Below are 72089 nucleotides of genomic sequence, written 5' to 3' on the forward strand. Positions count from 1 at the left end.
TATTTACCTTTCACATTAAATATACTGCTTACAAACAAAATAGAAAACTAATTTTCGTGCAGTTATTAAAGAAGCCAGTGCAAAAAATTGCGTAATTTCGAAAACAATGCATTAAATAATTTTAATATTGAAATAGGAAATGTAATTTATAAGCTGCCTCAACAATTCTGAATTTATTATTTCATCCCCTTACAAACAATTCAATTAAAGGCTTAATTCTCTTTGGTTAAATCATATCGATCCATATATTTGCATTGCTGATTTATTAACATCAAAATCCAAACAGCATTCATAAGATGACAGAAATGAATCCAAAAAAAAAATTGCTTACGATCTCAACATTCCTGTTTGCACATGATCCAGGTGGAAACAATGTGACACAGGGGGTCCTGTTGAGACTTTCTGTATACCAGTGTCTGTATACAATTTGCTATTTACATAAAATTTCTAACCATTAAAAACATGGTCCTCCACACCAGGTTGTCAATTGGAATTTACTCAACTATCCAGAATATTGTTTATTTAACTATTTGAAGTGCAGCATTTTCAGCTCAGGAGGAACAAAACAAAAAAGAAAATAAAGACTTGCATTTATACAGCACCTTTCACAACCTCAGGGTATCCCAAAGGATTTTAATGGTTTCTAGCCAAGGATCCACTCTGCTGAGTCAAAGTACATTTTTCCATCATTGCTGGATCTTGAGGTACATAACATCCAGGTCCTCTGCCACTAAAAAATATGTTTTTATCTGTTTGGTGGCAATCGTATTGAAACTTGGAAATCCAGTGACTGCTCTTCTAAGGGTAGCCTATTGCCCAGAGAAACATAAAACAAGTGATATACTCCTTATCAGCATGTGCAAGAGACACACACCTGTTTCAGGCAGCCACCCCAGATGCCTCAAAAATGGTCCTTTAGGCACCCACAAGGGACAGGATATTAGTCTCTGAAATTAGCCCTCATTACACCAGTTCTATGCCAGCATAATGGGCACAACAAGATCCATTTGCACCCACAAGCTTCAGTCCAATAGAATGTATCAAACTACAGAATCTAAGACTTACTGATGCAGCTCATTGTTGTAAGGTGTTAATTAGATTTCTGTAGGTTTGAAGAAGTCTTCATAGTCATATACTGGTTAACTTTTATTGACTCTTATAACAATTTACAGTTATACAGTAAAGAGTACAAGCCATTAGCTGTCTCCATTCTTGCTGGTACACACAGCTCTGTTCAACACTCAACTGACTCTAGGTCTGGGTCATGTGCTTTCTTACATCACTGTGTGGGTGATACTGTACTCAGTCCCACATTAGCCCTTTATGTGCTAGACCCTTAGACACAATTATGCACCCCCGAGTCATTATCCAATGTATCTTAAATGATTATAGTTTACCCTAAGCCTTGTATTATTATGGCACATTATCACCACCCCACCTCCCCCTTCAAGTCCTTGAATTCAAAGGTTCAGGCGAACTGGAGGCCTTATAACTCTTCAATACCTCATTCGCACTACCGTTGGGGGAGTGGTAGGCTTTGTCACTGCTGTTTTTTTCTGTAGGTTTGGAAGATGTTCAGGCACCTGGGTATATTTTCATCCTTTTCTTCCATTTCTTCATGTTGAACTGCATTTGGTCGTTCCGGCTGTTGCATTGGTCAGTAGTTGCCACCCTAACTTGTTTCTTGTAGGGTGGATGAACGTTGTATTCACCTCCTTGTCCTTTGCTTTTTCCAACATCATGTGGTTTGTCACAACGTATGTGGAAGTTACATTTCAAAAATGGAACCCTCGCTCCCATATGTTTCACAATTTTATCCACATCTTTGAGTATTTCTTTTCCAGCTGCTTTTCGAGCTTATGGGCAGAATCTTCGGCTTGGCAAATGGTGGCGGGCCCCGCTCACCAATGCGTAAAATGATGCGCGGTGATGTCGGGTGTGCGACCCAATCTCACTGTGCGTCATTCAGATTTTTTAATTCAGCAAGCGCGCAGTGGAGTCGGCTGTGCACCCACTGAACTGTCAAAGGCCTATCAAGGCCATTTTAAAACTAACTAAATTAATTAACTGAGCTACCCATCCAACTTTAAGGTTGACGGGCAGGCGAAGAGCCCAGGCGGCCTTTGCAATTATCATGAAACCTTATCCACGGGTGGAATGAGGCTCATGAAAGTTGTTAAAGTCTTGTAAAAATTTTTAATAAAATTAATAGACATGTCCCAGCTCACGTGACAGTTTCACATGAGGGAACATATCTTAGAAACTTTTTTTTCCCTTTATTAAATTTTTTTGAACTTAAACTAATCTCCCTAAGGCAACTCTGTGCCTCAGGGAGATTTCTGTGCTCTTTCGCGCACATGTGTGAAAGAGCGCAGGCCCTGACTCAGGGAATCCCACCCCCTCCACCCGCACAGGAAATGCTCAGCACTTCTGGGCACGCATCATGCTGGGCAGGCCTTAATTGGCCCACCCATATAAAATGGCAGTGCCCAGCCGATCGCGGGCGGCGATCAGCTGTGCACACACCCGCTCCCGCTCAACGCCCCTGACAGGGAGAAAATTCTCCCCTTTGAATCTTTTAATTCAGCTCAGGATCTACTCTGGTAAGTTGAGTTGTCTTTGTTTCAGAGTTTTCTGCAGAGCTCTTTTTAAAGTTTGACAACTTTGCCTGGGCATTCAGTTCTGTTGGGAATCTTTCTTCCATGGTGACTGACTGCACCTTGTACTCTTTCAATTCACTTGTTTGATTGTCAAACTGTTTCACAGGGTAGAATATTCCGCTCATCAGGCGGGTGCGCGCCTGACCCGAACGAGCATAAAGTGATGCACAATGCGTTGGGCGATTGTCCCAAAGTTATGGTGTGATATTTCGGTTGGCGGTTGAATGTGGGAGTTGGCAGAGCGCCCGCTGGCAATTAAGCAGCCTATTAAGGCCCTTAATGAACTAATTGAGTGAAATTTTGCATTGCCTGTTCAGCCAAAGGCCTTTGCATTTTTGATGAAACCTTATCCACGGGTGGGATGAGGTTTCAGCCAGTGATTAAAAAGAAATTTTAAACTTTTTAAACTCACCACTAAAATGTCCTTGCTCATGTGAGGACGTTTTTAATATTTCTAATTTCTTTATTTATAATTTTTAAAATCTTCAGCTCCCTGAGGCAGCTCTGTGCCTCAGGGAGCTTTTGCTGTGCACACCCACACGCATGTGCAAACCTCCGCGCTTGCCCTCCTTCCGCCTCCACCCCAGCAATGCTGAGCTCTGCAGCGCACGTTTCATGCTGCCAGCCAGTGTAAGATAGCGGTCAGGCCCTGGTTGCGGGCAGTGGTCCGTTTTGCGGCCCCTCCCGCTCCCTCCCACTGAGCTCACCCGACAACCAGAAAACCCTGGCCAGAGAATTTCTCTTATATGCTTTCAAAGTCTGGATTTGTTCTTCCATATTGCGTAACTCAACCTTCATGTTGTTCAGATTGGACTGAAGTTCAAGGAGCTAATCAATTTTGGTTGGTGCTGCTTTTGAGCAGCTGTTTTCATGCTTCAGCAATTCTTCCTCCTGTTCCAGGCATTTCGCACAATGTTTCCTAGAGACTTCTGATGCTGAAATATGTCAAGTTTTAATCGAAGATCTATGTTTGTTGAATTTGCTTCTACAAGTTCATTATTTAAACATTTCAAGCGCTCTTTCCAGTGTCTACTTCCTGTGAGTGACATTCCAGTGCTCTCATTATTTCACATTTTTCCTTTGTAAACTCATCTTCCATACGTGAAAGTTGGTTCGCCATGCTGATCAGTTTTTTTTTAGCAGAACATGATTCCTCTGCGCTATTCTTCAAGCTCACATTATGTAATAGCACTTCTGCCAATTGTTATTGAGACTCTTCACTCTTTTGTGAGAAATTCTACTTGCTCTTGCCATTCTAAGTAATTAATTTTCATCTCTTCCTATATCTTTGGAAATATAATGTTTTCCCAAGTTTTCTTCCACATGTCCAACCATTTACTTCACCTCTGTAGTCTCTTTCTTGAACCTCTTGTCTTCCAGCTGGAATATAGAACATTCCCGAGTCTTCTCTGCCAATTGGTCCTTCAGTTCATTCAAGGCTGCAACCTCTTTGAGTACATTTTCTACCTGCTGTTGTGCCTGGCTGTTTTCCTGGTTGAATTTTCCCAACTCCCGCTTCAATTTGCCAACAATGGAATTCAGAGCTGTTATTTTCTCCTGGTACCTTTCTCACTCCTAAGAAATTTGTTTGTTCAGATTGTGAAAATTTGGTTAATTGAAGACTTTAGTTTGTCGTGCATTTTCAAAGGCATATACTCAGCTTGAATTTTGTGTTTCAAATCTTCCAATTCAACTTTGCCGAGAACATTTTCCAAACTCATTTTGTTGGCCAGAATTTTAAGTTCGATGGTTGGGCAGGCCTGACCGACTCAGTGGCAAGTGGGCGGCCGATTGCCACTGGTGAAACGGACCACGCCGCCATTTTCCGTGGACGGGCCAATTAAGGCCCGCACCATGGCATTGCGACTCCCGTGGAGAACAAGAAAATAGTCATGGGGGTGAGCGGCTTCAGACTGCTGGTTCCAATGGGGAGCCGGCAGCCTGTTTAAAGAGCGGCCAGGCAGCCTGCTTGAAGCAGTGCACCATGGCCACTCAGATCAAGAAGTGTTGCATGGAGGGCAGAGGAGGAGGTGGAGGAGGAGGGGGGCAGGCTACAGGAGAGGCCACAGTGCCCCCAGATTTTTGGATGCATGGCTTGCTGTCCTCCTGGAAGAGGTGGAAAACTGGCATCAGATTCTGTATCCTGAGGATGGGAGGAGGAGGGGCCCCCCATGTCACCAGCTAGGCGTGGGAGGAGGTGGATGAGGCTGTAAGTGCCCATGATGATGTCAGACGCATTGATACACAGTGCCGAAAATTATTCAATGATTTGCTGCGCTCTGGATGGCTGAATACCACGTCTGTCTTGACCATTTGACCCAGAAGGCAGCCTTAGCCTTTGACCCCACCCCCACCATGTATTGCTGTCGTTACTGCATAGGGCATCTGTCGCACATTGGGTGGACAAATGGGTACTGACAATGCTTACATCAGCCTTAGTGGCTGAGGAGAAGAAGGGCTTTCCCCCCAGCATATGTTGGTTTCTGTGACATTTGAGTAGTTTGGGGGCAAGCTGCAGGGGAGGCCGGTAGACACATACTCAGAACTCCAACACATGTCATATTGATAGTAATGGGATGCTCCAAGGGGTGCCTCAAGGTCTTTTGGGCAAGTCCCATCTGCTGGCATCGGCGCCGCATCTATTTGCTCTTCCTTTCCATGGGTGCTAGGACCCGTGTGCTATCCAAAGTGATGGACGTAGAATGTGTCCAAGGGGACCATTGGGGGAGGGGGTTGGGACCAGCTGTACTATCTTCTGGGGACTCATCACTAGTAGTGTGGACAGGAGCAGCTGGAGACCTCAGATGGGCCACTGTGGTTGGGGTGTGGCCTGCGCGTGCAGAGTACCTGAGTGATCAGTCCCAATAAATCCTCTTCTCTGTTTTGCAGGGAAAAAGTAACCACAATGCCCGGGAGCACTTGAGGACTGGAGGTGGGCGCGCCCTCCTCCAGCGCCTCACATCCTTCGAGGAGCAGGCCATCGAGCCGAGCAACAGGCAGGAGGCCAGGGCAGCCGGGGGTGGTGAGGCTGGGGTCCAGCGACAAGGTATTTGAGGTCCACAGTCCCATCCACTCTGTTTGCCCACAATCCAAACCACTGATGGTTGCTGCAATCGTTAATGCTGAAACAATGCTCATTCACAGACTGACGCATTCTGATATTTGGGTCATACAGGAGGTGAGGAATAGCGTCTCCACCACCTTCCAAAGTCACCTTATCCCATTTATGACCACTATCACCATGGTCTAACATGCCATTGGATCACTGCTGCACAGCCAAAGATTTATTCCATTTTCGGGGGTTTGGGACCTCCTGCACCCTTTCAGCCCGTGCGCCCCACATTACTCTGTCCAGAAGGTCCTCAGCACCTCAGCTGTGAACCTCATGGCGCTCAACTTAGATGAATGTCACCACGTTACTCATTCCTGTGCCCAGGGGAAATGTTGCCTTCTGCCCACCCGGTCTATGCCCTTCCTTACGGAATGAAGGGCAATAATATGACCTCTCAATCTCCTGTGTTCAGTGGAAATTGTCACAACTGTTTGCGATGTTTCCTTAGCCCTGCAACTATCCAGGCAACAATGCACCTACATCAGGTACCCCTGCACTCTCCCCACTCCTATGGTTCATAACATGCCATGTGACATTCATGAGGCCATCTGACCAGCCTGTCTGCATGTGCGTTTAATGGTTGGGACCCGTCTTGACTCATTTCCATCTCACCAATGTTCTTCTCTTTAGGGTCTTTAAGGGTGAGCGACTCATGAGGCTGCAGGGGGAAACGGATGAAAGGTTGAAGTGAATGTACGCTAACTGATGCACTGTCCTTGTTGTTAATTTCAGTATCACCACCAGAGCAACCCACACATCCTCAACGCAGCTCCCCCTCCACACCTGAGAGCCAACATTTGCAACTTGCGGCACATCATTTCAGCCAGCCAGGCACCAGCGCAGACACACATACCTCGGTGGGGACTTTAGCGTCAGCTAGTGTCCCGGGTCACATCACATCACAATCGCTGAAGGAGATGCTAGGGGCAGAGAGTGCTGATGGCTCGAGCAGCCGGAGGGCTGCAGGAGATGAGGCACATGCTGAGTCTGGCACTGATGACATGCCTCTGGAGTTGTCACTAATGCAGCAGCTGCAGAACAGGCAGCAGGAAGTGCGTTTGCATCTGGCAAGGTTGCACGAGTGAATGGTTCAGTTGCTTTCTGCGACGGAGGAGTCTAGGCAGAGTGGACATGAAGATTCCGCCCTCAGGGTAGAGCTTCAGACTTCCTCCGATGAGAGATTGGCGACTCTCATAGAGAGGGGCGTCCACCAAATGGATCAAAATATGATCGGGATACGCTCTGACCTGCAAACCCTCACAGCGGTACTGGCCACAGGGCGTCTTTCCCATTGTGGGAGATGTTGTGGACACCAAGCGCCGGCACTTGGTGCCCATGCATCTGCAGTGAGCAGGGAGGTTGAAATGGACCTCACGTTGGCGCAGCAGCTGCCTGTCATCGCTGCTAGCTCCTCTCAGGGCGCTCCGGATGAGGGCAGCGGCTCCTCCGCCCCTCTGCCAGTCACCGTTTCTTCCATTGAGGCTGTGACAACTGGGGAGGTGCCAGTTCAGGAGCTGGCCACACCCTCCCAGGCGGGGCCATCACAGGCTCCATGGGCCAGAAGACGTCCTCAAAGGTCATCTAGGCCAATAGGACAGCAGAGTCAGCAGGCTGTCTCACAAGCCACTCCGAGCGACGGGGCGGCACCTAGACATAGCACCCGGAAACATAAGCATAATGCATCTTAGGCACTCAATGGGTATGTCACTCTTGATTTTGTGTTGGCCTTGGAATAGGGACCCATTTTTCTGTCATTGTGAAATAATCATGTGTGCTTTAATTTTGGACACAATAAAGTCCACCTTTCTTACCATGACTGAGGGTCTTTTCATTGTGGTGCTTTTTTCTTTTTCACATAATTATCATGAGTGTTTGAGTGGACATTGATGTTTCTGTACTAAGGCCTTATTTGCAGCTGAACAGGTGGAAGATGTAGCACCTAAGTGCCACGTGTGGAAGTTCCAGGCAATGCTGTTCCTGCTGATCTATGTGTGTGGAGCTAGCTGAAGGTTATTTGGATTAAATTGTCCCGGGTGTCCCTGCCTCCTTGGTGTAAACGCGGGTCATCGTTGTACTCCTCATCATTGCCCTGTGCTTCCTCATCCTCTGAGGCACTGCTGGATTCATCATGTGCAACCTCATCCAAGGTGTCAAGGTCTTCATCATCAATTCCAAACCCCCTTTTCCAGCGCAAGATTGTGCAGGGTGCAGCAGACTACCACGATCAGAGAGACACGATCTGGGGGGTAGTGGAGTGCGCCCCCTGAGCAGTCAAGGCAACGGAAGTGCATCTTGAGAAGACCGATGGCTCTCTCCACCATAGCCCTTGTGGAGGCGTGGCTCCTATTGTAGCGCTGCTCAGCTTCTGTTCTTGGATGGATAGCCCTTATCACCCAGCAGCCAACCATCCAGCCATGCCGGAGCACTGAAGAGCCCTGGCACCTGGGAGTGTCTGAGAGTGTAGGCGTCGTGGGAGCTGCCTGGGTACCTTGCACAGACTTGTAGAATCAGCATCCTGTGATCACACAATATCTGCACGTCCATGGAGTGGAAGCCCTTCCTGTTGATGAAGGCACCGGGCTCACCTGCTGGCGCCTCGATGGCCACATGTGTACAGCCTATTGCACCATGGACACGGGGGAAGCCAGCAATGGCCATGAAGCTTGTGGTTCACTGTGCCTGACTTGCCTGGTTGTAGCGGAAGTGGGTAAAGGTGGATACCCATCTGAACAGAGCGTCTGTCACCTGCTTGACACAAGTGTGGACAGCTGATTGGGAGACACCACAAAGCTCGCCCATCGAGCCCTGGAAGGAGCCAGAAGCATAGAAGTGGAGGGCAACAGTGAGCTTCAGAGCCGCTGGCATGGGGTGTCCACCCACACAGTTAGGGGAGATCTCAGGGCCAATCACCTGACAGACATAGTTGACTGTCTCTCTTGAGAGTCGGAGCCTCCTTTGGCACTGCACCTCAGTCATATTGAGGTAGCTGCTTCGCCACCTGTATACCCTGGCAGCAGGATTGTGGCGTCATCTGCAGCCCCTTGCACCTTGGACAACCTCTTGGCCCTGCGCCCCTTGTGCCTTCGCCTGGCCTCCCAAAGGTGGCTCCCCTGGAGGCTGATTGTTCAGTCCTGGCCTCCTCCTTATTCTATCCCTCCCTTCTTCCTCAGGGGAGCTGCCTCCACTGGAGAGGTTAGAACCATAGCCCCAGGCTAAATGGAGGCCTCCGGAAAGCTGCAGGCCTAAAAAGAATGCTGTCAGCAGACTGATTTCAAATTACACAAAAACCTCTTGGACATCGATGAGAACCACTAACAATCATACAGGCAAGTTTTAAAACTTTCATCAATTATAATTTCATGTGAAACATGAACAACCCCTCTGAGTCCACATATCCCGACATTGCAAAAGTTTTCTTAAATAATCTCCTACACGCCTGCCCGTTGGGCCCGTGCGCTGACCCGAAGTTCGCACGGGCCCCTCAAAATCCTGGACAGTTGGCAAGTTAAGGGCCTTATTGAGCCCTTCAATTAATGGCGGGCGAACTGAGTGTGTCCGCCCACCGAAATATTGCGATGCTATGCACTGACATCAGCGCGCGGCATTTTACGTGCTGACATGCGGGCTATGCTACCCGCACACCAGCCAGAAAATTTTGCCTTTTGTCTTTTTGCAGGGTTTGTGCATTTTGCACTTCATCAGATAGTTTTCCTTCATTCATAGTTTGCTGCTCGATCTGCACTGCAACTTGCTGTTGTGGTGTGGGTAATATGTCTGGCTTTCCAAAAAGGCATATTTGTGGGACTTCCTGAAAGTTATTTGCCTCTCTGGCTCTCCCGTGTGGTTTGCTTGGATAACGTCTTTTCCAATTTTATAGTTTTACTGGGGGTTTTCTATCCCTCTGTTTAAGCTCTGTGCATCCACAACTTGAAGTTTAAAATATCCGTCAAAAGCTTTTAGTAATTCATTGAAGCTGGTTGAAGTCTTATCAATGCACCACATTAAGATTCATCAGCAAGCTTGCCAAACGAGTACAAAAAAGTATTAACCTGGACTTTTTATGATTTTCTTCTTAGACCTGATGTACTTCGGTAATTCAAAAATTCTCTTCTCCAGGACGCCCAATTCTGTGATTGATCTGGGCCTTGGATAAGTCCGAATTGATTTGGAAGTGTGGAATTCTGATCCATGGTCAAATTTTTAAAAGTGTAGGTTCTGCTTTAAGAGCTTTCAGAATTTCAAGATCACTCTTCTCTCGGAAACAAAGGAATTTCCCACACTAGCTCTGCTACAATGGCGATCATGCTCAGCTTGAAAAATAATCCTCAACAATGCTTGGAACGGTTGCCTGCAGAGTACTCTCGCTCAACTGTTAAGCTTAAAGTCACAAATTTGTCAAATCATGGCTTTTGCTTGCCTTTTGGCTGAGTTTAGATATCACGATTGTCCCAGATTATTTTATTATTTATTTTTTTCCGTTTTGGATTGAGCTCGGACTCCACGAGTTTGGCCGCCAACTGGGGGATCGGGTTTTAGTGACAGGTTTTTTCAAACTGCACTTCTAACTCTGAATTATTTAAAGATTTCTCAGGACTTGCTGTAGCTGGGAGTTTTAAAAGATTTAGCTCACCCTTGTTGTCTGCTGACTCAGCACTCTGGGATTAGAAGCTGGACTTCCAAAGCTGTTTCAATTGAGTCTTCTGCTGCAGTAAGGAATTTTAAATTTCTGTCTTTAGCTTTCAAGACTTTCTTTGGAGATTTTACTTAGTGATTTTTCCTCTGCATTTCTGCTTCTGGAGCTTCTTTTCAGGTCAGGCTAATTTGCTGAGCTATTTCTCAACCTTCCAGCGTTCTAGTTTTCTCTGCATTTTCTTTGAGGTTTTAGGTTTTTCCACAAGCTGCCACCATGTTGTGGGGTGTTGATTACAACTCGGTATGTTTGATAAAGTGTTCGTAGTCATACATAGGTTAACTGTAAGTCTTTATTGACCCTTAGAACTATTTACAAATATACAGTAAAGGATACAAGCTAGGAGCTGTCTCCATGCTTGCTGGTACACATGGCTCTGTCCAACATTCGATTGACTCTGGATGTGGGTCATGTGCTTTCTTATATCACTGTGTGGGCGGTACTGTACTCAGTCCCACATTAACCCTATATGTGCCAGGCCCTTAATGTGTTGGTTCATGAAATAAGGCAAAGGAGCCACTCAGGGATCTGTTCCCATGGAAAAGAACTATACAATATCTGGCAGAAAATAGTGCACTGGGCAAATGGTGTCTGAAAAACTAGAGAATTTGTCTGGAAATGTGAAAGTAAATGGCAGGCTCCAGGAGAGCTGTCAAGTTAAAGCTACTTAACAGTTTCTTGTATAATGTAACTGTCCTGAGTATGCACATCAGAAAGATTTTCTTCCTAACCTGTTAGCCTTTTACTGCAGGTCCATGTAAAACACTCAAACATCCTCGCAATTCTTTGAATTCCTGTCATTAATGGACTGACTGATGCATGGCACAAACTGAAGCTGCAGCTTATAACTGAAACTCCTGACACACTAGCACACCCTGGTTACATGATAAATATTCAATTATGTACATGCACAATGGATTGCAGCAAGGGCATTTAGATGTCACTGCATGTGCTTTTGCAGGAAAATGGTATTTTGCAGCCAGTATTGTAACATATGTTTCTCCTCTGTGTTTGTTGGCCTGGAAGAACAGCTAGCCAGCATTCGTGGCCCAGATGAAATAGGCACCTTGCATTCTTGCATTATTCTTACCATCTGCCAGATGCATTGGTATAGCTACATCTACCATTGAAAATTTAGGTAACCTGCTTCAGACGCTGATTCTAGAAAGCCACAGTGCACTTGTGATCAAAAACAATCAGTCGTGGCATTGGAGGAAGCAGGGATCTGCTGCCTGGAGAGCCAGCTTAGGCCCTTCCATAACTGCAAAGATGGGTTTGAGGTGCACAGGGCCTGCTTAAGAAAAGAAATTTCTGTCTAAACTGCATCATCTTTTGGAACGATAGGAGGAATTAATGCCCACCTGGAGGCAGGTTCAGAGGTGAGGTGGGGGGACGGTGCGTTTGATTGGGTGGAAGAGTCTGGAGTGGAGACCCCGCTGCCTTCCCTAATACTCCCTGATCAAGCTCCGGGCAGGAAGGGTTCCTGCCCAGAGACCTATGTATCGGCCAGGATTTTTACCTCATCAAGTGTAAAATGACACATAAGGATGTCAGGAAGCGTCCCAATGCCATCGCACACTCGCACGATATTTTGGTTTGCGGGTGCACGCAGGAGTCAGCAGCGCATCTGACAACAATTAACAGGCCTATTAAGGACATTAAATGTAATTTTTCGCTGCCCGTCCAACCTTACGATTGGTGGGTAGGCAAAAAGGCCAAGCAGCCTTTGTACTTTTTAGGAAACCACAACCAAGGGCAGGATGAGGTTTCTAACAGCAATTACAAATAAAATAAAAGTTTTAACATTTCATTAATAACATGTCCCTGTTCATGTGACTCTCACAAGAGGGGACATGTTTTTCTAACATTTTACAATTCCTTATTTTTCATTTTCAAAACTCTTCATCTCCCTGAGGCAGCTCTGTGCCTCAGGGGGATTTGCCTGCATGCATTCACATGCTTGCCCTCCTCCTTCCCCACACAGGCAGCGCTGAGCACTGAAGCATGCTTTTCACGCTGGGCAGGTCTTAATTGGCCCGCTAGTGTGAAATTGCAGTCAGGGCCCGATGGCATTTGGCGTTTGGCTTCCCGACTGCCCTTGCCCGCCCCCGCTGAACCCACCAGAAGAAGGCAAAATTCTGCCCATTGTCTTATTTTAACCAGTAAGGCAATCAAGAGTTATGGGAAAAAGGCAGGAAAGTGGAGTTGAGGATTATCAGATCAGCCATGTTCTCATTAAATAGTGGAGCAGACTCAATGAGCCAAATGACCTCCTTCTGCTCCAACGTTTTATGGTTGTATGGTCAGAGACCAATTGAAGCCCTTACACGGCCACTTAAGCACCATGTGAGGGCTTCATATTGCTGCCACTGGAATTCAACCAGCAGCCAGCAGGGAACTCACCGTGCAGGATAACTGCAAAGCAAAACTTATTGGGTTTGCCTGTGGCCTACTGTTTGGGTGGGGGTCCTCTCAGACTCAGGCAATCTGTGCCCAATTGAGAAACCCAGCATCAGAAAGGGGGAGCCTTGTGGGAGGCCACACCCTTCCCTTTCTCTTGATCCTCCCCTCCCCCTGCTGCCCCATCACTGGCTCACCCTCCCTGTTGCCCCCATCCCGCTCACACTTACTTCGTTCTGGGGTCCCATTGTTGATAACTGGTGAAGGCTTCAGAACAGCACTGGGAGTGGCCACTGGGCCCAGTGGCACTGTTGGTACTGGAGAGCTGCTGGCCTTTGATTGGCTAGCAGCTCTTGTGGGCAGGATTTCCAGGTAAGTGCCTAATTGGCATAAAATTCCATTTTGCTTCCCAATAATGATCAATGCATGGTTCCCACCAGTGTTTTAATCACTGGGTGGACTCCTGTCCTGAATGTTAAATCCTGACCTACGGGTCTGTCCAAAATTCCTTGTGGATTTTTGGTTGGGAGCGTGATGCAATCCATTACCCAGATTTGTACAAGAAGGCTTCTCTGGAGTGCTGTCTGCCATAGAGAGGTTAAAAACTCCAAGGGCACCGGCAGCACAGCCTCCAGGCATTTAGGCCCTGAACACAATCAGAGAATGCTCACAATACTGCTGGGGACTCATTTAGAAGACTCAGTTTAAAAGTCACAAATCTCATGCACACTGCATTAGCATTAAGAGGAAGCAACATTGGAAAAGACATTAGCATCAACACATACACAACAAAATAGAGGAATAAATTGTTTGCAATATATTTGAACGTAGCTTCTTCTTGATCATTCAGAGGGAAATAGCAGCCTGGCCAGTCAGAATCCAGCATTTCTCTGGAGGTCAGTATGCCAAGTGAGTTTAATTGGTTGAAAGCCAACTGCAATTATAGAGTCCAGGCCAAGGAAGTAGCCATTACTCTGCTCAAAAGAAATCAGATTGTTTCAGTTAAACAGGGGGGACCAGAGGGCATGGCCACAGTTGAATCAACAGCCCCTCTAGAGTTTTGGGTGGTATGGGGTAGGCAGATGTGATGACACACTTGTAATGGCATTTATGCAAATTAGATGCCCTCCACTGACCCACTGACTCCAGCAGGGTCAGCACTGGTGGACACCAGCAGTTGCAACCCCGGTCCACTTCTGAGGAACTTCTGAGGTCTTCTTCTTGCTATTAGCCATACAAATAAAGAACATTTAGGACCTTTTGAACCACCCCAGTTTATAAACTGAATAGCCATTTTACTGTCTGCTTCGAATATGCTCTTTTCGATCTGTACAAGCCCTTTCCATTCAGAGGCACTAATATCACTCTTTTGGAAGAAATCGAAGTTCCGAAGAAGGTTTTCAATTATTAAATGTTGTATGTGTTGGCATGTACTGGCAATGGGGATGAATGAATTGCGGTGCTTGTTGTTTATGAATTTCTGCTTGTGTTACCATTGGTAAACTTATTATCTAATTCATGAGACCCTTCAACTTTCAGTTGTTTCTTTCATTAAGAAAATCAGGTTCACTTTTATTGCTTACTTGGAAATTAATTGTGTTGGTGTTTGCATGTTTTTTTTATCTTCTAGGGGAATTTCCATTTTTTCTTTGGTGGCAAAAGTAAATATTCAATGCATCAAACATTCTGTAGGAGAAGTTCACCATTCAAGTGAAATTCCCAAGGAGGTTTGTGAATGACACAAACACAATATTGAAAAGAAAATCAATTCTGGGACTGTTTGCCCAATTAAATGATTTGCATCTGGCATAGGAAATCAATAATGATGGGAAGTTATGTTTCCTTCATGTTACTTTTGGAAAACAATTACTGGTGGCTCTCACATTGGAGGTTATTTGCCTGAATTGGGAGTTCCTCAGCTCTGAGTTTTTAGCTGAGGCCTCCATTCAGATAGAAGCCATGTGGCTTTTAACAAACACATGCCAAATACTCAATTTATTACATACTTTTGCCAGGGTATATAATCGTCTTTAGTGTCTGGGTGTTAAACACGGCCTGCACAGAGAGGAAATTCAAATGGGGATGTGGAAAGCAGTTAAGTTCTTAATTGCTGTGTGGTTTCTCGACAAACTTTGCTCTCTGCATTTTGGGAATGAGATAGTCAATATTCAAATGGTAAAGGTGAAGATCTACTCTCCCTATTACACCAAGTCCAATGTAAGCTCCTACATGATTGTGAAATTCCTGGATTGTTGTGGCAGTATGAATACACAAAGTGAGCCTGCCAATGTCCTTGAGTGAGAAAATGTTATTAATGCCAATGCAACAAGGATGTTTAATCTTTCCAGTAGTGGGCAGAATACAATGAAGGGTGCTGGAGTTAGAAAATTCAGAAAGAACAAAAACAAGGGTGCAGTTTTCTTATTTTAACTGGCTGTGTGACATTAGAATCTTGGAAGCGGGAATGGTTACTGGAAAATGTAAGAACCTAATTCTCTAAGGCTTATATTGAAAATGTAGCCATCCCAAATTAGACAATGAAGGAATGCCATTATTGGAATATCAGGAACACATGTAGAAGAAGGTAGGTGTGACCGTGACTACAAAAGCAACAACAGGACACCCTTACATTGGAAGAAGGTAAGTGTCCCCTTAATGTCAGCAAATATAATAGTGTCTTCACAAAGCCAGCTGAATGAAAGAAATGCAAATGGATAATCCCTATCATAATAGTCAAACATTACACTTTGGGGTATCATATTACATCCTGCTCCTGGTCCCTGGGGTCATTGGTCAGAAGCCATATTAATTTTGTCACATTTTGGAATGCATATTACCACACTGAAGTCTCTTATCAGTTGTCCTTGCTCACTTATACCTACCACTGCCACAATCTATTCCAAGAATCCTAGCAGATTGTGACTGCAGGGTATCGAGACTCCAGCGGCCAAATAACATTGTGTATTCCTTCTGAAGGAGAGAACAGCATACAATGCCAAAGAACATCAGGCCATGGGGTGTGGAAAGATCCAACATAAATTGCACATGAAGAGGAAGCACTGAAAGTAACTCTGGTCTGGCAGTTGGGAGATCAAGACCTGAGAGTCTCAGAAATTTCAATGGATTTACAGGCACTTTTTTTTTCAATGCTTTTATGTATTCTTCAACCTCTTTGTTGGCAACCGCTTTTTCTCAAGTAAGATCCTCAAAGTATCTGTTTAAGATAGAATGTTGCTCAAGCAGAAAAAGTTCATTATTGTTTCTTCCCTCTGGAAACTGCAAACCAGGATACAGCTGTGAAAATAGCTGAAGAGTCCCCTCTACATCCTTCCACTTCTGGAAACTTAAGTAACGTTCACCCATTCCACTACTAACCTTTTCTCTTGTACTCAGCACTCCACACGCACCACTTGGGGCAGTGCATGTGGTGTGACACAGATAACAAGGAAGCCAAAGGAGGTAGACATGGAAATGGAGCCTGATGAAAATGTCAGACATCTTAGGGCCTGGTTTCAAAGTAAATGGGTGAATATTTTCAGGGATTCTAAATTAAAAGAAAGGAAGAAGAATGCTAGCTGAGCATTGGATAAGTACAGAAGTTCTGTGTGACAAGTCTCAAGGTCAAGCAGCAAATGGATGGGCAGAGATTAAAGCCTGCCTCGCTGTGCACTAACAACTAAGAGAGGTTCAGCTTATACAAGGCACTCTGAGAAATGACATCTGCAAAACTTCTCATCTTCATGAGAAATCCAGAGAAGTCATTCAACTCACTGAATGAAGGATTGCAGGTTTTGGTGAAGTTAATTTTAACCATGCACTATCTCAGACGGACTTGAGGATATTTAGTTGACTGTCTTTCAGATTTTGAAAAATTGTTCTGATTCCGTTCAGTCTATCCTCCCAATGATCGCTAGAAATCATAACCCTGTTCACAGAACCAGCAGAGCAGCTATTGTGTGTGCCAGCAAGGCTGTTTCCCTCGCAGCAGCAACACAGAAGAGCACCCCATTGGCTCCTTTGGAGGATCAGGCAGATAAAAAAAAACTTAACAGAGTGTTAGGAGATGCCCTGAACATCAGGACTTTGAGCCTTAATGGAAGAGTTATCTCCATTCCAGGAGGCTCAACGTTTTTCAGTAGCCATCTACATGGCACGTGGAACAAGCCTTTAATGAACATGTAAGCTTTTCTTCATTTAATTTGACTGTGCTTGGATATAAATATAGATGATACTTTTGCAAATAGATGCAATAAATCACAGGAATATTTGATCTAAGGGCTGCTTGGTGTTTGGCTCTCTTCTATAAACAGGTAATGTGCTAACATTGAGGCATAACATTTGTATGCGATAATCAGCTGTGCGGAGCAGAGATTTTCTAGAGAGGATGGAAAGGGAAGAAATAGACTATGACTTCCAATAACATTTCTTCCAATAATATATCATTGGGAAGGCATGCAAATTTGTCTGACTCTCAGTTTCCAGCAGCAATTGCCAGCACACCTGGTACTTTTTCTTCATTGGCAGTGCAGCTACACTGGCGCCCAAATCAGACACTTATGCATTCTCTGGAACATTGACTTCTTTTCAGATTATGAGGCTTTGTAAGGTACCAGTATTTATGAAACAGTCCAGGTACTATCTAACATCCCCACCACCTGGGTCTAAGACACCAGAACTTTGTTTTGAGCATCTCAGTGGTTTGCTCAATTCTTATCTATGTGTTCATTGTGGAGTTCCTCTGCAGCCCTGGTGGTCATAATTAAATGGTTTCATGAGTCATGGGAATGGTAGATATCCCATCTCACCCAATAGCCTACCTTCTCCTGCTATTGAAACAAAGGGACACTACTGGGGTATAAAAGCATTATGGCAGGTTCCAGTATATTATGGATCTGTGGGCAAGAATTCATGTTCATCATCAGATATGAGCTCCAAAAGGAAGCCTTTGTAATATAGTGCTTTCAAGGTATGCAATGTCTCATATTTGCAATCAATCACCTGCAAAACACCATTTAAGAATCAGGCATAGTGCTAGTATAGATCACATTGTAACTTGCTTTCCAGAGAAGTATATAACAAATTGGCTGATCTGATATGAGTCCTCTTAATTTTTTGAATGAGCCTGTGGCATAAAATTTGAGAGCCGTGATCACTTTCTCAGCCACAATCAAGTCTGTGCTTGTGGTGGTCTTCGCTTGCAGACCTAACCATAACAATGGGCAAACAGTCTGCAAAGTTTCATTATTGAAATGCAGTCTCCTGAGTCAGAGCTCCAGGAAAATATCTCAATAAGTGTACCCGGGCTGCAATGAATAATACTGGGATGGTCTGGCTCTCTTCCATGCTGGCTGCTTAAACTGGCTTTACAATCTTCTGCAGCTTGTCTTCTTCTAACACGTAGATAATTTAAAGTGGGATTCCTTTAGAAATACCCAGTACCCAGCCATCAGTTAGCTGCTTAGAAACTCTCTTGAAATACAGTGCTTTCCAAGGGTAATGTGGAGATAATAACAGGAACAGTTTTCCAATATATTTAGTCCCCACATGCAATCTCAGCCCAGTGGTGTCCTTTAATCAAATATTTTTGCCTAGCCGAATGGTATATTGAACTTTAGAAACAGTGATGCCCATTCTTACAGGCAAATGGAAAAGTGGAAGTTGCAGAGGCCAGCAAGTGGCTGTTGCTGGGTGGTGAAGCACTTCTACAGCCTGCCTTAAAACTGACCGAAATGTAAGCTGGGGCCCTGGGCTAGGGTTGGGGGTTGGGGGTGTTGAGGGGGGTGGGGTGGCGTTTGTTTTTTATTTACTCACGGGATGTGAGCTTCCCTGGCTAGGCCAGCATTTATTGTCCATCTGTTGTTGCCCTTGAGAAGATGATAGTGAGCTGCCTTCTTGAACCGCTGCAGTCCATGTGGTGTGGGTACACCCACGGTGCTGTTAGGAAGGGAGTTCCAGGATTTTGACTCAGCAACAGTGAACGAATGGAGATACATTTCCAAGTCAGGATGGTGTGTGGCTTGGAGGGGAACTTCCAGATGGTAGTGTTCCCATCTATCTGCTGTCCTTGTCCTTCAGATGGTAGTGGTCGTGGGTTTGGAAGGTGCAGTCTATGGAGTCTTGGTGAGTTTCTGCAGTGCATCTTGTGGATGGTACTCACTGCTGTTACTGTGCATCGGTGGTGGAGGGAGTGAATGTTTCTTGATGTGGTGCCAATCAAGTGGGCTGCTTCGTCCTGGATGGTGTCAACCTTCTTGAGTGCTGTTGGAGCTGCACTCATCCAGGCAAGTGTGGAGTATGCCATCACACTCCTGACTTGGGCCTTGTAGATGGTGGACAGGCTATGGTGAGTCAGGAAGTGAGTTACTCATTGCACGATTCCTAGCCTCTGACCTGCTCTTGTGGCCACAGTATTTATGTGGCTAGTCCAGTTCAGTTTCTGGTCAATGGTAGCCCCCAGGATGTTGATAGTCAGGGATTCAGTTGTGGCAATGCCATTAAATGTCAAGGGGCAATGGTTGGATTCTCTCTTGCTGGAGATAACCATTGCCTTGTACTTGCGTGGTGTGAATGTTACTTGATACTTGTCAGCCCAAGCCTATGAATTGTCCAGGTCTTGCTGCATTTGGACATGGACTGCAGCAGAATACAGATATAAAAAGACTCTTCCAGAAATTCCTGGCCTAGCTAAAGATCAATCACTGACAAGGCCATTTGTTGCCCATCCCTAATTGCCCTTGAACTGAATGGCTTGCTCAACCATTTCAGAGGGCAGATTTCACTCCTCTAAAGGGGCATTAGTGAAGCAGAAGGGTTTTACAAAAATCAATGATAGTTGGCATGGTCACTATTACCAAGACTAGCTTTAAATTCCAGACTCATTAATTGAGTTCAGATTCCACCAGCTGCCTTGATGGGATCAAACCCATATCTCCAGAGGATTAACCTGGGTCTCTGGATTACCAGTCCAGTAACATTATCACTATGCCACCAACTTCCTCCTTCTGACTTATTAAACTCTAGCTGTGCTTTTTGCTGGGCTATAAAAAAGCCTTAAAATTGGTCCTCCTCTATCAATTCTCCATCATTTTGTTGTCACTTTGATCTTGAATGTAAAGTAGTACCCTCTAAAAACAAAAGATAAGGCTGAAGCATTTGCAGCAATCTTCAGCCAGAAGTGCCGAGTGGATGATCCATCTTGGCCTCCTCCAGAGGTCCCCAGCATCACAGATGCCAGTCTTCAGCCAATTCGATTCACTCCACGTGATATCAAGAAACGGCTGAAGGCAAAAGACACTGCAAAGTCTATGGGCCCTGACAATATTCTGGCAATAGTACTGAAGACTTGTGCTCCAGAATTTGCCGTGCTCCTAGCCAAGTTGTTCCAGTACAGATACAACACTGGTATCTACCGGATATGTGGAAAATTGCCCAAGTATGTCCCACCTAAAAAGCAGGACAAATCCAACCTGGCCAGTTACTGCCCCATCAGTCTACTCTCGATCATCAGTAAAGTAATGGAAGCGGTCATCAACAGTGCTATCAAGCAGCACTTGCTTGGCAATTACCTACTCACTGATGCTCGGTTTGGGTTATGCCAGGATCATTCAGCTCCTCTCCTCATTACAGCCTTTGTCCAAACATGCACAGAACAGCTGAACTCCAGAGGTGAAGTGAGAGTGACTGCCCTTGACATCAAGGCACCATTTGACCGAGTATGGCATCAAAGAGCCCTAGCAAAACTGCAGTCAATGGGACTTGGGGGGAAACTCTCCACTGGTTGGAGTCATATCTAGCACAAAAAAAGATGATTGTGGTTGTTGGAGGTCAATCATCTTAGCTCCAGGACATCACTGCAGGAGTTCCTTGGGTAGCGTCCTCAGCCCAACTGTCTTCAGTTGCTTCATCAATGATCTTCCCTACATCGTAAGGTCAGAAGTGGGGCTGTTCGCTGATGATTGCACGATGTTCAGCACCATTCCTGACTCCTCAGATACTGAAGCACTCCATGTCCAAACACAGCAAGATCGGGACAATATCCAGGCTTGGGCAGACAAATGGCAAGTAACATTTGCGCCACACAAGTGCCAGGCAATAGCCATCTCGAACAAAAGAGAATCTAACCATCAGCCCTTGACATTCAATGGCATTACCATCACTGAATCCTGCACTATCAACATCCTGGAGTACATCATTGGCCAGAAACTGAACAGGACCATATAAATACTGTGGCTACAAGAGCAGGTCAGAGGCTAGGAACACTGTGATGAGTAACTCAACTTCTGACTCCCTAAAACCTGTCCACCATCTACAAGGCACAAGTCAAGAGTGTGATGGAATATTCACCACTTGCTTGGGTAAGTGCAGCTCCCACAACACTCAAGAAGCTCAGCACCATCCAAGACAAAGCAGCTTGCTTGACTGGCACCCCATCCACAAGTATACACTCCCTCCATTACTAACGCACAGTGGCAGCAGTGTGTGCCATCTACACGATGCACTGCAGGAACTCACCAAGGTTCCTGAGACAGCACCTTCCAAACTCATGAGTGCTTCCATCTAGAAGGACAAGGGCAGCAGATATATTGGAACTCCATTTTCTGGAAATTCCCCTCCTAGCCACTCACCATCCTGACTTGGAAATATATCGTCGTTCCTTCACTGTCGCTGGGTCAAAATCCTGGAGCTTCCTCTCTAACAGCACTGTGGGTGTATCTACACATGCAGCAGTTCAAGAATACGGCTCACCACCACCTTCTCAAGGACAATTAGGGATCAGCAATAAATGCTGACCCAGCCAGCGACACCCACATCCCGTGAATCAACACATTAAAAAAAAAATTATGACTGACCCTCCAAATGAGCCCTGAAAAGCCCAAGACCAAATTGCTTGTATGCTAATGTGTCACAATCAATGTTATTCAGGGAAATGGGAAAACCATGGCTCCTTGTTTGCATGCACTGCTGTGGAAGAGAGGGTTCCGGAACTGAATTAATGTATCTACTCTGGGCAGGACAACACTCAAATAACTTAAACACCTATTTCACTAGCATTATGTTAAAATGCACTTTCCCAATAAAATTACATATATCCCTGATTTTTAAGTTCAGTACATAGCTTAAAATATATGTTTCCTTTCTTCTTAATGGCATTCCTGCATGACTGTGTCAAACTTGTGATTTGTCAGGCAAAGTCACTGTGGGTTTAAACATGATGATAAGAACCGTGCTGCTTTATTTTTAACTGATGTCTGTAGAGTTTCAGTTCAATTGAAATTCTATGTACGAGAGCAAAAATAACATTAGGTGTTTCAATGGGAACAAACTAATTGTGTTATGGTGGAAAACAGGGGAAGCTAAAAATAAGATTCCGTAGTGATGCAGTAATGGCTTGATTTTAAATGCATATTGAAGAGCTATTCCCTGAGCTAATAAAGATTAAATCCACTACCTTCAGTGTGTGAAAATCTTTCAAACTGGAAAAAAATCCCTTTCCAATCAGCAGCATCTTGGCATCAGCATTTCTTCCAGAGCAATCCCTGCAATATTACATTGCAACTGGGAAGCCAGTAAAAAATTAAGAAATGCAAATAAGCAAGGGATATTTAAATCTAATTCCACCTGTATGTGGCTGTTAGCATACTTGTGATAGTGGAACTGAAAATCTGCAGCTGTTTTGGCAGATTACCACCATTGGTTGGCAGAAAGGCCAGCAAACAAGTTTTGACCTGCTGAAGAGTTCTCAATGGCCAATTAGGGCAGAGCCTTTGCCCAGCCCAACCACATATTCCTCCATCTCTCTGCAATTTGTTCAAGCCCTACAGCACTCTGAAGGCTCTGTGATCTTCCTGTGTGTATTCTTGATTTTCTTCGCCCCTTCCTTGTCAGCTGTGCCTTCCAAGAAACATCAAAAATAAGAGCAGGAGTAGGTCATTCAGCCCTTCAAGCCTACTCCACTATTCAATATGATCATGGCTGATCCTCTATTTCAACGCCATACTCCCACTCTGTCCCCATTCCCCTTAATGCTTTTAGAGTCCATGAATCTATCTATTTCCTTCTTAAATATGTGCAGTGACTTGGCCTCCACAGCCTTCACTGATAGAGAATTCCATAGGTTCATCATCCTCTGAGTGAAGACGTTTCTCCTCATCTCAGTCCTAAATGGCCTATCCTGTATCCTGAGACTGTGACCCCTTGTTCTAGACCTGTCATCTAAAGGACACATCATCCCTGCATTCAGTCTGTCCATCCCTGTCAGACTTTTATACATTTCAATGAGATCCCCTCTTATTCTTCTTAACTCTAGTGAATACAGGCCTAGTTGGCCCAATCTCTCCTCATACAACAATGTTGCCATCCCTGGAATCAGTCTGGTGAACCTTTGCTGCACTCCCTCTATGGCAAGTATATCCTTTACAGCAAGTGTATCCATGCCAGGTGTAGTCTCATCAAGGCCTTGTAAAGTTGCAGTGAGACATCTTTACTCCTGTACTCAAGTCCTCTTGCAGTGAAGGTCAACATACCATTTGCTTTCTTAGCTGCGTGCTGCACCTGCATGCCTGTTTTCAGTGCTTGGTGTGCAAGGACACCCAGGTCCCTTTGTACATCAGCATTTCCCAACCTATCACCATTTAAGTAATACCCTGTCATTCCATTTTTCCTACTGAAGTGGATAACTTCACACTTATCCATGTTATAATGCATCTGCCATGTATCTGTCCACTCACTCAAGCTGTCTGAACTGCCTTGAAGCCCATTAATATCCTCCTCATTGTTCACATTCCTACCTAGTGTTGTGTTGGCAGCAAACTTGGAAATATTACATTTGCTTCCATCATTCAAATCATTGATATGTATTGTGAATTGCTGGAGCCCAAGCGCTGAGCCCTGTGGCACCCGACTAGTCTCCACCTGTCACTCAGATAAAGACACGTTTATTCCTACTCTCTGTTTCCTGTCTGCTAACCAATTCTCAATCCATGCCAATATATTACCCCAAATCTCATGTGCTTTAATTTTGCACACTAAGCTCTTTATCTGGCATTTTATCAAAAGCTTTCTGAAAATCCGAATACACCACATCCACTGGTTCTCCCTTATCTATTATGCTAGTTATATCTTCAAAAAACTCTAATAGATTTGTCAAAGATGACTTCCCTTTCATAAATTCATGCTGACTTTGTCTATTCTCACTGATATCTAAGTGTCCTGTTATCACATCCTTTATAATAGACTCTAGCATTTTCCCTACTACTGATGTTAGATTAACTGGTTTGTAATTTCCTGTTTGCTCCCTCTCTCTTTTTTTAAATAGTGGGGTTACATTTGCCACCCTCCAATCTGCCGGGATTGTTTCAGAACCTACAGAATTTTGGAAGATGACAACCATGCATCCACCATTTCCATGGCCACCTCCTTTAGTACCCTGGGATGTAGATTATCAGGTCCTGGGAATTTTTGGCTTTCAGTCCCATTAATTTCTCCAGCGCTATTATTTTAGTAATACTAATTTCCTTCAATTCCTCCTTCACACTAGACCCTTGGTTCCCTAGCATTTCTGGGAAGTTATTTGTGTCTTTCTCTGTGAAGACAGAACTAAAGTAATTGTTTAATTGCTCTGCCATTTCCTTTTTCTCCATTAAAAATTCTCTCGCTTTGGACTGTAAGGGATGCACATTTTTCTTCACTAATGTTTTACTTTTTAACAGACTTATAGGAGTTTTTGCAGTCTGCTCTTATGTTCCTTGCAGGTTTACTCTCATACTCTGTTTTCTCCCTCTTAATCAATCCCTTAGTCATCCTTTGTTGAATTCTAAACTGCTCCCGATCCTCAGGCTTTCTACTTTTTCTAGCTACTTTATATAACTCCTCTTTGAATCTAATACTAACCTTAGGGCAAAATTTTCCCCCCATCGGGGTGGAAATGCGGGGGCGGGTGTTGGGGGGGAGGCCCTTCGATCGGCGCCCCCGATTGGGGGTGCACCACCATTTTTAGCATGACATTCGCAGGGAAGACCTATGTGCTTCCTGTGCGGGCGGAGGGGTGGGGGTTTCCTAAAATCGGAAGTGTGCTCCTTCGCGCATGCGCATGAAGGAACGCTCCGATCTCCCTGAGACTAAGTGCTGCCTCAGGGAGATCGGTTCCAAAAGTAAAAAAGTTACTGCAGTGAAAATTTCATTCACCATCCATGTCCCCTCATGTGACAATGGACGTCGACATAATATTAATTAAAAGTGTCTTTTAATTTTTTGATTCAGCAATGAAACCTCATCTCACCCGTGGATGATGTTTCATGCTTTTTCAGGTGGCTGCCAGCCCTCACGACCTGCCACCAACCTGAAGGTTGGACGGGCAGATCCACTAATGAGCTTAATTGTTTTTTGAATGGCCTAAATAGGCTGTTGACAGGGCGGCAGATCATATGAGTTGGCCCCACCCCCACTCGCCAACCGGAAGATGCTGGCCTTAATTTCATTTATTAGCCATGATTGGGCTGCTTTTCCTGTTGGGCCTTAGCTCTGGAATTCCTTCCTTAACCCTCTACACCCTGCTTTCCCATTTTATTATGCTCTTTAAAATCTACTTCTTTGACCTAGCTTTTTGTCAGCTGTCCTACCATGTTATATGTGGCCCAATGTCAATTTTTCTCTGTTAATTTATAAAGTGGGGTGCTTTGAGATGTTGAAAGGTGATACATAAAGGCATGTTCTCATTGTTATTGTCATAAGGGCGGTGAGTTGAGGGCATATGGTCTCTCACACTTGAACTTTTAATGAAACTCAGTGAATGGCCATCAAATAATAGTGAATCAGGCCAGCCAAAAGTCCCTGACCACTGGGGTAAGTGTGCATATCTGGTACTTCCCTTAGAAAGGAGGCTACAGTTGCAGCTACAAGATGTTTCTTTGGTTGGGAGGTGGGGGGGGCGGGGGGGTGGTGCGGTGGAGACTTGGCACCCTATCCTTGTCCTGAGCTCTTTGGCTGGATTTTCTGTCCCCTTTCATGGTGGGTGGTGCCTCATTTATTTAACTGATCAGACTTTCTCCCAAGTCCCACAAATTTTGGCAGGGTCTACAGCAAAGATTGAAGGCATTCACATCAGATATTTAGGGTGGGTCATCCTATTGTATTTTCAGGGCCTGTGTCTGAATTAATGGTGCATTTGACACTCCAGTTCATCATCATTGTGAAGCAGTTTCTATTTGACTCTCACAAAATCTTAACAGCAAAGAAGGAGGCCATTTGGCTCACCATGTCTGCACCAGCTCTCCAAATGAGCATTATGACCTAGTGCCATTGCCAACTTTGCAATATAAATTGGAAATCAGGGTCCAACCCAACTTAAGAGGGATTCATAAGATCCCCTTATCTCTTGGTCACTTTTTTAAGCCTGGACAGATATGAATTTAAATATTAAGAGTGTGGGCACTGTCCTCCCTAAAGGTATCTAAAGATTTAAATTTCAGCTGTTGGGAGAAGGTTCTAATGTATACACAGTGAGTGTGGGCAGGAGGAATAGAGTTCCAGCCAGGCAGGAGCCAAGCACTGCAAACGTAGATTTACTGGAATGATTATGGCAGTTGAGAAAAAAAACAACTTATGACTGTGCAAATGATCCAATTTCCTGCTCCATCCCACATTGACAGCAGTGCAATATTATAGTGATTCCCTACCGGGGAGATTGTTGAAAGAGAAAAAAAAATGCATACAGTGTGCTTGGTGCCATTACTGGTATTATGCAGCACATGTTGCTCCAGGAGAAACTATAGTGTACCAGTAATGCCACTAAGGCAACCTTAAATGAGCTGTAGCTATTGAATAATGATGCCATAGTGGTGGCCTGCTGTTTCCACTTGCAACTGGCAAAAATAAATTAAGAATGTCATTTAGAGAACTGACTCTAATATGTCGAGGTTTCTGGATAGCATTTCTCCTGTTTAGGAGTTTCTTTTTCAACTGATCAATGATCAGGACAGTTGAAATTGCCCCTTTAACTACCAACAGGCTCTGTGCTTTATTTTTCCTCCCCATCCTGGTTTAATGTGTAAAATGGTTTGCCTGAAGAATATATTAATTATGATTTACACATTTGTCCAGCATCATTCAAAACCGCATCTCATCATCAAGTAGAATACAGCATTTGTGCTATAGTGCGTGAGGTACTTACAATGCTGACGTCATGAATATAGAATCAGACTCTAAGGTAGCAAGTATTTGCTTCATTGCTTCGCTGCTGGGAATAAGTATCACAGCTTAGCGTTAATGTTGCATAATTAATTTGTGCTGGTTATTGAGTCAATTCCTAAGGCATTTCAGTGAGCTGAATATGAAACAGCACCCAAATGAAGTGACATAGTTTGTGCTCAAAGACAGAGCTCAAATCCAGATCAAAATATCTAGAGACACGTTTCCTGTTTTAAAACAATCCAATTGTACTGCAGGGCGGCTTATGAACATGGCCACTGTGTTCAATGCACAGGGTGACTATCTCATTTTGCCTCACAGGGTTTGTACTGCACTCACCCTCAGTTGTAAATATCAAATTAAAAAAGACTCTGAAAACAGGAAAAGCTTCATAAGAACTGATTCAAGGCCCTGCAAGTGAGGATGAGTTTAATTTAAAAACAAAAACAGCTATGATAATGGGCTGAATAGGAAGGCAGATGGGCTGGACTATCTTTTAACAAATTCTTCATTTTTTTCTGTTTGTAAATGACATCTTATTAAAAAGCCATTTAAAGAAAAAAGAATCAAGGCCAAAGGAAGACAAATTGACATCTTCTTCTCCTGTTACCCAAATCTACAATCCCACATGAAACCTCCATACCTTCTTTTGGGAGCATATCTGCAAGCAGGAGGTCAGCTTACACACCTGAGTTAATGACACCCATCTCTGTGTCTGCTGGTTACTTGGTGAGGCACCACAAAGAAGTTCATCTTGGGTGGAATCTCTATCGCTCTACCACCTCTCAACCCCTCCACAGATGCAAGATTGCTTGTTCAATATTCCCTCTTGGGTGTGTGTAAATCTTTCCAGTTAACCATTCAAAAGACTAAAAGAATTGCCTTTTAGCACAAATTTAGTAATTGTTCCACAGATTCCAGCCCTCTCCAAGATTGCTTTATGCTTAGTCAGATTGTTCATAGCCTTGACATCATGTTTGGCTTTTAGCTGAGTTTTCATATCCTTATCCTCTCCATCAACAAAACAATGTACTGCTACCTGTGAAACATTACTACCTTGAACCCTACCTCAGCCAAGCTGCCTTCAAACCTTCCTTTGCCACTTCCAGCCTTGAGCACTCCAAAGCTTTCTGACCAGTCTTCTATCCTTTTCCTTGCAAAAACTTCAGTTCATCCAAAACTCTGCTATAAATATCTTATGTTGTACTAATCCTTGCTCAACCATCAGCTCTGTGTTTGTTCACATGGTTCCCAGTACTCAATGCCCTAAACTTAATATTCTCAAACTATAGTGTGCCTTACCTTCTCCACCCCTACAAACCCCTGAGCTCACCATTCCTCTGATTCCAGCATCAGCTGTCATTTTGTGCCACCAATGACTGTTGTTCCATCAGCCACTAGGCCACCTCCATAAATCCCTTACTTGTCTACCTCCCATCTCCTCCTTTAAGGATCTCTGTCACTGATTTTTGTATTCTGTTATTGCCTTGTTTCCATAATTGTGCACCCTCTCTCTTTTTCCCTGCAGAAGCCATTGATGGCTCTGTAAACTTAGTTGGAGAATTGTGCTTTGATATGCCTTTCAGGGATTGCAGCATGACATTATTACAGGAGGGAAGTGTGTCATGCAATCCAGTTTTAGTTTTGCTTTTACTTTCAGCAGAGCACAACACATAGCTCTGCAACCCTAATGTCTTCAAGCTTTCTGTCCGTATATATCTGTTCACATGCACCTAGCCTTAGTAAATGAACCCACAATGTGTTTGTCCAATCCCTTAAGCATGATTGGTGCCCTTATATCATTATAAAAACACGACACGGTGTGTAGAAGTGGTTCCTTCCAAATGACATGGTGCTCAGCTGGCAACAAGATAAAACATGGTGAACAGTTTTAGATTGTGCTACATGGTATGAGACAACCCTCGGCCTCCTGGTCAGACTATAAAAGTGTCGGAGAGGGCTGAAACTGCAGCATCCTGACTGAGCAATAAAGCTTTGAAGACACAGTGCTGGGATGGTGCTCAAATAAAGAGCTGGTAAGCAGAGGGATCTCTGGTGGTGAGATTGCAGCACGTAGCTTGTCAGTTCAGTGGGTGTAATAGCATGTCGAGAGGATGAGCACCGGGTTAGTTCAGATGGGAAAGGAGAGTGACCAGGATGTGGGCTGGATTGACAGTGAGTGAGAGAGGGAGAGTTAACCAAAACAACAAAAAAAAACAGTCATCAAATTGGGCCAGAGGAGGTTGCAATTAAAATAGTCAGAGCTTCAGAAAAGTGCATGAAAGCGGCTACAGTGATGCCAGGTACTGTAGGAGAAGAAGATTAAAAGGATATTATCAAAATTCCCCAATCTGAATCGGGAAGCAGCTGACCAACTATCTGAATTCAGAATGTTTAAACAATATACAGAGCTATGGTTTCTTGATGCAGGTGTGTCTAAATCAAATAAGCAAACCATAAAAATTTGCCTGGCAATTGGGAATGAAGGTCTACAAAGGCTGACACATCAAGCAGAAGAGCGGAAGGATCCCTAAAAGGCATGGGCTACATTGGAAGACTAGCTCAGAATCTGGTTAAACTTATTGATTCGTCGATGAGAGTTCATGTCATTTCGACAACAGATACAAGATTCATAAACCACTTCGTCAGCAGATGCAGAGAAAAGAGTGCCTATTGTGATTACTTACTCAGTTCACATAGTATTAATTAGATTAGACACTTGCATGCAAGTTATACAGTATCAAGGATGGAAATATGTGAACTCAATTATCACAAGATCATTATATACAATTTCTGCACAGCCTTTCATTAAATTGGCAAACTATTTGTGATTTTTCATTTGTTATTTTGTTGAACATTTCTTTCTAAGCTATAATGCCCTAAGATATGTTGTAGAAAGTACAACATTGTTTTTTAAAATTTATTAAGGGATCTGAGCATTGCTGGCAAGGGCAACATTTACTGCCCATTCTTAATTATTCTAGAGAAGGTGATGGTGAGCCACCTTCTGGAACAGCTACAGCCCTTCTGGTGCAGGTAATCCCAAAATGCTGTTTGGGACTGTATTCCAGGATTTTGAATCAGTAAAAGTGAAGGAACAGTGATGTAGTTCCAAGTCAGAATCATGTGTGACTTAGAGGGGAGTTTGCATGTGCTAGCATTCCCATTCACCCACTGTCCTTGTCTTTCTTAGGTGGTAGAGGTTGTGAGTTTGGAAGATGCTGTCGAAAAAGCTTTGGTAAGTTCCGGCAGTACATCTTGCAGATGGTATACACTGCAGCCACATAGCAGCAGTGGTAGAGGAGGGATTGAATGTTTAAGCTGGTGGTTGTGGTTGGGGTGCCAATCAAGCAGGGTGCTTTGTCCTGGATGTTGTCAAGATTTTTGAGTGTTGTTAGAACTGTACTCATCAGGGCATGGGAAGAGTATTCCTTTACACTCCTGACCTGTACCTTGTCAATGGTGGACAGGTTTTGGTGAACAAAAACTCTGAAACTCCTCGGGGGCTTACCACTGATCAGAAACTTAACACCACCAGCCATATACATGCTATGGCTGCAAGAGCAGGGAAGAGGCTGGGAATTCTGTGGCAAGTGAAGCATGTCCTGTCTCCCCAATGCCTTGTGCATCACAGTATATATACACCCTCACCACCCCTACCCAAAGGCCATGTGATCACCTGGGAGAGGTGGAAAAGTAAGAACCCAGGTCATTAAGAAGACATCTGGAAAATTCCTCTCCAACCCACTTAGGCAATTTTGGGCAATACTTTGGATATTTGAATAAATTACCTGTTTCAGTCAATACTTTGAATCTGCTACTTACCTTCTCTGGTTAGATATCAGGTAAGAAAGATAGCTCATCCAACTACTTCCATTAGACAGGGCTAATAGAAACTGTTTGACTGATTTCACTCATGCATTGAGATGTGAGTTAAATTTGTGTATCTGTGAACTGAAAGGTCTTTATATTGGTTCCAGTGGGTAATTGCTGATGGAGGTATCACTTTTCTGTCGCCTTCATAAAATCATAAGACACTTATGGATAAGGAAGCCCTTTAAACCCATCTAACTTAATCCATCCAGAAAGATCCTAATATCTCCCCACTGCAGCATCCAATTGTTTCTTAAAGAATTGATCTTCCACACCTCCATTATTCGATTTGTACTTTTAGTCCACACATTAATTGCTCCTAAATTTACCCTTTGCTGATTTGAACCTGTGACCCCTTCATACTACATAGTTTAACATATTATCCAGATTTACCTTGGCCATTCTCTTATCTGACAACCTGACCAGTTGTCAGGTCTCTCCCTTTCAGCATGAAAATATGATTTTTTTTAGTTTTTTCCTTGTTTCAGATCTACATCATTAGGAATCAGCCATGTGGCTCTTCTCTGCATTGCTTCTCATCATTTGAATGGCTCCCGTATCATGGCATTGGGAACAATTTCAGCTGTGATTTGACCAGAGAACAATACAGTTCAGTCACACCTTCTTTATTCAACTGTTGGCTTTGTTGATTGCTACTCTGCATTGATGGGTCATGTTTAACATTGAGCCTGCTAAGACTCTTAGGCTATTTCAAAATCACTCACAGAGTATATGTGTTGCCTGTGCTTTCTTCCTTTTTGTAATATTTTGTTCTTGTCTGGATTAAATTTCATCTGCCATTGCTCTATTGATATATTCAACTCACGTTGTAATTTTTGAGCTCTTTCCTCTGATTCACTGTCCCATTTAATTTGATATACATGCAAATTGGAAAAATTAGATGGGATTTTGTGCTCTCCCCCATGCTGGGTTTGGAGGTGGGGTGGGCATTTAATTAGGAGGGATGGTGGTGGGTGCAGACCCTGCCACCTTCCTGCTACCACCCCGATGTATGTCCTTGTGGAAAAGCCCCTGGATGGCCTTCCCGCCCCACAGCCAATTGAGGCCCTTAAGAGACAATTAATGTCCAAGCAAGGGCCTCTTCCTGCTGCTGCTGGTACTAACCCAGTGTCTGATCAAGGGACGCATATCAGAAAGTGGGGGGCCTGCTGTGGGCTATGCCACCTGTACTCCCTGCAGATGCACCCTCTGGCCTCACATCCCCATGATCCCTGTGAAACTCCTCACACCACCACTTACCCCTGATCTGAGTCGCTCCCTGACCCTGGATCTTTGGCCGGTGTTGTCCCGGCAGCAGCCATCGCATCCCACCAACAACCCCACCCTCCAACCCGCCGCCCCCACTCCCACCCAATGTCATTGCTGAGAAATAAATAAGCTGCCAGCCTCTGATTTTCCTGCAGCTCTTGGCTGTTGGGACTTAATGGCCCTAGGTCCTGATCCTGTGGAAGGTTGCCGCTGGCCTTTTAATTGCCTGATTGGCTCATGATGTGGAGGACCTTCCCCAAAGGAGGCAACACAGGTCTCTCGCCAGCTTGCCAGCCACCAGCCAAGACCCCATCACCTCCATAAAATTCTCCCCAATGTTTCTGAATATTTGTGAGTTATAACAATGAGAAACACTGAACCCCTAGAGCACCCCACTCAATATTTATTCCCCTCATGACCTAACACCTGTATTGAGTTTCAATTTTTTCCCTACTCCTTAGTTAATTTCTTGTCCATTCCTTCAATCTCCAGCACTTTGACTTCAATGAATATTGTTTAGTGTAGAATTTTGTCAATTATGGGATTCTACATACACTATGACCTAGGGCTTTCCATAGTTCACTTAAGATGTCACTTCCTCAAAGACTTTTGAGGAGGTTGGCTTGATCTTCCAAGATCCAAAAGCTCTACAGGCTACAATGTCACTTTCCTCTTATCATGTGCCTATCTCTGTCAATTTTGCTGTCACCAGTTCACATATTTACAGTAGTGCTTTTTTAACCATTTTGAACCTGCACTTAGTATTTGTCAGTGTTTTCACACAAAGTGGCGGTGTATAATTAGGGTGCAAACAGTCTTGAAATCTTCCTACTGTCAGATTAGTCTGAAGGGAATTGTTTGATGTGCTGATGATGATCTCATTATTGATTTTTTAGATGTACCATTAGCTCTGTACACTCATATTATTTAGCTATCTATTTTGTGCTGTGGCAGTAGAAGTGCGACTTTGAATTGTGCCTTGATGTTGTTCTGAAACATTGTTCTCTATATGATCAGCACTTTGATTTATTGCTTTTCACATCAAGCAGAGCAGCTGCTACTTTGCATTCTTCTCAACCTTGAAATTTGCTCACTGATTTAGAGCTCCTAGAGCCTGTGGTTTGGAACTTAAACATGGACCAAGAACTGATGCTATCAATCAATGTTGGAAACTCCTCTCTGTCTCCGAAACCTTCTCTATCTACAGCATCCTGACTACATCATTTCGGTCACAATTCCACTGATTTTAACAACAAACATACTTACAACACATTGTTAAAGTGACCAACCGAAAGAAGCTATGTCCACTGGTCAGTGAGTTGGTAACTAACAGGTATGAGTTTATGATCATCATCGAGAAAACAGGGAAGAGGTTAAGAGAGTTTGTATACAGTTATTTGTTAGGAACATGGAATGCCTTATCAGAAACCAGTAAAAGCAGAATCCACTTTAAAAGAGGTGTGGATAAGTATTTGAAAAAGACAAAAAGAGTACAGAGAATGGGTGGAAGAATGGGACAAAGTGGATTGCTCGTTCAGATACCTAGTATGAACGAACAACTTCTGTCCATAAAATTCTTACAATCTATTATTCAAGCATTGCTTCAACTAGTCCTTGTATCATTATCAAATAGTTTTGACCCACAACAGCCGCATAATTTTCACCCTCAGCCTTAATTGCCCCACATGCGGTGCTCTGACATTACTAATTATCATCTTGTCTAGGTTGCTCAACTTTGTAATGCTCCCAGTTCATAATGGTAGTTTCCAATGCAGCCTGAGCTGTCAGCTAAGATCGAAATCAACTGCTCATAGTCCTTCTACAAAATCATATCTAGTTTCCAATAAGGAACTCTCATTGGTCTCTCTAACAGTTAGTAGGTACCCAGAGGTCACACTAATTGCTTTGGAAACCAGCTCAGAATGACTCACCTAATTGTCCCAGTGTTGCCCCAGAATCATTAAAGGATCCAGGATGATGTGGGCCTTATAAAAGTGGCACAAAATCTGACTAGCTGAAATTTCAAGCATCTGCGCTGCAAACATCATTCTGTGATATTCTGTGATATTCCCTGCAGTGCTGCTTTTCAATTCTAACACAGCTCAATGCAGCCTGCTTAGCCTTATTAGAGTTCTTTATGTATTCTGAACCTTGTGACTGCCAGTTTAAAAGTTGAAGCAAATGTGCTTAACACAGTTTGTATTAGCAGAAAAAATGAACTGTATTACAAGCAAAGGTCATCCCAGTGGCAATAACTGCACTAAAGTCACAGATTGGAATATCAGGTGTATTTATAGTCTGACCAAAAATTCTGAAAGATTAAGCTATATTTCAACAGAAATGCAGGGCTCACATATCAAAACAACAAATAGAAACCATCTCAGAATATAAAGTCACATTTTGATATAACAGAAACAAAATGTGCAAGGTCAATGAACAGTCCATAAACATCAATGGATGACAGGCAAAACATAGCAGAGGAAGCTCTTTCTGTACTGTGGGTTGCCTAGTGTAATACAGTAAATCATAGAATATTAAGATTTTTATTGCATAGCCGAGGGTGGGGTAATTTATTTAGACGTTATGCAACAATATAAAATGGGTGATAACAAATGAGCAGCCTTATTAAAGTCAACAGAGATCCAAAATGGAAATGATGGAAGAGAGGTGTCTATACACTATCATCTATTTTACACTATCGTACAAGGTCCAAAACTAACCCCTCCAAGGTGGACATTTATTCCATCGTATATGCAAAGGCTCTTTGGAAGATCAACTAATTCCATTCTCATGCTCCATTCTGATTAAGTAAGCCATTTTAAAAAAATATTTATCCATTCACTGTTTCAAAGCTATATTTATTCTGCTTCCACCATTGATTCTGAAAGAGCATTCTATATCCTAACAACTCCATGGTTGTAACAATAATTGGGTTAGAGTGAATTTGATACTTTATTTTCAGATCTTGTTTGGTGTTTCCGCAGTGTATCAGTGGTTCTATAACTTGACTAGTTTGGCTATACAACCATCACAAAGGGGATGAAATTGGCCATACAAATTGGGTGACAGCCAATAGGCAGACCACTCACTCCATCCAATTTAGTTTTCCATTGAAGTAAATGGAAAAGTGGAGTGCAAAACAGGCTGCCAATTCACTTTTGCCTGTTCACCCGTCAAATTTCACTCCTATTGGATCTGCAGCACAGAAACAAACCATTCATTCCAACTGGTCGATGCTAGCTTTCAGATTCCATATGAGCCTCCACCCACTCTAACTGCCTCTTCTCACCCGACTTCCATATCCTTCTATTTCCTCCAACATGTATGTATTAAGCCTCCCACTAAATGTGTCAATGCTATCTACTTCAAAGGCTCCAAGATTTTCTATTCCCACAGAATACAGACAAAACATTTTGAACTTGGATAAGGTCAGCTGCATCCCAATTCAAACTGGGGAATTTTGTGGGTATTCTGACAACATCCTTTTGACCTCCTTCTACCAAAGCTCGTGGGATGAGAGTCAATGTAGCCACTTTCGCTACCCTTTCCGAAGTTCCACCCACGAAGATGAGTTTTGGCAGGAACTCCCCATGAAGTAATGGCGTCTTTGCTTTTTATTCAATTTATTGTTAAACAACTCCTGAAGCCAACCATTGCAATTGCAACCTCCTCTGGCCCAATTTTAATGATTTTTATTTATTTTTTGTTTGACTCTCCCTTGCTCACTATCGATCCATTCCAACCCTGGTAACTTGCCTTTCCTGACTGAGCTAGCCTGGTGCTCACTCAATGTTCTATCCTACCCACAGAACAAGGGATCTGTCTGCTTATCAGCTCTTTATTTGAGCACTACCTCGGCACTTGTCTTCAAAGTCTTCGCAGTCACCTGCTTCATTTTCAACACTCTCCAATGCTGTGACTTTGACGTGGCCTGACCATTACATTGAGGGTCTTCTCATGTCATGGAGCTTGATCTAAGACTGTTCACCATGCCTGTAATTAATCTTGCTGACAGGCTGCTTGACCACCACTGAACACCATGTCATGTTATCATAATGATATAATCACCATCCAACAGAGGGCGCTGGTGAAAAGTAACTGAAGCATTCTGGGAGAAGTCAGCGCAGTCACCACGACTCAGGAGGGAATTGAGGAGAAGGACTCTTGCACTCAACATTTGAAAAAGAGCGCAGATCTTGAAGGCAAGTCAGTTGAAAAAGAGCGCAGAGATTGAAAATAAAAGGAGGGGAAGCTGAAGAGGAGCGGCCAGCCTGTGAGTGGTCCAGTGAAGGAGTGGAGCTTTGAGGCTTTGGCTCGAGAGGCTTCGGTGAGAAGAGGCTGAGGACGAGCTTGCTCCCAGTGGGGTAGGGCTGGATAAAGTCCTTTAAGTAAATTAGGAGTAGGTAATGGAGGCAGCAGTTGGGGCAGTCGAGTGCTCCGAATGCAGCATATGGGAAGTCATGGACAGCACAATTGTCCCTGATGACTACACCTGCAAAAGGTGCATTCAGCTACAGCTCCTGAGAAGCCGAGTTAGGGAACTGGAGCTGGAGCTGGATGAACTTCGGATCATACGGGAGGCAGAGGCAGTAATAGACAGGAGTTTCAGGGAGACAGTCACCCCTAAAAGTAACGAGGCAGGCAGCTGGGTGAATGTCAGGAAAGGGAAGGGGAGTAGACAGAAAGAGCAGAGCACCCCCGTGGCCGTTCCCATCAACAATAGGTATACCGTTTTTGGATACTATTGTTGGGGACGACCTACCAGGAACAAGTTGTAGTGGTCGCCTGGACCCTCAGCTCAGAAAGGAGGGAGGGAAAAGAGGAGAGCAGTAGTGATAGGGGATTCGATAGTTAGGGGGACAGATAGGAGGTTCTGTGGGATGGTCTGTTGCCTCCCTGGTCCCAGGGTCCGCAATATCTCGGATCGAGTTCTCAGTATTCTCAGGAGGGAGGGTGAGCAGCCAGATGTCGTGGTCCATGTAGGGACCAATGATGTGGATAGGAAGGAGGAGGAGGTCCTACAAAGAGAGTTTAGGGAGTTAGGTGCTAAGTTGAAGGACAGAACCTCAAGGATTATGATCTCAGGAGTGCTACCCATGCCACATGCTGGTGAGGCTAGAAATAGAAGGATAATGCAGCTAAATACGTGGCTAAGGAGATGGTGCAGGAGGGAGGGCTTCATGTTTCTTGACAATTGGGCTCTGTTCCAGGGAAGGTGGGACCTGTTCCGACAGGACGGTTTGCACCTGAACTGGAGGGGGACTAACATCCTTGAGGGTAGGTTTGCTAGTGCTCCTCCGGGATGTTTAAACTAGATTTGCAGGGGGAGGGGAACCAGAGTGTTAGAGCAGATAGTGAGGTGGAGGAGGATAAAGGTCAAGTGAGGAATGCATGTATACACAGAAATCAAAGGTATGTACGTGATAGAAATGTTCTCAGGTACATCTATTTTAATGCAAGGAGTATTGTCGGAAAGGCAGATGAGCTTAGGGCATGGATTGGCACGTGGGATTACGACATTATTGCTATTAGTGAGACTTGGTTGCAGGTGGGGTAGGACTGGCAGCTCAATGTTCCAGGGTTCCGTTGTTTCAGACGTGATAGAGGGGGAGGGATGAAAAGGGGAGTGGCATTACTAGTCAGGGAAAATATCACAGCTGTGCGTAAGCAGGACAGCCCAGAGGACTCGTCTACAGAGGCCATTTGGGTGGAGCTGAGGAATGGGAAAGGTGTGACCACACTAATAGGGTTGTATTATAGACTGCCCAATAGTCAGAGAGAATTGGAGGAGCAAATCTGTAGAGAGATAGCAGACCGATGTAAGAAACAGAAAATTGTGATAGTAGGAGATTTTAACTTTCCACATATTGACTGGGATTCCCATACTGTAAAAGGACTGGATGGCTTGGAGTTTGTCAAATGTGTTCAGGAAAATTTTCTAAAACAATATATAGAGGTACCAATGAGAGAGGAAGCAATACTTGATCTCCTATTAGAGAACCAGACAGGTCAGGTGACAGAAGTATGTGTAGGCAAACATTTTGGGTCCAGTGACCACAATGTCATTAGTTTTAAGCTAATTATGGTTAAGGATAGGTCTGGTCCTCGAGTTGAGATTCTAAATTGGAGAAAGGCCAATTTTGTGGAAATGAGAAAGGATCTAGGAAGACTGGATTGGCATAAGTTGTTTTCTGGCAAGGATGTGTTCAGTAAGTGGAAGGCATTCAAAGGCGAAATTTTGAGAGTGCAGAGTTTGCATGTTCCTATCAGGATTAAAGGCAAAGTTAACAGGCATAGGGAACATTGGTTTTCAAGGGATATTGGCGATCTGGTTAAGAAGAAGAGAGGTGTATAGCAGGTATAGGCAACAAGAAGCAAATGAGGTACTTGTAGAGTACAGAAAATGTAAGAAAATACTAAAAAAGGAAATCAGGAAGGCAAAAAGAAGACATGAGGTTGCTTTGGCAGATAATGTGAAGGTAAACCCGAAAGGTTTCTACAAGTATATTAAGAGTTAAAGGATAGTAAGGGACACAATTGGTCCCCTTGAAGATCAGAGTGGTCGTCTATGTGTGGAGCCTCACGAGATGGGGGAGATCTTAAACAGTTTTTTTGCATCAGTATTTACTCAGGAAGCTGGCATAGTGTATAAGGAAGGAAGGGAAACAAGCAGTAGTGGCATGGAAAATATAGAAATTAAAGAGGAGGAGGTGCTTGCTGCCTTACAGCAAATAAAGGTAGATAAATCCCCCGGGCCTGGCATGATATTCCCTCAGACCTTGAGGGAGACTAATGTAGAAATTGCAGGGGCCCTGGCAGAAATATTTAAAATGTCCTTAGCCACGGGTGAGGTGCCGGAGGATTGGAGGGTAGCTCATGTTGTTCCGTTGTTTAAAAAAGGATCCAAAAGTAAACCAGGTAATTACAAGCCAGTGAGCCTGACGTCAGTAGTAGGTGAATTATTGGAGGGTGTTCTGAGAAATCGGATATACAATTATTTGGACAGACAAAGGGCTGATTAAGAATAGTCAGCATGGCTTTGTGCATGGTAGGTCGTGTTTAACGAACCTTGTAGAGTTTTTCGAGGAGGTTACCAAGAAGGTAAAGGAAGGAAAGGCTGTGGATGTTGTCTACAAGGACTTTAATAAGGCCTTTGACAAGGTCCCACATGGGAGGTTAGTTCAGAAGGTTCAGACACTTGGTATCTATGGAGAGGTTGTAAACTGGATTCGAAATTGGCTGTGTGGGAGAAGACAGAGAGTGGTAGTGGATGATTGCTTCTCAGACTGGAGATCTGTGACTAGTGGTGTGCCTCAGGGATCATGTGCTGGGACCATTGTTGTTTGTTGTCTATATCAATGATTTGGATGATAATGTGGTGAATTGGATCAGCGAGTTTGCTGATGACACTAAGATTGGAGGCGTTGTGGACAGCGAGGAAGGCTTTCAAAGCTTGCAGAGTGATCTGGACCAATTGGAAAAATGGGCCAGAAAATGGAAGATGGAATTTAATGCGGAAAAGTGTGAGGTGTTACATTTTGGAAGGTCAAATCAAGGTAGGACATACACAGTAAATGGTAGGGCACTGAGGAGTGCGGAGGAACAAAGGGATCTGGGAGTTCAGATACGTAGTTCACTGAAAGTGGGTCACAGGTAGACAAGGTTGTAAAGAAAGCTTTTGGCATACTGGCCTTCATAAATCAAAGTATTGAGTATAGGAGTTGGGATGATATGGTGAGGTTGTATAAGACATCGGTGAGGCCAACTTTGGAGTATTGTGTGCAGTTCTGGTCGCCTAACTACAGGAAGGATATCAGGATGATTGAGAAAGTGCAGAGAAGATTTACTAGGATGTTGCCGGGTCTTAAGGAGTTGAGTTGCAGGGAAAGATTAAACAGGTTAGGACTTTATTCCTTGGAGCGTAGAAGAATGAGGGGAGATATGATAGAAGTTTACAAAATTATGAGGGGTATAGAAAGAGTAAATGCGAATAGGCCCTTTCCACTTAGATTAGAAGAAATAAGCACGAGAGGACATGGCTTTAGGGTGAAAGGGGAAAGGTTTAGGGGGAACATTAGGGGGAACTTCTTCACTCAGAGAGTGGTGAGATTGTGGAACGAGCTACCATCTGATGTGGTAAATGCAGGCTCACTCTTAAGTTTTAAGAATAAATTAGATAGATACATGGATGGGAGAGGTCTGGAGAGTTATGGACTAGGTGCAGGTCAATGGGACTAGCGGAATAATATTTCAGCACAGACTAAAAGGGCCAAATGGCCTGTTTTCTGTGCTGTAGTGTTCTATGGTTCTAAAGTACCAATCGCTCATAAGGGATAGGTAAACACGTTGTGGATTCATTTATTAAAACTGGGCTCATGAGAGCAGTTATACATAGGTACGAAGCTTTAAGACATAAGAGCTGTATTGTCTGCTCTGTTACTCAAGATAAAAATGAAACTAGATCACCTTACACACTTCCCTTCTAGTGCAGTAAGTGCTAATATCCCTTAAAGGCAGATTACAAAAAATACTACTTTTGTACCCTTTATGATTCCAACAATTCTTGTTACTACTGTTAGTGATTAATATATTTATAACCCCAAATTTCATTGCTCTTCTATCACATCTAGATTCTTACCTTCAAGGCGTAAGTAACATTTTCATTCCTCCTACTAAAATGAATCACCTCAACATTCACTATCTTGAATTTCCTTTTATATTTATCCACCCATACTGCATGCCAATTTATGTCTTCCTGTATTATGACACAGTCTGTCGCAATATGAACTACACCAAAACCTCTCTCCCCCCAATTTGCTATCTGTAAATTTCAAGACTATAACTCCAAATCCTGAGTACAAATCATTTTTGTCTGTGGTAAACAATAGTGCTCCAGCACGGTTCCCAGCAGGTCACCACTTCCCAATTTCTTACACGACATGGGGAATTTTAACTACCAATAAATGTTGGTTTTGAGTCAGGTGAGATGTAAAAGTTTAAAAATCATAAACCTGAACCCAAACAGTCTTGAACCTGCCTACTTTCTGGATTTAACGAAGGCACGCTAGACAGGGGTGAGAGTGTGGCCAACTGACTGACAAGAGCTGGGTCTCTTATTTAAACATTTTAATGAGGATGCAAACCTTATATATTATCTCTTTTCAGGATTAATTCTCATCATCTGCATTTCCCAGGCCTTGGGTAATCTGGCAGCTATAGGGAGGCGAGGACTGCTGTGTCGAAATGATATGTGCATTTCCCAGCTCTGCATGTAGGCCTCGGAGGAGCAAGAGTGTTTCCTCCCAGTCCTCCAAGTGAATCTGCTTCCTTCCCTGTAATCTGATCATGCCCAGGATCAGAATACCCACCCCATGACTGGAACACCTCCAAGATATCACAGATCCCCCCTCTCCCCATGGTCATCGACCCTCCCAATCCCCCTGAAATACTATTCCTGCCCCCGATCTGTCTTTGTAAGTAACTATAACCACCTATCATTTGTCCAGGAAATGCTGTACATCCAAAAAGAAAATGGCATGAAAGAGCATTTTAAAAGATGCCACGTTTTCAGTAGTCACTTCATCAATCAAGCTAATACTTATAAAAGTCACTCAACGATCCTCTCTCACCCTCTGAACCATGCTGTGCCCACTACCTTCACCACCACCTGCAATCGTTATATTGAACAGCATTGTCTGCTCAACAGGGAGGCAAGCCTGGCAATCAAGCTGGATTTTTGGCAGGGATTTTGAAGAACAAAATCCCATGCATACTGTGGAATTAAAACTCCAAAATGTTTGTCCAACCAGATAACAGCCTGTCCACTTGGAAGCCCTGCTCTGGTACTAATCGGGACCAATGTCTGATTTTTTGATACCACTCTCCACTCTGCGTAACACTTTTTAATTACAAATCAAGGAGGTCTCAGGTTCCACCTCAGATTTCAACGAGTTAGCTGATTTCAGCTAGAACCACAACTAGTGCACATCAATAGACCTCGGCACCTCCTCAGTTAGGGGGCAGGAATCGGCTGCTCCTCCTGCTATCTGATTCTCCTGATTACTCTGAGGGTTGTGTAATGTGTACGATGCTTGAGAGTTCCATTAACTATACTTGATTGACAAGCAGACACCTCTGCTGGAAGCACGTGTGAATATAGAGTGAGAATAGAAGCAGGCTTAGCTCCGTTTGCTCCCATGTTGGAATTGCCTGTTGACAATCAGTCCAGGTGAGTAATAGCCATTTCAGTGACATACTACTTCAGTTTCTTCAGAAAGTGAGAGGAGGTGAGAAAGTAAAAAAGATCATTAAAACTTTAGTCTGTATGTTCAAAACAAACACCTCTTTGCACCCATCAATTGGAAAATATATTGAACAAGCACTGTCTTCTTAAAATCACCTGAAGTTATTGCAAAAGTTACAATTAATATCTGTGCCAATTCCAAACAAATTATTATGATGCCTAATAAATCAAGTCATTCTGGATGGATATCATGCTCAAAAGCTGATAGATATTCATATCCTTTTGAGTACTATGACATTTCTCCTGTTGCTTTGACAAAAGGGATATCACTGCTGGTTGTTTTCAGATTCATGTCAGTTGAAATAAGGGGCTTATTTTAGTTGTATCATTGTATGGCAGATATTTTTCCCACATACATTGACAGATCTTGTCAATAACAATGATTTGTTTCCTACCCCTCAGGTACATATCTTGCCCCTGATATTCTGAGCCACACAATGTGCCACCAAGAAGTACTGCAGAGCAGGAGATGCTCCTGTGGAACAGCCCCAATGCTGATCCAGTCAGAAATCCCAGAGTCAGCTTATCAGACTGTTGCTGGGCAACATAAAGGCACAACTCCCATTAGCAATTGGTGCACTGTGCCTGGGAACTCCAGAATGTATGTGGGGAAGGATTGGAGGAAGGGTATTTGAGTATGCAACTTCATGTTTAAAGTTGCCCTTAAAGCAGAACTAGCATACAGGGAAAGTGAAGGTATGGCTCCAGCTGGACCAAACAGCAAACATCTCAAAGGCTGATATCTGAGATTGGGAATGGGGCAGATGCACCATTGAGAGGTTGGTGGAAAGAAACCCACCAGCACAGCCAGAATCACACAGAAGGAAATAACACAGGAAGTGTTTAGCTAATCTAATGCCTAGAAACCTTCTCCAAAGTAAGATGAGAGTTAATTAACTCACAGAGGCAGTGAAGCTAGGTAGGTGTTATGGTGGCATTAATAGATACATTGTTCATTTCAGTTAGTTCATGTATATGTAAGCAAGTTCACAAACCTAAGGGTGTCACCCCGTGAATCAACTGCAATGACAGGTGCACACGCACATGAAAGACTCCAACTAAATATTCACAATCATTTGTAATGCGTTTATTCATGTTGTGGCCTCACTCTTTCTCTATGAATGTCATAAGAGGAATGGTGCGAACCTCCCATAGTTGTCACATGAAACAGTCAGTAACTAATAATCACAAACATTCTTATTCCATGCGGAAAAGATTGCATATAGGACTCAGGGGGAACTGTAGGAGGAGGAAGTACAGAAAATCCTGGGAACTCATTCAAATAATGCTTCAGTGGATGGAGTTGAGGGAGGGCCTGGGTGATTGAGCCGATCAAGTGCTATAGTCAAAAATGAATAACAGCTGCTCTTTTGTGAGGTTCTTACTCTGAGGAGACACTTAGAGGAGCCTAAGAGAAATGAAAAAAGTGAGACAGCAGGAAAGCATTAGAATTCTGATTCTCCTTATCTTCACAGAAGCCAGAAATATGACAGATGCTGCAGAGACAGAGAGACAAGGAGAGAGAGAAATCGCTGTCAACATTTGGAAAAAAAATTGCAAATGGAATAATCCTATTTTTGCATTCTTAGGGGTCAACAGAAAATTTGTGATTATACACTGGATTTAATGGTTGTGGTGGTGGACCCATCCACCAAGTGGAGAGCTGGCGGCTACCCCACTATGGCCATTCCCGAGCTCCCTGTTGAAAAGCAAATCAGGCACATGCTTGGTCAGTGTCAGTGTTCCCAGGTCCTGAAGAATGGATGTCCCACCTCTCAGAACTGCCGGCCACAAGAAGGCCGGTGGCTCTAAAGTACCAACAGTGTCATCATGAGCAGGGCCAGAAGCAGCCATGGAGGCCCAGAGGAGAGGTCAGTGTGTGAGCTGGCTGGCAACGTGGAGGAAGGGGGTCAACTTAAAGGGTGAGGTGGTGTCTTCCGGCGGGCAACCCTCACCGTCAAAGAAGCCCTCCAAGCAAAATGGACCGTCCCCAGGCCACGGCAGCCCAACAGGTGGAGTGCCCACTTGGCATAGCTCTCCCATCCGCCACTGGTAGAGTGCCCATGTAGTGGGCTGAGGACCCTTAATTGGCCACTTAACAGCCTCCGGGCAGGAAAGCCATCCTTAAATTGGGACAAGTTGGGAAGGTGATGGGCTCTCCACCCTGAGCCTTCCTGCTCCATTATATGGCCTCCCCTACCTCCTGGCCTGCAACTGGGATGGGGGGTGGGGGTTGAGAGACACTAAATCCTGACCTATGTGTGCTTTGGGCTACTATTACTAATCTGCATTTTGAAATGCGAATCAATGTTAAGCATCATTACCTAAATAGAAAATCATAAGCTCAAACAATAATTATGATGGGAGAAAGACTGAAAGAACATTACTTTTATAATAAGTAAACAGAAGTGCATTTCTGGCTTATTTGAATAATTCCCTTCATTCATTTTTGGCAAATGTACCATTTTGTTCTGTGAAGCTCAGATAATGGATTGTGGTGAATATTAAGCGCTACCATAACTAAGAACCTTTAGAAAGGAAATTATTCCATGGTGAATAAATTGTGCTGAACTGGAGTTTTAAAAGTCAGGAAATGCAAGACAGAGGGGTAAGTTGTTCCACAGGTTTGAAATCCTCAGGAAAATGCGATAAATCAGGAGATGGAGCAATTTTTGTGTTTGGCACTGAGTAATCGGCCTGCTGTGAATTGACTAACACATGCTCAACTGCAGGCACCCATTATTGAACTATTTTTATTTATATCTCCCTAACAGAGCAGAGAGTGCAGCAGAGAGAGCTCAAACCTTCCCACTTAAAAAAATAACTTCATAAAATGGTGCATGTAGATAATTTTCCCAAATTCAATATGACGAAACCAACCTCAATAATACCTTTAAGTTAATGGGTTGATTAGGCGCCCCCTTGAAACCGTCTGCCTCATCATACTGAGGAAACCATTTACTCTATCCTCATTTCCCATTTTATTTGCTTTCAGCCTAATGTGTAACCTTCATTCTTAATTGCACCATTTCCCTTGGTTGGGGTTAAATTCCACCATTGTTCCCAATATGCCTTCAGTGCTATTTCTTTCAATGTTGTACAGTGCTGCCTCACTCTCCACCTGAATACAAGGTGCACACATGGAACAATCTTTCAAATTGGTCAAACTTCCTCAAAATCAACCTTAGAAGTTCCAAAAAGTGTGTCACATTGTCCTTCAGTCCTTAATTTTTCAAAAAAAATGTAAGAAAGAATTCCACCCCAGCCTCATCATCATCTTTTTTAGTATATTGCACTGAGACTAACACATGCTCAACTGCTGGCAGCCATTACTGAACTAACTCTATTGACACCTCCCCAACAGAAAGGACTGTACACTATGGGGGAATTTTTCACTCCAAAGACTAAGTGAGGCGGAGGGTGGGAAAGGTGGCATGCTTCCTGCCAGCCAGCATGATGAGTTTCTGTGCCAGATGGTCCAATTTTCAGCTCATTATACATGCATGAACGAGCAGCATGTTGTATCTCGTGGCAGGACGGTCTGGGATTTGTTTGACTCGCCATTAGCTCATTGGTTCATATCTCTGGGCACCATATTTAGATGGCACCTGCTAACTCTCACACAGTCACTCTTTACAGGCCAGGGCTTGTGGCAAGCAATGGAATGGCTCCCAGAAGAGACAAGCACTTCTGCACCCAGATTCAGCATCAATGAACTGGTGGCATTCCTCAAGGTAGTTGAGGACCAGTAGGAGGTCCTTTACCCTTGTGATAGGAGCCGGAGGACTACAAACCTCACCACCAAGGCTTGGGAGGAGGTTGCTGGAGCAGTCAGTGCCTGTGCTTCTCAGAGGAGGCCTGCTCTCCAGTGCAGGAAAAGGATGAATGATTTGATACGCTCCACCAGAGTAAGTCAATCTTCTCCTCAGTCTCAACTCACACTTTCATAAGCTCATCAGGCAATTGTGGTTACAGTTCATAGGGATCTCACACACTACTAGTACAAAGGAAATCACCACTGATTATCTCACACACACTTTAACATTATCATCTCTTGTCACACCCTGTAAAAGTTGCGTTTTAAGCCCTTGCATAGGTCCACTCAGCACACACAGCATGCTTATCATCTGCTCTGGCAACCATCCTGCTCGCAGTCTGTCCATCTGTCTTTGTGCAGAAAAAAATCACTCACAACAACAGGGAGAGATCCCAGACCAAAGGGGCACGGCAGAGCTCAGGCCCCTCACCCTTTTCAGGAGCAGGCGGCAGAGCTGACCCGTGAGAACAGGGACTGTTCCTGCACCAAAGGTGAGATTGGCATTCCCAAACAAGCCATTGAGGCCCCATCCACTTGTCTTCGTCCATCCGCTGAAACTGTGAGTGCTCTTTAATGTAGGTGACCATCCAGCCAATCACCAATTATCCCTTCTTTCTATTACAGCCACCTGCAATAAAAGAAGGAGGCACACTGCCTGCCAGCCAATCAGCCTCTGCCCCCAGACCACTGTGGAGGATCCTGAGGACCCAGCAGATGTAGAGCCATCATAGCATTCACCTGCACTCTCCACCAGCGCAGAGACACACATCTCGGTGAGACCTAGTTCTAGAGAAAGCTTGGGCTCTCCATCTGGTCAGCACAGCACAGATTTGGGTCCACAGCAGGCAGAGGCAGTGACAGCCAAGGTCACCGCCACTTGGGGGGGGTGGGGGGGGGGGGGGGGGGGACCAGGCTCACACTGAGTCTGAAGATGAGCCTCTGGAATCAGCCCTCAGAGAGATGTTGGAGCTCCAAAGCCAGGCAGGGTTGTCGGAGGCTGTCAGCACATTAGTATGGAGGATGGAGGAATCTGTCCATGTTCTGTCTGATGTTGTGGCATTGACATGCCTGCACATCAAGGTTACGACTTGAAAGGTGACAACTGCCATGGAAATTTTGGTCCAGCAGTTTATGACAGATATACGTGCGGATTTGCACACCATTGCTAGAGCCATGAGCGGGGTCCATCAGTGACTAAGTGAGAGGAGGACAGGGCAGCTATTTTCTTTATTCTTTTATGGGATCTGGGCATTGCTGGCAAGGCCAGCATTTGTTGCCCATCCCTAATTTCCCTTGAACTGGCCTTGCTAGGTCATTTCAGAGGGCAGTTAATAGTCAACCACATTGTTGTGGGTCTGGAGTCACATATAGGCTTGACCAGGTAAGGACGACAGATTTCCTTCCTAAAGGACATTAGTGAACCAGATGGGTTTTTACGACAATCGAAGATAGTTTCATGGGCACCATTACTGAGACTAGCTTTACATACCAGACTTATTATCTGAATTCAAATTCCACCAGCTGCCATGGTGGGATTTGAACCTATGTCCCCAGAGCATTAGCCTGGCTCTCTGGATTAATAGTCCAGTGACATTACCACTATGCCACCATCTTCCCTTCTCCTCAAGGAGTCAGGGATGGCCCTCGGGCACTCACAGGAGAAGGAGCATCAGCTTGACACCCGAGGGCAACCCACCCAGGACTCTCCAGGGCCATTCGAAGCCCCGTCTGCCTGTGATTCTTGCAACTCCGGCTCCTCAGACCAAGGATAGTGCACCTGCCCCACAGCAGGAGACGCACAGCAGGCCGGGGCCATAGTGGCCTTGGCCCTCCAGAAGACACCCACCAAGGTCATCACTGACGTCAGGGCATGTCAGTCAGGAGGCTGCCTCCACCGCTACTGCGGATGCCCGGGAAGCACCTAGACTTAGCAGTAGGGTAAGAAAGAATAAGAAATATTGAGAGCGCAAAGGTGGCACTGATGTTCATTCACTGTACATGCTTTGCACATCAGTAAAAGATTTTGATTCTCTGAAATTCTCATCTCATGAATGGCCCTTCTATCTGGTGCAATGCTCCAAGGTCACATAAGTGTAACAGGTGCCCCCCCCCCCGCTGCCCCTACCTCCTCACTTATCTCCCATCGTGTGTCTCAGGTCTATGGTGTCTCGCACAATCTCAGTACAGCGAGTCGTCTTTCTGTCCACAGCAGCGACATGAGCAAAGCCTGTTGCTCTATCAACATTGTATTTCGGCAATGCATATCTTAGACTTGATTCAGAGGATCATATCATATGGCCTCATGATTATAGATTTTGCAGTTTGGCTTATTCTCCTGAGGCTGCTGCACTGAAGACTGGTCCATGTGGATCTTATAGTACTTGATGGCAAACCACATTAGAGTCCATTTAACTCAATGTATCTTTCAATGGCCTCCATGTAATGTCTGTCAGGCCTGAGTGTGGGTAATATTTCAGGTAATAGCCAGGGATCTTAGGCACTCGTGGCAGCCTGTAGAATAACGTCGTGATTGCATATACAGCTAGACATCACTCCTGCAGTAGTTCCCACTCTTCACCAGCATGATGCAGAGCTATGGATTGAGTTAGCACGAGGTGACTCCTGAGATGTCTGTTAAACATCAATGGCTATGTGCAATCAGAGGTGTGTGTCTTGGCTCCTGATGCCAGCCAATTAAAATGGGAGGATGTAGAACTGGACCTGGAGGTCTGGCTAATGTGGTTTGACAAAATCCCTGAGTCAGGTCTCTGGTGGGCAATCCACAATGCAGTGTAGACATTTTCAGGGCCACACATGCTAAGGCAATGCTGGACGGGAACTTGGGAAGCTCCAGGTGAAATGCTTGACAATGATCTGATGATAGTCCTGCTGGTGCTCTCTGTGCACACAAAGGTAACCTGAGTCACAGGCTCACATCCATGACTGCGAATGACTGATCACTGCATCCTAAAGAATGATCTCATGATAAGGCCAGAACATTATTCTTGCATGGGGGGTGGCCTGTGGAGAGATGCCACAGTACAGATTCAGATCAGACCTCAGACGTTCATGCAAGAACCAGTGATTGACGATTGTCCTCCTTTTGGTGCCTTGCAACGGTGCCATGGCATACTGCCATGAGTGCACTGATGTTTGCAGTGCTGCTCTTGCCCCTTGAAAGCTGTCAGGCAGTGAAATGTTGCCACAATGCTTGAAAAGACGGCACCAATTCTAATCACTTCACAGTGTGCGCTGATGGATTTCTTATCCCATAACAGAATGGCCACATGCTCCAGAGTCTGCCTAGCCTTCCAAGCATGAGGCCATCATCACCTAAATTGTGACTAGAATTTCTGATATAAAAGCAAAATACTGCAGATGCTGGAAATCTGAAATAAAAGCAGAAAATGCTGGAAAAACTCAGCAGGTCTGGCAGCATCTGTGGAGAGAGAAAAACAGAGTTAATGTTTCGAGACTATATGAACAAGATTCATATGGACTCACAACATTAATTCTGTTTCTCTCTCCACAGATGCTGCCAGACCTGCTGAGTTTTTTCCAGCATTTTCTGTTTTTACTCCTCATTCTGAGATTAATTTCCTTTATTGAGGTGCTGAGGATAGCAAAGAAAGTGTTACTGTTGAACCTGCATGGAGGGCACAGGTGAAAAAGGCTCGAATGAGCTAGTCGTCTTCATCAGCCTGGTACCTTGCAGGATCTCACAGGCACATCTGCCACATCTGGCCGACATTATGGCCTTTTCACCTGAGCCCTTAATAACCTTGCCCTCTTCAAGCTCATCCATCTCAACGTCCTCCACATTGGAGGAGATGTGTAGCTCCTCCATCTCCATCTGGCAACTCATCCCCACTTTGGAGTGCCAGGTTGTATAGAGCACACAAACCAAGATGATTTGGGAGACCTTCTTAGGAAAGTACTGGAGAGCGCCACTTGACCGGTCTAGATATCTGAAACACATCTTAAGTATACCAATGGTCTGCTCAATCAAGGAGTGTGTTGCGAAATGTGTCACATTGTACCTCACCTCTGAAGCAACTTGTTGCTGCTGAACAGGTATCATTAGCCACGTCTTTTGGGGGCAGCCTTTATCGCCAATCAGCCAACCTTGGATGCGCTGAGTGGCACCTGTGAGTGACTCAAGATGTAAGAGTCATGCAAGTTCCCAGGGTATCCTGCACAGAATTGCATAACCTGCTTTTGGTAGTTGGCGATCAGCTGGATGTTGAGTGGAAGCCATTTCTATTGAGGGGTCATTGTGGCTGCTGCCAGGGAGCTCTTTAGGCTACACGTGTGCAGTTGATGACACCCTGAACCTGTGGGAAGCTGGAGATTGCTGCAAATCCCATTGCTCTGACAGCCTGGCTAGCTTCATCCAGGAAGAACAGGGCATAATTTTGTGCTTTACTGAATACGGTGTCAGTGACCTCTTGGATGCATTTATGAGCGGGGCATTGTGATATTCTGCAGAGGTGCCCAGTGGATCCCAGGAATGAGTCACTCACAAACATGTTCAGTGCAGTGGTGGTCACCTTTATAGCCACTGGCAATGGATGACCTCCCAGTCCTTGCAGTATCAGCTGCTTCCGAAGAATATGGCAGATGTGAGCCACCACATCCCTTGACAAACAAAGGCATCTACGGCAATGTCTCTCGTTCATCTGCAAGTATGAGCTGTCTCTTCGTACATCCTATCTAGTGTCAAATGCCACCTTAGAACTGGTTTCTTCACCTCAGCTTCTGTGTCTTGATGGGACCCCGCTTGCCGATATTCCTCAGGGTAAAGCTCTTCCCTTTGCCTTGCCTGACGGTGACGACCCTTCTTTTCCTCCTCAGTTGCTTGGCAGCCGTGAAAAAGGCAGCATTTGCTGCAATGATCGCCAGGCTAGGGAGTTATCATAAAGCCCTTGGACTGCCCTCATTCTAGGCACCCTCCCTTGCAGTTGTTGCACAGCCCTAAGGATCACTGGATGCTGAACCATTTTGCACCCCCTACCACCTCCTGCCTCCCAACCCCTGCCACCCCCTTCCCTCCCCAAGCCCCTCCAAAACGCCTCAGGCATGACAGCCCTTTCACAAAGGGGGTTGGATCTGGATGAGTACAGCCAGGCATTATCAGTCTCAGTCAGGGCACTGTCAGGCCACCTCCTCTGCAGTTGACAAGAGCCCAAACTTGCATTAATGTAATATTGTAATCGTTGAGGTGTGTACAGCCTGAACCTCTCAGCTGTGAGGTATAGAGGCCTTTGGAGCATTTTACATTTGCGCTTTAGCCATTGCTTCTTTACAGTTGGATCCTTCTGACCTTTGTGCATTCTTCTGAGAGGGACAAATGGTCATTCAGATCTAATCAACACTTGGCTCCAAACCATAATGGTTTCTTGCAAGAATGCGCACCATGAGTTAAAATGCTCAAATCTTTCAATTAGCATTTGAGTTTTCCTAACATGTCTCAGCTGAGCCTTGCTCTCCATGTGCTGAAGTGGAAATTATTAGGGTGACCCTTCAATTGGCCCAAAAGTGCTGTAGTCGATTGCTGCCACAAGCCCTCAGACCCCTCCCCTGGTGATTTTTTGCAAGGTAATTTTTCAACTGCATCATTCCATCAGCTGTCAAAATGGTGCTGCTTTGCTTCTATTTTGAGACCAGCTTCCAACCCCACACCCCACCACCATGGCCATCCACATCACTCCTATCATCCTGGAAGAACATCATGTGCAAGTTTCCCTCCCTCCGATCATTTTCCTTCCTCGCCCTCTAATCCTGGAGCCCATCGTAACTCTTAATTCCTGTCCTCCCACTGAACTGTTTTCTGTTAATGTCCAGATGCCCCAATCTGACCGCTCCCCATATTGAGGCCCAACACGTAGAAGCCTACCGAGGTGCCCACCACCCCACCACCCCCCCATCTTCCCCCACCACTGTATTACCAGTTTCACATTTACACGGTGCAGGTACCTCACCTGACTGTGACTGTGCTAACTGCGGCCCAATATCAAGTCACCAATCCCAAGGACCGATATGTATGAGGGACTGACCATGACCAGCACACCATGCTGGGCACAACTGATACAGGACAGATAATTCCGCCCCCTCCCTGGGCTGGGATCAGGACAGGCATGCCAAGTGCAGCCTTGTAACATGGTGTGCACTGGTCCAGGACTGTTTCTGCCTTCTGGCCCTGACTACTTGGTGCGTACTGGCCCAAGACTGTCTCTGATTGATGCCCCCTCTTCCTTCTCACTGACGCCCCCAGTCATGTGTTTCTGTCCACCCTTCCCCTCCTGTGTTCCAATCACCCCACAGCCATATGTCTCTTCCTAACCCAACCCTCCCCGTCAACCCCCTCCTAATCATATGTTTCTCTCCAACCCTTCACCTCAGGCTCCGGGCAATCCCCCAGTCAAGCGTGTGCCTTTCAACCCCTATCCTTGCTCCTGTCTTGTTTCGCCCAACCCCCAGTCAAGCATGTACATTCCAAGACCACCCCCCCCACCCCACAACTTACCTTCCCACTGGTCTTGCCTGAGCAGCCTCAGCAGGGAGTCAGAGCAGCTGCGAGTGCAGCGCACTGAAAGGTGGGCGGCCGCTGTGTGCACAAAGCTCGAGGTCATGAGTGAAGAGCAGTTTGCCTGGTGCACATCAGTTATATCTGGTCGTGATTCATACTGGTCTAATTAGCCACCGGTATGGCCATTTGATTTGGAGTGGGAGTGTGAACCTGACGAGCTGGGTTTTTAATGAGCATTCATGAATTGCAAAGGCGGTTCCCGATCTGGCGCAGTGAGCTACCTGAACCGTCATGAAAGTCTGGAGCAGAAAATTGCAATCCGTTTTTACACCGGCGAGAAACTGACTTTGGCTGCACTCCGAATGTTCCCGTGCCACCTGGCAGAATACCCGCCGCTGGTGGGACTGGAAAATTCCACCCAATGAGTTTTTCTTTTAACACAATCAAGAATAAATAGAAGGAAACAATGATAAGTTATACATTTGGAACTTAAGAGGAACAAGTGAGGAAAATGTTTTTGCACATTGTTAAGAAGAAAGAGAGAGATTGTAGGAGAGACTGATCACCGTGTACAATTATTCTCATTGATCACAAAGCAATGATAAGTATTGGAAGCAACTTCTGACACCTACAATCCAGTCACAATGATTGCATTATAGTCTGTAGTGTGCACAAAGGGACAGTAATAAATATCTTCTTTTTCGAGAAAAGAGAAAGCCTGGATGGACACAATTGATCTGCAGTGTCATCCACAGAGCGATTGCACAAAAATAAAGGTTATCTTTTGTGCTACTTAAAAAGACTGAGACCCACGTCAACCACAGAAGTCTGGCTGATTACAAAAGATTATGTTGTACATTGTCTGTTGTTAAGTTGTTTCACTTATGATTAGCTCTTTGTTCCATTGGCTGGTTCAGGTCGACTGCCCATAAATTAAGATGAAAAAGAGTGGTGAATCATACAGTTTCATTCTGTGATAGAGGCAAGCAAACATCCAGCACCATCCATGCAATATGCACAGTACAGGAGAAGGCCATTTGGCCCATCAGTTTGCTGTTGGTTCTTTGCTGGAAGAATCTAAAACTACTCCCACTTCCCTGCTTTCTCCCCTTAGCCCTGTAATAACCTCTATTGCAAATAATTATCTGCTTTTTTCTTATAGGTTACAATGCCCTCAGCCTCAACTACCTCTATGATAAAGCAATCCATCCACGAGCAGCTCTCTACTGAAAGTTCTCCAAATTACCGTGTCTCTTGTTGAGTGACAATTTTAAATTGATGTTTTCTTGGCACTGATTCCACAACCAGGGGTGAAGGGGGTAATATCAGTTCACTCAGACTGGTGGGAACAGGGTGGCACGATGTCAAAATTGTTTCAAGGTATTTACTGCTCCATTGCCCTGCTTTCTCGCTGTTGCCATTTCAGCTGTGCCCTTTTTGTAGAACTAGCCAGAGACAGGCTGGGACCTCATAAATATATGCAAATTCAGGCTCTATGATTTGATTGGCCCAGATTTTGAAGTATGTGGAAACAAATGATGCTCGCAGGCCATTGCACCAAGGTATACTGGGGACTAAATTGGAAAGTCCCTGAAAATGGGCACAGGGATCATGTTACCCAAATAACCTGCACCTGTTGCAATGCATGTAGCATTGCCCTCCCTGCTTCATTGAATGATCTCTGTGTCCAGAGAGCACTAGTATCAGTGTTTATTGACTGGATGCAATAACGGTGAATGTTGGGCTGAGTGGGGTAGGGTTGGGAAGTGCAATAGAGTGAGCAGCTGGCACCATAAAAAACTAGCACACTGTTTAAAGCTAGTCTGCACCACTTAAAGGGGAGGCATATTGTGGCTGGAGCAGCTGGAGTCATGGTTGAAGAGAATCTGACCTAGGAAAAACTGAGGAATGGCACATTCCCCAAGGAATCCCATGGGCAGGATGAGGTTTCCAACAGTAATTAATATAGGAATAAATTTTAAACATCATGTTTAATATGTCCCTGAATATGTGACTGAGTCACATGTGGGAGCATGTTTCCCTTATTTTAAAAATTTTTATTTTTCATTGTAAAATTTTTCAGCTCCCTGAGGCAGCTCTTTGCCTTTAGGGAGCTTTCAGTACGCACTCCCCCGTGCACACGCAGACTTTATGGCTCGTGCTCCTGCCGTCCCCACCCCAACATCATTGAGGTTCTCAACACGTGTTTCATGTTGGCTGGCCATTAATTGGCCAGCATGAACTTGCGGTCGGGGCCTGATTGTGAACAGCGGCCCATTTCGCGTCTGCTCTCGGGCCCAACCACTGTGCCCGCCCAACGAAGGGAAAATCCTGCCCATGGTGTAACACTGGGCAAGAGTCAGCTGCAGCCAGGGCAACTGACAAGGATAGTGCAGGTTCCAGCTCGCCAGTCAGTGAGCTCTCACATAAGCTCTGCTTTCAAGGACTCAGATGAGTGGCTCAATGGGGTAGCTTAGAGAAGAGCATTGATGGATATACATGATGAAAGGCTTGGTGCTTTGGCAGGCCTACCAGAAAGCCTGTGGTCATTATCGAGGAACATGTAGGAGTCCAGCACCAACTTGTTACAGGACTTTAAACAGATCTTGGGGCCCACCCTTCCCAACATGGATGTGGCCAACTCTATTTGCACAATTCTAGACTCATCCATGTTGTAGCTTCTGTGGTCAATTCCATTGCAGCACAGGCAGCATCCAGCCAAAGTCTGCCTGCTGTAGGCCAGCTTGTTGCAATTCAAGCTCAAACTACTGGCAGCATAGCTGTGGATTACAATACGCAAAGGGGCTTGCAGGATGTCACAGCAGTTCAGCACTGTGACCTCCGACAGATGACTAGGATTGTTTAGGCACTGCTCGAGGGGACTGATAATAGCACAAACTTGTTGTCGTCTCTCAGGATGACAACGTTTGTCCTTCCACCACTTCCATTTACCAGTGTCCTTGCTGTTGCCTATCAGCCAGCCAGCCTGGACTGCTTGCACCCATGCTGAAATGGTGCAGTCCGCAGCTGGGCCTTCAAGGTCATACTTATGGTGAAAGACATGGCAGAAACTATAAGCACTGATGGAGTGACAGTGGTATGAGGATAAATTCTGCCTTCCTGAAAGAGGACAACAGGTTTATGATCCATAGAGCCACTGCCATGCTCCTAGATAGGGCTCCAACAATTCTAATAATCTGTTGGAGGACTAGTTGCTGGATTTCTGTGAGTTCCTGCCATCCACAGTGATGATGGCCACCGTCTGAGCTTTGTGGCAGCAAGCTGAGCTTGCATGAGGCCAGTCTGAGCTTGTATGGCAGAAAACTGTTCTTGCATGACTTCAGCCAGTGATACCAGTGAACACAATCTCAAATCCCCACTTTACAACAATTCTACACCTTACCATCCCTCTGTTACAGCCAACCAAGTGTCCTCTTGTTCATGGTACTGTAATACAAGCCATCTGTAAAAAAAAAAATCCCACTACCAACTTTGGCAACCAAACTGCATCCAATGTTCCACACAAAAGTCAACTCATAACCCTTGTACATTCCCATATGGGGCAGCAGTCTAGGCTGATTTGCCGACAGGCAACAGTAAGGGCACTGGTGGAGTACAGTGGTGGGAAGACAAATGCTGTCATCCCAAGAGAGGCAGCAGGTTCATGCTTGTAGTATTTTGCAAGCTCTGAGAATTTTGTTATATTTCCCTTTTTGTTGCCCTCTCTGTTGGGGAGGTGGAAATAAAGTTAGTTCAATAATGGCTGCCTGCAGTTGAGCATTTGTTAATCTTACTCAGTGCAATACAGAACAATGCTCCATGAAGCCACTGCCATTCCCCTCGGCACCTCAGCAATTTTAATGCAATAGTGAATGTTCAATAACTATTCCTAATTATGGAATTGTACAGTTCATTTAGTTCATGTATTTACACCCTTAAGTAAGCCACTAAGCTCCTAGGGTTATTATTGGTCCGTAATCTGTAAAGTATAAAATACAGGTGAATAACAGATTGCTACTATCATAATTACCTTTGCTGTGGGATCATTAAAAGTCTTCTTGCGCTGAAGTATAGCCCTGGGAGTTAGGAAGTTACCATTCACTGTATCTGCCGCTTCTTATCCTGGCTGCTGTGTTGACAGATATTGTCTCCCAGTCCCAATTCATCATCCCTTGGGCATCTAATTTCAAGTAGAAGAATATTTACCGAAATCTCTAGGAAAGTTTTCGGCTTTTTATGTAATGGCTCCTATTGAATTGAGGTAGTTGCTTTTTGGTTATGCTTCAAGTGCAACTTTTCAGGGTGCTCTTAAATACTCCAACATCCATCCCTCCCATTCTCACATGCAAAATGGAGCCAATATTAACGCACTACCTCCCTGTAACCCTGTGCACCATCCTCCCCAAACCCCAACCATGATAGGCGGGAGAAGGTGGGGAGGGCAGTCTAAAATTTAAAATCAGGAACCTTGACACCCAAACTCACCACATATTTGTCAGTTGCAGTTTTAATGCTGTTGGGTTGTGTGATGTTCTTGTGTCAGAAAGGTAAGACACTTTGTCATAATACTTGAATCCAGCTCCTGTAGTGCAGTTGAATTCCTAATATAAATTTAATGGTTGCTATCTTTGTTTACCAGAGCTCAGGAAACCCGACAGTTAAATGGAGATGGGAGCGACAGGCACCAGAAGGTAAATGCTTTTTAGAGCACGGTTTGTTGTTCAGGGGGAGTGAGACTGCCCCCCAACCCTTTACACAAACCTTCTGCTGATTGCAGCTTCTCATCAGATTGTTGTCAGTCACAATCTGCCAACACCCATCCTTTAACCCACAATTCCGAGCCCCTTGCTCTGCACTCATTTAAGGCTCCAGCAAGCCCCGATCTTTCAAAATTGGAAGAATTCTAATCAATTCTAATTTATATTCCCAAATCATGCCATCATTTCGAATCATCCATCGTGAACTTGACAGCATTAAATCTTTCAGATGTCTGAATCTGGATACCCACGTGAAAGGAAGGATTCTATCAAACCAGCATCTGGCTGGGGGAAAGGAGATTTCCTATTGTTGCCTTTCTGGCCCAGTAGGCGGTGATCATGTCAATCTGGCTGACTGCCAGGCAAGAAATGGGAACAAAAATGATAATAAGGTCCTGCCATTAAACTCAGCAGGATCTCCACCACTCTGGGATTTTCGGATCTACACAACACACCCATTCCCCAGCTTTCTTTCCTTCCCCCCCACCCCGCCAATAGTTATCAAAGTCATATTTTCTGATCAACCTGATACATTGATCAAATTTTGGTGGGACTAGCATCTTTGTCTTACCAACAATATTCAAATTAGATGACATAGTGACTTCTGATGGGTTGATCCCTTTGGCCATAGGTGGGCAGAAGTCCTGCTCCAATTCACTTATGGCAGTGGTTATAGCTGTGAGCTACAATTTACAGCATTTGACTTAGTGTGCTTGTGTCACTGCAAGCTCTTCAAATGTAACAATATAATCCCATTCCTTTCCGTTTAATTGTTTTTTAAAGGTACTTGCCAAGAATTATGACACAAGTCTCATAGATCCCCTGAACAATCACAGGCTTATGGAGCTGGACTGGTGTTGGGGATGACGGCAGGAGTATAGGATAGCAAAGCAACCTGCACCCTGAAGAAATGGTAGATTTTTAATTGAATTGACCCCTTGCAGTAACTAACGAAGGAGCCTATGGGGTCTTTGAGTGGAGCCTGAGCAACCTCCCCACAATAAACAGGTAGAGGGCAGATTAAGTGCCTTTGTTCAGACCTTGCAAACTCTGACAGGGTCAAGGTAGGAGGGCACAGGCAATGCATTTTCTCTTTTCAGCTGATGGCAAACTGCTACATATTTCCAGTGCATTCTGTTTTAGTTTCAGATTTATAGCATTTACAGCTTCTTTTTTTTATCTCAATTTAAATTGCAATTGAGCTCCTTCACAATCTGCTCTCAATGTTGATTTTAGTGGCCTTGGTACTAAAATCCAATCTGCACTGCATCTTGATTTTGCTGACAGAGGGGCTGGAATATGTTTAGTTCTATCAGTTTGGCTCAAAGAGGAGACAGTTTGCAGTTTTCTGCTATGTGCAAAATTTATAGATATTCAGGGCACCATCGAGATTGGCATTCAATGGCTGCAAAATCTTGAAATTTGATTCGGAATGCCTTAGGCAGGGCAAGGGCTAGCTGATCATTATCCTGCCTGCAGTGATACAAAATTCAAACTGCAAGGGGGTAATTTTGACCTTGCATGATAGTAAAAAGTGCATGACTTCAAGGGAAACAGATATCAGCAATGGTGTTTAAGGGGTGGCCAAGCTGATATAGCCTGGTTCATACTATTGCCCAAAATTACTCCCCATAACTCTAGAAATCACTATGATCTCCAGGAGGCCTGGAGGACACCTTTACTTAATCTGAGACAGAACAAACATCAATTCTGCTGTTCCTCCATCAGTGATGTTCATATTTACTCATTATCAATTTGGACATGTTAAGGCCATTTGTAAGTGAATGTATACAACAGGCAGTCAGCAGGAAGAGCAAAACCTCCACCTGCCCAATGTTTCCACTGTGTGGCACAAGTCTCATTTGTAAGCTGCCGTTCCCAACAGTGCTCTACAGCAGCTGACTAGTGAATGTGGGAAGTGAATGGGCTCCTATCTGGAGCTGGCCAGCAGTTAGCATTGTGGGTGAGCAGAAGCAATGCCAGTGGAGGTGCATACATCAATAGTGGGCTGGAATTTTCTTGAGGGTCCTCCTCATTCAGGCATTTTTCATGCAACCTCCTATGACTAGTTTAGGCCACTGTTTAGGTCATTCAATGCCAGTACAAATTGGTGGATTGTCAGCATTGTATACTCTGTCCATTTGTATATCAAAATTCCATGAACATCAAGTTGTGTTATTATAATGATATAATGCCTTGGTCTTAGTTACTGTACAAGACACAAGGTATCAAGCACTTATAAGGGATTGGGTAAGCACATTGTGGGTTCATTTATTAAGACAAAGCATATGAGAACAGGTATACATAGATATAAAGCTGGAAGACATCAGAGCTATGTGTGTGCTCTGCTCAAAGCAAAAGTCAAACTAAGACTGGATCACATGACACATTTTCCTTCTAGTGGTGTCATGCTGATATCCCTTAAAGGCATATTCCAAAATCCCCCTTTCTTTTTAAAGATACTTTCCCATCTTCCAAAAAGTTTAAGTATTTAAAATATAAGTTCATGTTTAATTAACATTACATATGTGCACAGAACTGATGAATCTATGAGTTTTTAAAGGGTAAATGTAATCTGCTGGTATGCCTGGATCTTGTAGTGGTAACATTGTCTGGTTGTTTTTTTTCATTACTTGCAGTCATCTGTGGGATTGTCATTCTTGGATGTTGATCCTGGTTGTATTTGGAATCATGTCCTAAAAGGAATAGGAATGTATGATGTTTGAGGAGCTGGAATGGATCTGTTGTGCCTTTGTGTGTAATGACTTCAAAGGATCTTGGTTCTGGACAAATCCTTGCCATGTCGACTGGTTGACACATGCCCTCTATGGGATCCCGGATGCGAACTTGTTGTCCCAACTATAAACTTTGCAATTCTGTACCTACATTTTTACCATGCACATTTGTCATCTTCTCTTGTGGATTTAAAGTGGTGACTTTGCATAAGTTACAGCATAGTTTACACATTTTGAAGCATCGGTGATCTGCACAGCACTTTGAAGTTCTGATCTGACCTTGCCTTCAAATTGCCTTCTCAATCGCAATTATGGATGGGCAATAAATGCTGGCCTAACCAGCCCACATCCCATGAACAAATAAGTAATGAAAAAAATCTTATATACTATAATTTGGTTACTTTGGATGAGGACTAACCACCAGCAACACCAGGAGGACCACCAGCACCTGGAGCAGCAGAACCAGCACCAACAACAGCCTATTGCTTCTGGCAGAAATTTTGCTTCTTCAACATGCCTGAACATCAGTACCTCAAGAGCTCAGGGCATCACATCAAATGATTTTCAAGCTGCTGTAACAGGATCTGCTGTCAAGTGGACAAGTGGACCCGGTGGTCGTGATTTACCAGTGGCGATCAAAGTCACTACGGCCCTCAACATTTTGCCTCTGGATCCTTACAGGGCTCTGTCAGAGATATTTGCAGGATCTCGCAGTTGGTAGCACACGGATGCATGATACAGGCTTCTTTGTCAGGGTGGCCAGTTATGTCAACTCCCCCTGCAATTACAGCAGCCACAATGAGCAGATGCTCGGGTTTGGTGGGGCATCATTGACAGTACGCATGTAGCAATTAAGGCATTCCTAAATCACCCAGGCTTTCACTCCATCAACATGCAGTTGGTGTGTAACCACAAAAAGATATCTGTACAGGTATGTGCAAGATTCCTAGGTAGCAGCCATGATACTTTCATCTTGCAGCAATTTACCCTCCTGGATGTCAGGAGGAGCTGGATTTGACCCTTTTCAGCTGGATGAGGGAGGTGGAGAGCACACTCCCATCCCCGCCATCTCAGATCATCAAGCCAAGCATTGGATGGCCAATTAGCAGCTGCAATTGGAGGTAGGAGGAAGGGCTCCAAATGATCCAATCAGGAGCCCAGGCCGGGATGTCATGTAGCAGAGGGGTTATGCTGTGAGCAGGACGTGAGTCACAGTTGCAAATTTAAAGGTCTCCTGCTCTCTCAACCTGTCTTTATTTTTTAAAGAAGGCAGAAAAAGTCCAAAATTGAACTCAAAAATTATATAGCCACTCCCACCTTCACTGGAAGAATCTACTGCTTCAGGCATCCATGGTCCTGGTGGCAGGCCTTTTCTTCCACCCTTGTATCACCTCATAGCTATCGTAAAGCACTCCGAAACGTTTTCTCATCTGACACCACTAAAATGTATTGGTCAATGAAAAATTGTGTTCAAGTTGCTCTTTAGCAAGCTCACTAGCTTGTTAATTGGTGATCTCAAAATAGCAGGCAGACTTCCAATTACAGTGGCTGCTCAATGTTGTGGCACAGCTGATGGTAAATGCTGAGTTGCTCAAATCCCAAAGGGAAACTTGAAATAACTGCCACAACTTGTTTTGCAATTTGCATAAATTTTGAAATACATGCCCTGAATTCAGTAGTAATAAGACCACCAAGTCTTATGGGTTTTTACAATACTAGATTAAACATTTATTAATAGAAGAAATGATGTTAAAATACATACATAGATATACAAATTACTATTATGATAATTCCTAAATCCCCGAATCAATCTAACTTTCAGTTACACTTTCATTAAGGCAACTGTAAGACACAGATTTAAAAAGACCCAGGCAAAGAAACATGATACCCTGAACAAGTTGGTTTGCAAGTGAGTTTTCTTAACTTCAGTCCACTGAAGACAGCAGCTTGAGGCATAGATGCTGAAGGCTTTTCACATACTTGTAAGATTTTAAAAATACCTTCCCTTACACACATCCCTTGCTCCTTCTTTGTACACATATTTCTCTTTGAATGCAAATACCCATGTCTTGGACTTTACCTCCCTGATAATAAAACCCTCTCATAGCACTAACTTTTACCAGTAATCTTTAGAAAAAATAAATACACTGTTTCTTAACTTCACCTGACTAGGTGACACATTTCAGCCCTCCTTTGAAAACAATCTATCTGGTTTATTTCAAAATGCAAGAATTTTCCCCCCATTGGGGGCGAAGTTCAGGAGCGGGCGCTTGTGGGCACGCCTCCTTGGGTGCACCGCCATTTACGTGGATGAGCTGATTAAGGCCCACCCAGTGTGACGTCCACCAGGAAGTGCTATGCGTCCCTGTGCGGGCGGGGGAATCTCTCAGCTGAGAGTGCACTCTTTCGTGCATTCACGTGAAAGAGCCCACTCGTCTCCCTGAGGCTAAGTGCTGCCTTAGGGAGATTGGCGCCAAATTCAAAAATGTGAAATATAGAAAAATAAAATTTCCCTGACCTGTCCCCTCATGTGACACTGTCACATGAGTTGTGACATGTCCATCACTTTTAATTAAACTTTTATTAAGTGGATGAGGTATCATGCTATTTCTGAAGCCCGCCAGGGCTCCCGGCCTGCACGCAAACCTTAAGGTTGGATGTGCAGGTCCTTTAACTACTTCAATTAGTTTTAAAATGGCCTCAATTGGCCGTTGACAGGTCTGTGGGTGCCCCCGCCGATCTGAAAATTGAAATGAGGTGGGGTGATGACGGGCGTTCCGCCCAAAGTCATCCTGCATCATTTGTTGCGTTGGCAAGCAGGCCCTGCCCCCCGCTCGTCGACCTCAATATCCTGCCCTATGTTTCTGAGCTCCCCCATGTTTATCCAATTAACATTTCAAACCTAACCTCTCTTTTTAGATCAAAGCACCCAGACTAGCTGCCTCTATTTCAATTAAATCTCACACACACAGCCACATATAGACACATAGACACCTCCCACTATTACTCTATTTTACAATAAATTTCAATAACATTATGAGAATTATTGTATCATTATATCTTCTTGACACTCACCTCCTCTAATTTCTGAGACTAGAATGATGTTGTGTTGCCGGCCTGATGTCATTACACAGCTTTTTACATTTGTGGTGGGTGGTGGAGTCAGGGTGGAGGGGAGGGTGGTGTTGTGGCTTGTCCAATCTGTAGCCATAAAATACAGCCCAAGGGAAACCTACTTAACACTTGGTTGATGGCATCTCTCAAAAACTAGAAGAATGAGGCTCAGGAGTGATACAGCTGAAGGTCATACAACAACCAAGATGTGTCACTGAGCAAACAATCGGAATGTGAAAGATGCAAATCAGGTTCCTGGACAAATCTGGAGGCGCCTTTCTGTAAGCACCAGACATGGTCTCTAGAATGGTTGTGGTATGCTGTGTTCTGCACAGCATTGCACAGCAGAGAAGCTTGGGCCTGCAGAAGGAACAAGATGCAGAGCACAAATTCTCCTTGCAACGTCATGATGAAAGAGAAGGAGAGGAGAAAGAAAGGATGTAGGAGCAGGAGGAGAAGGAGGAGGCAATAGGTGGTTCAGGCATACATCACCAATGCTGTCCGACATGCCCTCATTATTGCAAGGTTCATTTAGATTCCAGCAGTGCACCCAACTAACAACCACTTGCCCCACTACTACCCCCAACCAGGCCATGAACACCAAGAACAACCAACCCTCTGTTTCCCTGCACACCCATTGCTCGGCATCATTTCATGTCTTCCCATTTCTTGTCACACAGCTGGAAAGGTCACTTGCCAGCCAACAACCAAGAATGAAAAAGATATGAAAGTGGCGCAAAAGAATAATACTAAATTTAGTTATGTATAAAACAGAAACTTAACATCCTAGCAATGTGTAACACGTTCATGTGCATATATTTATATGACTACAAATCTTTACTGTTCCTTTTCCTAGCACTTCTATCAGATACAATCCATGTAGCTTCAGCAGAAATAGAGATAAGTTGTTCAGGTCCCTGCTCTGACTGTTGAGATGTGCTTGGAGGCATCCTTTGGGTTTTGAAGATCTGCTTGTTCAAGTGTAGACTTGGCCACTGGGAGGCAAGGCAACATGTGGGCTACTGACTGAGGTTGGGAACTGTGCAATGGGTGAGAAGGGAAAGCAATTTGAAATTTGTCTTCATTTCTCCTATCATCATCCTCCCTTTGGCCAGCTTATTCGCAACCCTGCTAGCACTGAGCTGGAGAATTCTTTGCTGTAGGCTAATGGGGCAATGAATAGCCAAGTCTCAGGCATCAACCATCCAATATAAGGTTTTATTCATACTGTGCAGGCCACTGGTGAATTTACTACATTTAATGCTCCAATCAAGTGACCACTCTTTCCATGGATGATCACTGAAAACACCTGCAACATTATGGCACTCATGTTTGAGATTGACTCCTCCAATCTCTCTATAAACATATATGGTTGGAGCTCCTCCTAGTACATCACTATTTTCTGCTGATGCTCCACAAGTACCGTGCTTATCAACAGCCCCCAAGATCTGGATATCAGGATGTAGGTGCATGTATCTGTTCTGCCATGTTTAAGACATTGAGCTGTTTCTTTGAGCATAGCACCATGCTTCTGCTGCTGGCCTCTTCTGCTGTCTCCAACCACATCTACTTTATGTCCATAATCGACTTCTTCCTTCTGTTGCTAAGCAACAGTATATCGCTCTGGCTTCTCATGGCCCAGAACAGCACATCATGGTGGTATCACTAAACCAAGGCACAACCTTTGGCCATCTGGATTCTATTCTGCATTTCCTTCTCGTTGGCTTCCAAACACCTTAACTTACTTATTAGAACATATTAGAAGTGTTTGTATAAATACTGGAGCTGAAATTGTGTCATGATGGTCATCATTACACCTGCTGATGCTAATTGGTTGGTAAACTTATAAATAATATGGTAATGGGGCGTTTGGATAAAAAAGCCACTCACTATCCTTACCTCCAGCTTTCCCACATGCTGTGGACGTCCCACTCCCAGTGCATTGTGACAACAGAATCCAATCCTATGTTTCAACATTCCAAATTTTGCATATTAGAGGTGGCCTTCCACCTGAAACAGGCAGGCACTCCATCTCAGAGCCCTACAGAAGATAGTGCCAACCAGAAGTGGCAATGTAATAAGTGATCCAATGGCATTTTCAGGCCATTACCATTCTGTCTATGCCAGACAGTTACACTTAAAATTACATGTTGTCTCCGTTATCTTTCAAACTTTACAAAAGCACAACTATTTTCTGCAGGCATAGAAATGATCTTTCTTGAAATCTGCAAGCATGGCTTTAAGTTGATACCTCTGAATTATATGGATAACAGCTCCATGGCAACCCGTAGATAATTTGTATCTCTTTGTGACTGATGTAATTCTATGCTTTACATTAGAAACACCTTTACCCTCTTTGATAATTTGGAATGTCTTGAGCAGCATTTAAGGAAATAACATTGCTGGTACTTCAGTGATACCTATTAGTGGTGCTATCAGATAAGGTACTACACCAAAGCCCTCTCTCCTTATTTGGCTTAATATGAAAGACCACATGTCACTATTCAAAGAGTTGTCCTGGTGTCTTCCCTCAGCCAATACTATGAAAAGGAAACAGATCAACTAATCATTCAGCCTGATTACTGTTTGTCAGTCTGTACGAAATGGCAGTTGTATTTACGGTACTCACTGAACAAAGACTCTGTAAAGTAATTAATTGCATGAGAAGTTTTTGGAAGGTTTTGGGAGACATGCTTGGGTGTTATTTGTAAATTATCTTTATCTTTCTTTAAGAATGCAGAAAATTCCAGATGGAAAAAAAAGACAATTTGGTTGAATAAGCCTACGCCTTTTTAATTGATTTCCAGATCTCAATCATATCCTCAATTGCCTCTTTTTCCATAAACATACCCAGTAGTGTGTTAAACCCAGCTATACTTTTTCCTCAATGGCTTTCCCTTGTAACTTGTTCCACAATACTATTCCCCTTTGTGTGAAATAAGTGAGTTTTCACTCTCGCAAGGATAATATCCTTCAAAGGGATGATGAATTTTACTGCACACAGTGGCCCCAGTGATGGACAATATGTTTCTCTGGATAGCAATACTGCAATGAATGCTGCAAAATTAAGATTTTAAATCTTTAGAGAGAGGGTTCCTCCAGAGCACTCCAAACAGCTGAACCTTTACTCAAGGATATCAAATGTTCTCTAATGGTGCTCAATGTTGCCTGAAACACCTCATTTTGCTTCTGCTTACTCAAAGACTGGGGTTTCTGCCAAGATTTCAGAAACTATGCCTTCAGACTAAAGCCAGGGCCCCAAAGAGGAATACATTTATGCTGTCATTGTTTTTGAAGGCTCTTGGCAACCAGGTTTGATTCAAAAGAAACAAATCATGAGTTTTGAGTTCAGCAGTAAAACTCGCAGCTAATTATGTACAAAATCCCATGCTTGGCATTGAACACAATTTGGACTTTTATAGAACAACTTGAGAGCAAGAAAATATGCTGTGGGAGGCACTGAATTTGAGATAAAGGCCTGAATTTTCATCCTCGAGTTGGGCCGGGGAAGCTTAGAACATTCCTGGCTTGGCCAGCCCACCTTGGGAGAAAGCAGCTGCCAAAGGGGGATCATCATGCTGGGGGCATGGGCAGGCTGGAGTCAGGCTAGCCAGCCCAGGAAGAAGTGCAGAGGCAGCCACAGGGGATAGTGGATGCGGGCCAGGCTGTTTAAAAGGCCTGCCTCAGTGCCATGGGGCTATGTCCCAGTGAGAAAAAACACAAAGGCCCTCCAACCTTCATCCGCCACATCCCCATTACCTTCCAAACACTCCCCATGTCCATCCATGCCACCTCATTTGTCAATCCACCCACTTGTCTGCTTATGCCCCCTATGCCTAGCTCTGCCATTCCACCCACCCTGTCAAGGCCCTCATGGTCTCTTGGCAAGTTATGCCCCCGCCCCCTCTATTTCCCTCATGCCCCCTATGCCAGGCTCTGTCCTTCCATTCAATCCCACAGGCCCCACATTCCCCTATGCCAGGCTCTGCCTTTCCACCCACCCCCCCATGTTCCCTCATGTGCCCTATGTCAGGCTCTGCCCTTCTATCCACACCCTCAATCCCTCATGCCCCTTATGTCAATCTCTGGGACTTTCATGCTCATTGACCAATTGCACACTTTGTGAAACCAATGAACACCACAGTGTTTAGTGGTACCTGTAAAAAAAGCTTTAAAAATTGTAATCCACTAATAAATTTCTCCTATAAAAAAGTCTAGATGGCAAGTTCATAAAAGTGTCGGACTGAGAGCCCATACAGCTATTTAATTACAGGAACACCTGCTCCCCAGCAACTTTATAGACAAAAGTAATTTGAGCCAAAGGGTGTAAGGGTAAGTCTAAATAATGGCAGATGCTCTTAGTCACCCTGCTACAGCAAATACTGGCTTCTTTGCTTTTGTGTAACTGTTTTACTGAGGTGATGGCCATAGTCCTACTGAAATGCATGTATTTCCCAAGAACAGGTGCAAGCCTGTCTAGTGTCCCTCCAAATGACTATTGGATTTCTCCAAAAGTTGGAGTGGAGACTTTGGTCTGGATTTTCACTAAGTTGTGTTGACTCAGAAGCCCTTTAAATTAAGCGGGCGGATCGCGATTACAGGACTCCTGACTCCATTCCCAGGCTGCCTAATTTTCAAGGATGCCTTTAAAGGGTGCAGACTGCTTCCTGTCAGAAGCCCACATCCGGCATGCCTGACCTGGTTGGCTCCATTGTGGACATAGGCATTTCCTACTCCTCCAAAAGCTTCAGGAAGTCAGGCCAGGTTTTCAAGGAGTCGTTGTACACGGTGCCTTAGAGGAGTTGTGAACACTAGTGTGCATGTGGCGATCTTTTAAAAGGTAAGTTCAAAAGGTCCCCCTCATGCCCTCTATGCCAAGTTAGATCCTCCTCCATTCATCTCTTCAGGCCCCTCATGACCCTATGTCAGGCTTTGCCATTCCACCCATCCCCAAGTCCCCATATACCTCCTATGACAATCTCTGCCCTTCCACCCATACCCATGTCTACTCATGCCCCCATGCCAAGTTATACCCCAAATCACCTGCCCAGGCCCCTCATGCCCCCATGCCAAGCTCTGGCAATTCCACATTCATTGATCCACTGTGCACTTTCTGGAACCAATGAAGCCGATAGTGGTACCTGTAAAAAAAAAAGCATTGAAAAAATGCAATCCGTTGATAAATGTCTTCTATGAAAGAAAAGACTGGATGGCAAGCTAATAAAAGTGCCAATCATCCAGGCCGCTTGAAGTTTCAAAAAGCATAGAACCATAGAAAAACTATAGCGCAGAAAGAGGCCATCCAGCCCGTCATGTCTGTGCCTGGTAGAAAAAGATGAAAAAGAAACTAGCCACTCATGTTAATCCCACTTTCCAGCACCTGGTCCACAGCTTGCAGTGATTCAGATGCAGATTTAAGTACCTTTTAAACGAGTTGAGTGTTTCAGCTTCAACCATCGATTTAGGCAGTGAATTCCAGACACACACCACCCTCTGGGTGAAAAAAGTTTTGCCTCATGCCCCCTTTAATCCTGCTACCAATTATCTTAAATCTATGCCCCCTGATAATTGACTCCTCAGCTAGGGGAAACAAGTCTTCACTGTCTATCCTATCTAGGCCCTCCATAATTTTGTACACCTCAATTAGGTCATCCCTCAGCGTCCTCTGTTCTAAGGAAAACAACCCTAGCCTATCCAACCTTTTGCACAGCTGCAATTTTCAAGCCCTGGCAGCATTCTTGTAAATCTTCTCTGCCTCTCTCCAGATCAATTATGTCTTTCCTATAACGTGGTAACCAAGACTATACACAAAATTCCAGCTGTGGCCTAACCAGCATTTTATGCAATTCCATCATTACACCCCTGCTTTTGTAATTATTGCCACCCCAAAAACGGAAAGCATTCTATATGCTTTTTTGCCACCTTATCCACCTGTCCCGCCACCTTCAGGTATCTGTGAACATGCACTCCAAGGCCTCTCACTTCCTCAACCCCTCTCAATAGCATCCCATTTACTGAGTATTCCCTTGCTTTGTTTGCCCTTCCCAACTGCATAACCTGGTGCAATTCGGGATTGAATTCCATTTGCCACTTTTCTGGTCACCCAACCAGGCTATTAACATAACTCTGGAGACAACAGCTATCCTCTTCACTATCAACTACATGGTCAATTTTTGTGTCATCTGCAAATTTCCCAACTATACTTCCCAAGTTTATGTCCAAATCATTAATATATACAACAAACAGCAAGGGCCCCAACACTGAGCCCTGTGGAACACCACTGGAAAGTTTTCCATTTACAAAAACATCCATTGACCATTACCCTTTGTTTCCTGCCGCTGAGCCAATTTTGGATTCAACTTGCCACCTTCCCCTGAATCCCATGGGATCTCACCTTTTTGACCAGCCTGCCATGTGGGACCTTGTCAAATGCATTATTAAAATGCATACAGACAACATCCACTGCACTACCCTCATCAATCCTCCTTGTTACTTCCTCAAAAAGCTCTATTCAGTTAGTAAGATAGGATCTTCCCCGAACAAAACCATGCTGACTGTCCCTGATCGACCTGCACCTTTCTAAGTGACAGTTTATCCTGCCTCTTAGAATTGATTCCAATAATTTTCACACCACTGAAGTCAGACTGACCAGTCTATAATTTTCTGAACTATCTCTTGCACCCTTTTTGAATAATGGTACAATATTTGCAGACCTCCAATCCTCTGGGACCTTGCCTGTATCTAGTGAGGATTGGAAAATTATCCTCAGAGCATCTGCTATTTCCTCCCTAGCTTCCTTTATCAGCCTTGGATACAATCTATCTGGCCCTGGTGACTTCTCCATCTTCAAGGATATCAGTCGCTCCAGTACTTCCTCTCTCACTATGCTTATTGTATCCAATATTTCACACTCCTCCTCATTAACTAGAATGTCTGCTTCATCCCTCTCCTTAGTGAAGATGGAGACAAAGTACTCATTGAGGACCCTGCCCACATCTTCAGCATCAACCCACAAGTTACCAAATACACCTCTGATAGGCCTTACCCTTTCCTTAGTTATTCTCTTGCTGTTAATATACTGGTAAAACAGATTTGGGTTTTCTTTGATTTTACCTGCCAATATTTTTTCATATCCTCTCTTTGTTTTCCTAATTTCCATTTTTATTTCACTCCTGTACTTTCTATACTTTTCTAGACTTTCTACAGTATTAAGTATTTTGTGACTGTCATAAGCTTTCTATACTTTTCTAGACTTTCTACAGTATTAAGTATTTTGTGACTGTCATAAGCTTTCTTTTTCTGCTTTATCTTGGCCTGTGTGCTTCTAGATAACTAGGGGGCTCTAGATTTGGCAGCACCACCCTTTTTTTGGGGGGACGTGGCTACACCATGCCCATAGAATCTCGCTTTTGAATGCCTCCCACTGATTTTACATTGTTATCCCTTCTAATAGCTGTGTTCAGTCCACTCTCACCCTCTTACCTCTGAGCTTCGTAAAATTTGTCTTCCTCCAATTTAGGACTTTTACTCCTGTTCTATCTTTGTCCTTTTCCAAAATGATGATAAATCTAATTGTATTATGTCTCCAAAATGGTCCCCATTGCTACTTCATCCAATTGCTCAGCTTCATTTCTTAAGATTAAATCTAGAATTGCGCTCCCTCTCTTTGGGCTTGTGGCATGCTGGCTAAAAAAGTTCACTTGAATGCAGTTCAAGAATTTTGCACCCTCTGTGCCCTTCACACTGTTCGTATCCCAATTGATATTAGGGTAGTTGAAGTTCCCATCTATTTCTGCCCTATTGTTTTTGCACTCAAACATCTGCCTACAAATTTGCTCTTCTAACTCTCTTCCACTATTTGGTGGAAAATAGTACAATGTTAGTAGTGCAGCTGCCCCTTTTTTATTTTTGAGCTCAATCCATATGGCCTTATTTGATGCCTCATTTAGTATATCATCCCTCCTCACAACTGTAATTGATTCTTTAACCAATAATGCCTCCACCTTTTTTATTCCCCTCCCTATGCTGTCTGAAAACTCTATACCCAGGGATGTTGAGCTGCCATTTTTGCCCCTCCTTAAGCCAATTTTCCGTTGTAGCAATGATGTCATGTTGCCACGTGTCTATGTGTCCTTCAGCTCATTGGCTATATTTCTATACTCCTTGTATTTACATGTATACCTTTTAACACTGCCACAAACCACATATAAACTTCTTAACACTGCCACTGCCACAAACCACAAACACCTGAAACCACTTGACCAATGTCGACAAACATTGTGAAACTGACCCCAGAGATCAGAGAACCTGAGCTGCCAATCAAACCCTTGCTGGAAATCCAGTAGTCTTATGAAGTGGCACTAGACTGACTTGCACCTATTTCTGGGGAATATATGCATTTGAGTAGAACTATGTTCATCACCTCATCAAAACAGTTACACAAAAGCAATTGAGCCAGTATTTACTGTAACACAGTGACTAACAGCATCTGGCATTAGTTAGAATTGCCCTTGTACCCTTTGGCTCCATTTCTTTTCGCTTAAGTTACTGAAAGTGTGAGCTGCCCTGATCCCACCCTCCTGCCACAATGCATGCATCCAAGGATATTTAAGGAGTGAGGATGGAAATTGCAGAGGCACTGGCAAT

This window comes from Carcharodon carcharias, chromosome 4 (genome assembly GCF_017639515.1).
Source record: "Carcharodon carcharias isolate sCarCar2 chromosome 4, sCarCar2.pri, whole genome shotgun sequence".
NCBI classification, from domain to species: Eukaryota; Metazoa; Chordata; class Chondrichthyes; order Lamniformes; family Lamnidae; genus Carcharodon; species Carcharodon carcharias.